At 41.7% G+C, this 72,089-nt stretch overlaps 1 protein-coding gene across 1 annotated transcript; it reads right to left on the bottom strand.

Moving 5' to 3' along the window:
* Nucleotides 1-15,234: 15,234 nt before the first annotated feature.
* Nucleotides 15,235-37,548, bottom strand: LOC106564163 (myosin heavy chain, fast skeletal muscle). The gene is made up of 41 exons (XM_082967331.1): nt 37,518-37,548; nt 37,052-37,096; nt 36,693-36,920; nt 36,209-36,355; nt 35,841-35,997; nt 34,842-34,869; nt 34,485-34,593; nt 34,234-34,326; nt 33,998-34,058; nt 33,760-33,858; nt 33,320-33,423; nt 32,811-32,949; nt 28,674-28,792; nt 28,357-28,506; nt 28,092-28,262; nt 27,560-27,863; nt 27,131-27,195; nt 26,953-27,040; nt 26,719-26,836; nt 25,528-25,651; nt 24,945-25,081; nt 24,230-24,485; nt 23,747-23,989; nt 23,243-23,419; nt 23,003-23,148; nt 22,733-22,823; nt 22,001-22,390; nt 21,753-21,879; nt 21,447-21,565; nt 20,835-21,031; nt 20,506-20,689; nt 20,230-20,395; nt 19,767-19,891; nt 19,297-19,605; nt 18,872-19,075; nt 18,605-18,730; nt 18,314-18,484; nt 16,559-16,663; nt 16,367-16,462; nt 15,788-15,919; nt 15,235-15,366 (listed from the first exon to the last, which is right to left on the bottom strand). Exons 3-41 carry the CDS (start codon nt 36,906-36,908, stop codon nt 15,346-15,348), a joined length of 5,814 nt encoding a protein of 1,937 aa, XP_082823457.1. The 5' UTR covers nt 36,909-36,920; nt 37,052-37,096; nt 37,518-37,548; the 3' UTR covers nt 15,235-15,345.
* Nucleotides 37,549-72,089: the final 34,541 nt, after the last annotated feature.

The raw sequence follows: 72,089 nt of genomic DNA, 5'->3' as shown, positions 1-72,089 counted from the left end.
TCACTGGTCTTCCTGTCTGGGTTGGCGCCCTCCCCCCCCCCCCCCCCCCCCTTGGGTTGTGCCGTGGCGGAGATCTTTGTGGGCTATACTCTGCCTTGTCTTAGGACGGTAAGTTGGTGGTTGGAGACATCCCTCTAGTGGTGTGGGGTCTGTGCTTTGGCAAAGTGGGTGGGGTTATATCCTGCCTGTTTGGCCCTGTCCGGGGGTATCATCGGATGGGGCCACAGTGTCTTCTGATCCCTCCTGTCTCAGCCTCCAGTATTTATGCTGCAGTAGTTTATGTGTCGGGGGGCTAGGGTCAGTCTGTTACATCTGGAGTATTTCTCTTGTCTTATCCGGTGTCCTGTGTGAATTTAAATATGCTCTCTCTAATTCTCTCTTTCTCTCTTTCTTTCTTTCTCTCGGAGGACCTGAGCCCTAGGACCATGCCTCAGGACTACCTGGCATGATGACTCCTTGCTGTCCCCAGTCCACCTGGCCGTGCTGCTGCTCCAGTTTCAACTGTTCTGCCTGCGGCTATGGAACCCTGACCTGTTCACCGGACGTGCTTGTTGCACCCTCGACAACTACTATGATTATTATTATTTGACCATGCTGGTCATTTATGAACATTTTAATATCTTGACCATGTTCTGTTATAATATCCACCTGGCACAGCCAGAAGAGGACTGGCCACCCCTCATAGCCTGGTTCCTCTCTAGGTTTCTTCCTAGGTTTTTGGCCTTTCTAGGGAGTTTTTCCTAGGGAGTTTTTCCTAGCCACCGTGCTTCTTTCACATGCATTGCTTGCTGTTTGGGGTTTTAGGCTGGGTTTCTGTACAGCACTTTGAGATATCAGCTGATGTACGAAGGGCTATATAAATACATTTGATTTGATTTGAAATTTGATTTGATAATCCCCAACATCATGGTCTTGTTTTGGTTCTAGTTTCTTGAGGAATCACCACTAATACCTACAATAATGTAGAATACAGACTGTGACTTTCTAAGTAACCTTCTTTCTCAAATAGTTAATGCTTCATCTTTCTTCTTTCAGAACCTATTCAACACTAAACATGTTCAAAATCACAACATGGAAGTGACATCAATGTGGGACCAATGTGTCTGATCAACTTGCCCTCACACTCCATGACCCTGGGGCAGGATCTTTCTCTTTAGGTTATATAGGATCATGATTCCAGAGTCTCTTATTGGTTGCAGTGCATCAACCAATGGTTGTGTGCCACGTCAAATTGCTATACCATATGATGTAGTCAGCCGATATGTTAATAAACATAAAATCCAGGCGTTCTGGGATCTGGCATGCGTCTTCACTGTAGTCAGCATGGAGGGTGGCCATTGGGTTTCAGAACCACAGATTTCACAAAACCTGCAACTAAAGTAATCTGACAGAGTAGGTAACTGCTCACTGCTCCATGACTGCCTTCTGACACCATGTGTCTAGTCTGTGTTGGCTGACTGTTTGGCCTTCATTCCAACCTCTCCCGTCACTGTGAATTATATTTATATCCATCTCATAAAAGTGTGAAGCCTCTGCTATGCTGACAAAGCTATCTAGCTTTTAACTTATTGAAATTTGAACCCTCTAGTAAATCTGGATATGTGTAACATTACCGAATACCTTAAAATACTTTTTTCCTAAATTGGTCTGGACTTGTTATTGCTTGTGTAGCAGATGGGGATCTGTGAAACTCAGTCGTCAGCCTGCAGCGTCTCCACTTGTGCTGCTGAACGGTTCGCTTTTTGGTGGCGCGACTGGATGAGATGCTTCAGGAGATAATGTGTTTGTGAGCTAGAGGTCCTGGGTTTGAGCTTCGGTATGTTCCGAATAAGGAGGAAGTGGTGATCGCTAAGCAAGCTGCATGATGTCCTTTACACTTGGTTCAAGTGAACATTGACAGCACAATTAGTACAAATATTCTATTGCCAAGTGAATCTTACCCCCCCCCCACACAGTGAGGAAGATGGTTCGGGAAGGAAAGAAATATCCATAGTATAAAGTTGGAGAGTAACAGAACCTGGTCGCATCTTCGGGTCACCAAGTCTCCAAATCTACAACTAGACGCCACGTCCATGCCAATAGGCTCTTTGGAAGGGTTGCCAGAAAAAATTAAATGCTATTTGGCCACGCCCACCAGTAGTGGGTTTGGTGTTGAAAGAAAGAAGCAGAACAGAACCTACTGTTCAATGTGGTAATGGATCTTTGTTATGGGGTTGTTTTGATTCCACTGGTCCTTGGGCTTGTCACGCTGGCATGAAGAGATTCCGGAGACAGATGCAGGAATGCGTAATAGTTTTTTTTACTAAGCCCCAAATTATGGCTTGCTGTGTAAAGGCACGGGGACGAAGACCAAACAAACACGTAACAAAAACACAGGGTTGAAACTAAAACGAAAGAGCGAGGAGTACCTTAAATAAATATTACTAGCGCAAAATAATTAATACACAGGACGAGACCCGTAATCATCTGCGCAATCCACACTCTCCCCACACACACTCAACACCATCCGCACACTCATACTTACATGTTTATGCACACACCTAGTCAGGTTACAGAACAATAAGGCAAGCCTAGGTCCCCTAGACAATGCGAATGTAGTGAAACAGTAGGGTTGTCTAAAAGGTTCCTTAAGCTAATCATGTAAATGTAATTAACTAGAAAGTCGGGGCACCACGGAAGAACGTTTATAGAGCCGTTATCTTCCGAATAAACTCTTAAAATACTTAGTCATATTTTACATCGATAGCAGTCAATATTAACCCTTATCTTATTTTCAGTCTCATAATGAAAGCTGTAAATTCTTGGCTATCTTCACGAACCCTGGCTAACAAGTTGAATCAGCAATACAAAATTGGGTTTAATTATTTATTTACTAAATACCTAAACTAATCACACAGAATTACAAATACACAGAATACAAATTATGTCATACAGAAAACATCCCTGGTGGACGGAACCTGTATGATGGCTGGTTACACAAAGGAAAGGGGGTTGGGCTTGAAGGAAAGAGCGGGAAGACTTAGGAACAAAGAAACAGCAGCTATGCTATCGTAAATACAGTATCTTATGCATTCTAAATTACCGCCCATTTGGAAAAGGAAAATGCAATAAATATTTACTCTGAGCTGCGCTTCGGTAGATTGGTCGTAGATGCTGGCCGGGTTGGCCAACAGATCTTCCTGTCCTCGGAAGAATGTCTCTGGTGGTACATTGGATACGTGGTGGTATCTTCGTCTGTTTGTTAGACTGGATCCGTCGTCCGTCCTTTCCTTGCCCACGTCTACAGCGGCCGCTGCTAACTCAACGGCTAGGAAGTATCACTTCTGTAGTGAATAAGCTCAAAGTTCATACCATTCGCCACCAAAGCTCACGCCGAGGTTGGCTTAGTTCTGTACTTGATGTGTGTCCTTCTAACGTAGAGGCTGCAGACCGATCAGTGGAGGGGCTGTGCTGATCTCCATTCATCCTGTCTATCCAATCTGTAATTCTCTTTCCCTTGGATACCCACTGTCCCACTGTCTCATGTCCTCCCACCCCTCTGACGGCTCTTTGGCGAGAGATACATGCGCACTCCACCTCTCCCTGAACAGCTTCTTAGTCTGAGGTAACAATTCTACTTCAACTGCAGCGTGTGTACTGTCATAGTGAAACCACTTCAAACCAATAGTTCTTTCTGCTGTTTTAAACAAAACTTCCTCATACACTGGGTCTGGACCTGGGTACTTGTTATACCAGAGAGTACAGTGTAAATCATCGGGGGACATCTTAGTGGGTCCTGATTCTACATCATCAGCGAGTTCCATCAAAGTTTTGGGAATGTCGGTTAACCCCCCCCCCCCTCAGTAGATCTTGACTGTAGCAATAACATGGTTCCCCATCCCCACAGACAACCATATTATCCCGGACTATGTATGCTTTCATACCCCTCTCAGTGGGAATAACGGCCACATTCAATCTAGTCATTACATCCCTGCCTAATAGGTTAACCTGTTGAGGACAGACGTTCCGCTAGTGGAAGCCCGTTCTGCCTGCGGAACCCCTAGCCAACAGCCAATGGCATTGCACGGCGCGAAATACAAAACCAACTAAAATACCACAATTCAATTTTCTCAAACAATCGACTATTTTACACCATTTTAAAGATAAGACTCTCGTTAATCTAACCACATTGTCCGATTTCAAAAAGGCTTTACAGCGAAAGCAAAACATTAGATTATGTTAGGAGAGTACATAGACACAAATAATCACACAGCCATTTTCCAAGCAAGCATATATGTCACATAAACCCAAACCACAGCTAAATACAGCACTAACCTTTGATGATCTTCATCAGATGACACTCCTAGGACATTATGTTATACAATACAAGCATGTTTTGTTCAATAAAGTTCATATTTATATCAAAAACCAGCTTTTTACATTAGCATGTGATGTTCAGAACTAGCATACCCACCGAAAACCTCCGGTGAATTTACTAAATTACTCATGATAAACATTGACAAAATACATAACAATTATTTTAAGAATTATAGATACAGAACTCCTTTATGCAATCGCTATGTCCGATTTTAAAATAGCTTTTCGGCGAAAGCACATTTTGCAATATTCTGAGTACATAGCTCGGCCATCACAGGCTAGCTAATTTGACACATCCTTACCTACAATAGTTCTGACTGCTCTCTCTATCTTCCCTGTGTTTAATCTAAAACTGGACGCTAGCCCGTTCAAATCTCTCTCAAATCCAGCCATTCCTGTCTTTGGGTGGGGAATCCCTTCCACTGCCTTCTCTATATCTCTCTGTGTCCAGGGCCTGTAGACCCGAACAGTAGGTTCATTATCCCCCACCCCAGCTTGGGGATTGGGTAGTTCTATCAGGGGATACTGATAGAGGTTAAGAGGTTTTAAGTAACATAAATTACAAACAATCATTTCAATGTAATACAATACAGGTCATTCAGCCCTGAAAGGCAATTTTTCTGGCAGGCATGGGACACAGTTAAAAGGCAATAATCATATGCTTAACATTTTGAAAGATTTTCTATTGTGTTTCCTTCTAAACACATGCATCTACTGCGGTGATCCCCCTAAAGAGCACACACACACACACACACACACCACGGTAGTCCATAAATACTTCCTGCCTACCAGCCCAGGGGAAGCCCTTGCTAAGTACAGCCGTTGATCCCCAGTTTCCTAAAACACTCACACATGTTGTCTATAAATATGCTAGCCAACCAACTGTCAGGGAAAGCCCTCACTACATGATGACTCACAGACAGTCAGGGTGGAGAGGTTAACTGTGGTTATTATTAACTGTTTGTTTAGGCAATGCTTTAGGCTCTTGCGATTCCCCAATGCTTTAGGCTCCTCCGATTCCTCAATGCTTAAGGCTCCTCCGATTCCCCAATACTTTAGGCTCCTCCGATTCCCCTCCAGGATCTCTTTCAGGCACCTCCACTAACCTTTGCAGTGGCAGGCAAAAGAAGGGCTTCAAAGTGTTTCCTTTCAAATGGTACCAATAATATGCATATCGTTGCTTCAGGGCCTGAGCTACAGGCAGTTAGATTTGGGTATGTCATTTTAGGTGAAAATTGAAAAAAGGGGTTAATCTTCCATGGGATCGGTGTCCCCCCACAGGACGGTTGAGCTAACGTGCACTAATGTGATTAGCATGATGTTGTAAGTAACAAGAACATTTCCCAAAACATAGATATGTCTTATATGATCAGAAAGCTTACATTCTTGTTAACCTCACTACACTGTCCAATGTACATTTTAGTCATTTAGCAGACGCTCTTATCCAGAGCGACTTACAGTAGTGAGTGCATACATTTTCATACTTTTTGTTGTTGTTGTTTTTCTTCCATTCTGGTCCCCCGTGGGAATCGAACCCACTACCCTGGCGTTGCAAACACCATGCTCTACCAACTGAGCCACACGGAACCACCATGTACAGTAGCTATTACAGTGAAACAAATACCATGCTATTGTTTGAGGAGAGTGCACAAAAACAAAAAACTTTTATCATGGCAACTGGTTTGATACATTCACCTCTGAAGGTAAATAATGTACTTACATTCAGTAATCTTGCACTGATATGTCATCCTGAGGCTCCCAGAGATAAAATGTAGCATGGTTTTGTTCGATAAAATCCATTTTTTTATTCAAATGTAGAAACTGGGTTCTACAGTTTCAACCCCCTGCTGTGTCAGTCTAAAACTTTGCACATACACTGCTGCCATCTCGTGGCCAAAATCTAAATTGTGCCTAGACTCCTAAGTGTAATAATGGCTTTTCTTGCATTTCAAAGATTATGAAAACAATTACCGTAAATTCCGGACTATAAGCCGCAACTTTTTTCCCACACTTTGAACCTCGCGGCTTAAACAATGACGCGTCTAATATATGGATTTTTCCCGCTTTCAATTTTTTTTTCTCCAAAAAAACACATTCTGTGATGTGCTCAGTTTTTTGGCGGCATGAAGCTTTCATTAGACCAATGAAATTGCCGAACGGGTTAAGGTCAAACAACTTTTTAGTTTACTGTTTAGATTAAATCAAGCGCTCTCAAACTTCCCATCATTCTGATTATGGTAGTCATTTTGTCACCCTCATCATGGCAAAGACACAGAGAAATGCATATGATGCAGCTTTCAAGTTGAAGGTGATTGATCTGGCTGTTGGAAAAGGAAATAGAGCTGCTACACGGGAGCTTGGTCTTAATGAGTCGATGATAAGACGTTGGAAACAGCAGCATGAGGAATTGACTCAGTGCAAAAAGACAACTAAAGCTTACTGCTCATTTTTTATTTTTTGTTACAAGCCGTGTTTCGTTAAAGCCTATTTATTTTTGTTACAAGCCGTGTTCCATTAAAGCCTATTCATTTTTGTTACAAGCCGTGTTTCGTTAAAGCCTGTGTAAAGTTAATTTGTTTCAATGTACCGGTAGGCACCTGCAGCTTATAGACATGTGCGGCTTATTTATGTTCAAAATAATATTTTTTTTTAAATTCAGTGGGTGCGGCTTATATTCAGGTGCTCTTAATAGTCCGGAAATTTCGGTAATAATAGAAAACGCTTGTTTTCTTCTTTGTATTATCTTTTACCAGATCTAATGTGTTATATTCTCCTACATTCATTTCACATTTCCACAAACTTCAAAGTATTTTCTTTCAAATGGTATCAAGAATATGCCGATCCTTGCTTCAGGTTCTGAGCTACAGGCAATTAGATTTGGGTATTTCATTTTAGGCGAAAATTGAAAAAAGGGTCTGATCCTTAAGAATATTAAAGTGGTCTTAAAATTAAAAATAAAATTGCTAAATCATCCTTGGCATGATCATCTTAAAACAATTTCATATGTTAGCTTAACCCCCCCCCCCCCCCCCCCCCCGGCTTAGACAGGGCTTAGACTCTAGAGGGTAAATGATTAGCCCTTGGAAATCAAATCTTTACAGCCCTGAACAATGAACATGCTCTTGGCATCTTTTTTGATTTATCCAAAGCCTTTGACATGGTTGATCATGAAATATTACTTTTCTAAATTGCATTATTATGGTTTTCATGATTATACATACAATTGGCTATATCTAGAACCAGACTACAAGATGCCATTACACAACGAAATTACACAATGACTGCTCTGCAAGTACAAAGCACAAGCTCTACAATCACCATACGTGGCGTTAACAGATTGTTGGACGTCTATTAACACGCTGTCATACATCACTGTTAAGAGCCATCACACTGATGAGAAGTGGGACATGAAGTACTGACAACTGAGAACATGGAGAAACACAGCAGAGAGCCTAAAACGTTGTTGCTGACTGGGTGGCACCCATATGGCTCTCACTTTACTGTTGTCACCCACCCAGTCAATCTACCGCAGTCCTGACTACCTAACAGCTGGCTCTCACTTTACTGATGTCCCCCACCCAGTCAATTTACTGCAGTCCTGACTACCTATTAGATGGCTCTCCCTTTATTGCCTTGGTGGAAGAGTGGTGTAACATCTCACAGCAATAACTGGCAAATCTGGTGCAGTCCATGAGGAGGAGATGCACTGCAGTACTTAATGCAGCTGGTGGCCACACCAGATACTGACTGTTACTTTTGATTTTGACCCCCCCTTTGTTCAGGGACACATTATTCCATTTCTGTTAGTCACATGTCTGTGGAAATTGTTCAGTTTAAGTTGTTTAAGTTGTTTAAGTTTAAGTTGTTGAATCTTGTTATGTTCATACAAATATTTACACATGTTAAGTTTGCTGAAAATAAACGCAGTTGACAGTGAGAGGACGTTTATTTTTTTGCTGAGTTCATAAGCATGATTTACATGATTCATTATTCATTATTGACGTTGGTTCCTGCGTCTAACTGACCGATACCTCACGAGGCGTATTCTCTCTAAGCTGAGACTGTCACAGGGGTCGTTGAATGGAGACCAAGGCGCAGCGTGTATAGTGCTCATTTTTAAACTTATAAGGAAACACTTCAACAAACAAACAATAAAATCACCAACAACAGTCCCGTCAGGTACTCTAGACTAAACGGAAACAACCACCCACAAAACCCCATGAAAAACAGGCTGCCTAAGTATGGCTTCCAATCAGAGACAATGATAGACAGCTGCCTCTGATTGGAAACCATACCTGGCCACAACATAGAAAATGACAACATAGAATGAAACTCTAGACAACCCACATAGAAAACAGAAAACCCAAAACACATAGACAAAACACCCCCCTGTCACGCCCTGACCAATCTACTAGGGAAAAATGACCTCATACCAGGGTCAGGACGTGACAGAGACCTTGAAACTGAGATAGTCCTCTTGGTTCCCAGAGCAATGTTCTGGGCGTACTGCCAAATTGCTAATACAGTGATAGAGAGGATTCCTCCCATGTTCAATCAATCACTGTGCACAATCATTCAGTCACTCGCATGAACCCAAAAGAGTTGGTTATTAGAAAAGCAGCAGTTATGCTAAACATACGATCTGTGTACGACAGGATACACTCAAACATTTTCCCTCACACACAAAAAGCTTATTTCTCAAATCACAAATTATTAAGTTTACATCCCTGTTAGTGAGCATTTCTCTCCTTTGCCAAGATAATCCTTCCACCTGACAGTTGTGGTATATCAAGAAGCTGATTAAACAGCATGATCATTACACAGGTGCATCTTGTGCTGGGGACAATAAAAGGCCACTCTAAAATGTTCAGTTTTATCACACAGCACAATGCCACAGATGCCTCAAGTTTAAGGGAGTTTGCAACTGATATGCTGACTGCAGGAATGTCCAGCAGAGCTGTTGCTAGAGAACTTAATGTTCATTTCGTGTTCATAAGCAGCATCCATCTTTTTAGAGAATTTGGCAGTACTTCCAATCGCCATCACAACCGAAGATGACATGTATGACGTTCTGTGCTTGCTGATGTCAACGTTGTGAACAGAGTGCCCCATGGTGGCGGTGTGGTTATGGTATGGGCAGGCATAAGCTATGGACTACAATGCCAATCGCATTTTATCGATGGCAATTTGAATGCACAAAGATACCGTGACGGGATCCTGAGGCCCATTGTCTTGACATTCATCTGCCGCCATCACCTCATGTTTCAGCATGATAATGCATGGCCCCATGTTGCAAGGATCTGTACACAATTCCTGGAAGCTGAAAATGTCCCAGTTCTTCCATGGCCTGCATGCCAGACATGTTACCCATTGAGCCAGTTTGGGATGCTCTGGATCGACGTGTATGACAGCGTGTTCTAGTTCCCGCCAATATCCAGAAAGTTCGCACAGCCATTGGAGAGGAGTGGGACAACATTCCACAGGCCATAATAAACAGCCTGACCAACTCTATGAGAATGAGTTGTGTCGCGCTGCATGAGGCAAATGGTGGTCATAACAGATACTGACTGGTTTTTTGATCCACGCCACAACCTTTTGTTTTAATAAAGGTATCTGTGACCAACAGATGCATATCTGTACTCCCAGTCATGTGAAATCCATAGATTAGAGCCTAATTTATTTACTTCAATGGACTGATTTCCTTATGTGAACTGTAACTCAGTAAAATCTTTGAAATTGTTGCGTGTTGCGTTTATATTTTTATTCAGTATATATCTTAAATGACCTCATTTTAAAATATTTTATGACATAATCGTCGAGCCCATTCAAAAGATTAGGGGAAATGACCCTGAAGTATGTTTATAATGTGTATTACCATGTTTATAATGTTTATTACCATGTTTATGATGTGTATTAATGTGTTTGTGATGTGTAGTAACGTGTTTGTGATGTGTGTTGCCATGTTTATAATTTGTATTAACGTGTTAATGATGTGTGTTACCGTGTTAATGTGTATTACTGTGTTTATAATGTGTATTACTGAGTTGATAATGTGTATTACCATGTTTATAATGTATTACCGTGTTTATAATGTATGTTACTGTGTTTATAATGTATATAACTGTTTTTGTATTACCGTGTTTGTAATGTATGTTACTGTGTTTATAATGTGTTTGCTGTGTTTATAATGTATATTGCAGTGTTTATAATGTGTATTACTGTGTTTATATTGTGTATTATTGTGTTTATAATGTGTAAAACCGTGTTTATAATGTGTAAAACCATGTTTATAATGTTTATTACCATAATTTACCTAAGAAATCATGTGAAATTGTATTATCATAAGAACTCTAATCATTACTGAAGTGCATATCTGCTGAAAAGGTTTCTTTGCAAATGCAAACTGGCTAATGATAAACAATGTCACATTTGTCATTTATTTTCTCATTTATATGCACATAATATCAGTAAAACCCAGAACTAAAATCTTGAGTAATTTGGTCAGATGCTCTATCACGTAGTGTGTCCACAACAGATTAATATTTGCATAATCTGTGAAAAATTCAAATACTCTCCTGCGAGGCGGATTGCCTCACCCAATGCGGAATGGATCTGCTATTTTCTAAAGTATTTTTCTTTACTTTTGAATCCCCCAACAGAAGCTAGCCAGCTAACTAGCATATTGGACTGTTAGCTGAATTGGTCCATCGGCCAATTTCTTGGGCCACTATACCTATTTTGCCAATTGGACTGGGCCCCTTTACTATACTGAACCCTACTAGTCCATCACGGCTGGTCTGCCGACGGAACCACACAAGGAGGCTCCACACGAGGAGGCTACAACAGACTTCTTCCGTCGCGACGTCCCTCTAAGGCCCTTCTGCTAGCTTGCTAGCCCCGGCCCGCTAGCTGTCTGAATCGCCATGTCTCCAGCCAGCTTAACTACACACTGGACCCCTATGATCACTCGGCTTCGCATGCCTCTCCCTAATGTCAATATGCCTTGTCCATTGCTGTTCTGGTTAGTGATTATTATCTTATTTCACTGTAGAGCCTCTAGCCCTGCTCAATATGCCTTAGCTAACCCTTCCGTTCCACCTCCCACACATGCGGTGACATCACCTGGTTTAAATGATGTTTCTAGAGATAATATCTCTCTAATAGTCACTCTATGACTAGGTTTACCTCCACTGTATTCACATCCTACCATACCTTTGTCTGTACATTATGCCTTGAATCTATTCTATCACACCCAGAAACCTGCTCCGAACGTACTAGACGACCAGTTCTTATAGCCTTTAGCCGTATCCTTGTCCTACTCCTCCTCTGTTCCTCTGGTGATGTAGAGGTTAATCCAGGCCCTGCAGTGCCTATCTCCACTCCCATTCCCCAGGCGCTCTCATTTGCAGACTTCTTTAACCGTAAAAGCCTTGGTTTCATGCATGTTAACATTAGAAGCCTCCTCCCCAAGTTTGTTTTATTCACTGCTTTAGCACACTCTGCCAACCCGGATGTCCTAGCCATGTCTGAATCCTGGCTTAGGAAGACCACCAAAAACCCTGAAATTTCCATCCCTAACTATAACATTTTCCATCAACAGAGATAGCCTGCAGAGCTCTGTCTTACTATCCAGGTCTGTACCCAAACAATTCGAGCTTCTACTTTTAAAAATCCACCTTTCCAGAAACAAGTCTCTCACCGTTACCGCTTGCTATAGACCACCCTCTGCCCCCAGCTGTGCCCGGGACACCATATTATGTGAATTGATTGCCCCCATCTATCTTCAGAGCTCATGCTGCTAGGTGACCTAAATTGGGACATGCTTAACACCCCGGCCATCCTACAATCTAAGCTTGATGCCCTTAATCTCACACAAACTATCAATGAGCCTGTAAAGACAGGCACCCTCATAGATATCATCCTATCCAACTTGCCCTCCAAATACAACTCTGCTGTCTTCAACCAAGATCTCAGCGATCACTGCCTCCTTGCCTGCATCCGTAATGGGTCTGCGGTCAAACGACCACCCCTCATCACTGTAAAACGCTCCCTAAAACACTTAAGCGATCAGGCCGTTCTAATCAACCTGGCCCGGGTATCCTAGAAGGATATTGACCTCATCCCGTCAGTAGAGGATGCCTGGTTATTCTTTAAAAGTGCCTTCCTCACCATCTTAATTAAGCATGGCTTATTCCCCAAAAAATGGAACCAGGAATAGATATAGCCCTTGGTTCACTTCAGACCTGACTGCCCTTGACCAGCACAAAAACATCCTGTGGCGTACTGCATTAGCATCGAATAGCCCCCGTGATATGCAACTTTTCAGGGAAGAAGGAACCAAAATACACAAGCGGTTAGGAAAGCTATGGCTAGCTTTTTTCAAACAGAAATTTGCATCCTGTAGCACAAACTCAAGACAGTTCTGGGACACTGTAAAGTCCATGGAGAATAAGAGCACCTCCTCCCAGCTGCCCACTGCTCTGAGGCTAGGAAACACTGTCACCACCGATAAATCCAGGATAATTGAGAATTTCAATAAGCATTTTTCTACAGCTGGCCATGCTTTCCACCTGGCTACCCCTACTCTGGTCAACTGCCCCGTACCCCCCACAGCAACTCGCCCAAGACTCCCCCATTTCTCCTTCACCCAAATCCAGATAGCTGATGTTCTGAAAAAGCTGCAAAATCTGGACCCCTACAAATCAGCCAGGCTAGACAATCTGGACCCTCTCTTTCTAAAATTACCTGCCGAAATTGTTGCAACCCCTATTCAACCCCTGTTCAACCTCTCTTTCGAATCGTCTGAGATCCCCAAAGATTGGAAAGTTGCTGCGGTCATCCCCCTCTTCAAAGGGGTAGACACTCTAGACCCAAACTGCTACAGACCTATATCTATCCTACCCTGCCTTTCTAAGATCTTCGAAAGCCAAGTTAACAAACAGATCACCGACCGTTTCGAATCCCACCGTCCCTTCTCCGCTATGCAGTCTGGTTTCCGAGCTGGTCATGGGTGCACCTCAGCCACGCTCAAGGTCCTAAACGATATCATAGCCACCATCGATAAGAGACAATACTGTGCTGCCGTATTCATCGACCTGTCAATCACCACATTCTTATCGGCAGACTCAACAGCCTTGGTTTCTCAAATGACTGCTTCGCCTAGTTCACCAACTATTTCTCAGATAGAGTTCAGTGTGTCAAATTGAAGGGCCTGTTGTCCGGACCTCTGGCAGTCTCTATGGGGGTGCCACAGGGTTCAATTCTCGGGCTGACTCTCTTCTCAATATACATCAATGATATCGGTCTTGCTGCTGGTGATTCTCTGATCCAACTCTACGCAGACGACACCATTCTGTATACTTCTGGCCCTTCTTTGGACACTGTGTTAACTAACCTCCAGACGAGCTTCAATGCCATACCACTCTCCTTCCATGGTCTCCAACTGCTCTTAAATGCAAGTAAAACTAAATGCATGCTCTTCAACCGATCAGTGCCCGCACCTGCCCGCCCTTCCAGCATCACTACTCTGGACGGTTCTGACTTAGAATATGTGGACAACTAGAAATACTTAGGTGTCTGGTTAGACTATAAACTCTCCTTTTAGACCCACATTAAGCATCTCCAATCCAAAATTAAATCTGGAATCGGCTTTCTATTTCGCAAAACAAAGCATCCTTCCCTCATGCTGCCAAACATACCCTCGTTAAACTGACCATCCTAGCGATCCTCAACTTCGGCGATGTCATTTACAAATAGCCTCCAACACTCTACTCAACAAATTGGATGCAGTCTATCACAGTGCCATCCGTTTTGTCACCAAAGCCTCATGTACTACCCACCACTGCGACCTGTACGCTCTCGTTGGCTGGCCCTCGCTTCATGCTCGTCGCCAAACCCACTGGCTCCAGGTCATCTACAAGTCTTTGCTAGGTAAAGTCCCGCCTTATCTCAGCTCACTGATCACCATAGCAGCACCCACCCGCAGCACGTGCTTCAGCAGGTATATTTCAATGGTCACCCCCAAAGCCAATTCCTCTTTGGCCGCCTTTCCTTCCCGTTCTCTGTTGCCAATGACTGGAACGTACTGCAAAAATCACTGAAGCTGGAGAATCATATCTCCCTCACTAACTTCAAGCACCAGCTGTCAGAGCAGCTCAAAGATCATTGCACCTGTGCATAGCCCATCTGTAAACAGCCCATCCAACTACCTCATCCCCATACTGTATTTATTTATTTTGCTCCTTTGCACCCCAGTATCTCTACTTGCACATTCACCTTCTGCACATCTATCACTCCAGTGTTTAATTGCTATATCAGAATTACCTTGCCACTATGGCCTATTTATTGCCTTACCTCCCTTATCTTACCTCATTTGCACACACTGTATATAGACTTTTTTCTCCTGTATTATTGACTGCATGTTTGTTAGTTCCATGTGTAACTGTGTTGTTGTATGTGTCGAACTGCTTTGCTTTATCTTGGCCAGGTCGCAGTTTTAAATGAGAACTTGTTCTCAACTAGCCTACCTGGTTAAATAAAGGTGAAATTTAATTAAATTGAAAAAAATGCAAAACTCTGGTTTGTTGTCTCTTCCTGAGCACATAGTTCTGAGAATATCCCTACAATCCCAGTGTAAAGAGTGTGAAGAGTTAAAACTATAGTTTTTATGATATGGATGGTCAGTCCTTACATCCAGAGCTCAGTCTGGGAATTTGATAGTGGTTACATTTCTCCATCCTCTTCCCTCAGATGTTTACCAAAAAAAGTTACCGCTTTGTTGTTTTTGGAATCCCAAATTGCTCCATTAATTAAAGTACAATATTTTATTGTTTGAAAAATCTGTTTGCTGAGTAATAAGTCCGCAGTCACAAAGGAAGGTTATGTAGGCCTACATGTTTTTAATCAATGCTCAACATTTCACCATGAAAATCATATTTTATGAAACACAGGAAAATGGTAAGACTTTAATCTTCAATACTTTGGTCTTGTTTATTCAGCAGCTTCTTTTCCCTGTAAGAAGAAAGATAGAATATAATGGATCAGTAACAATAATGAACATGATAAATATATGGATAGAATATAATGGATCAGTAATAATAATGAACATGATAAATATATGGATAGACTTGGTTAGAATATAATGGATCAGTAATAATAATGAACATGATAATTATATGGATAGACTTGGACAGAAAATAATATATCAAGCATTTAATGCTCAGTGCTCAGCTTGGGTTTTCAATTTTGAAGTACCAACAGAATTAACCTTTCTTTTTTAGCAATTCCTGAAATGTGCTGCTTGGTGATCTTAAATACAGCTGAACAAGTGTAAAAGGTCAGTATTGACCTCTGAGAAGACTGAATCATAGGTGGTGTTGATGTGGTCATATCTGAACATGAGTCGGGTGCAGGTTTAGCAGCAGTTCTGTACCTTTCCAGAGTCACGGGTCTTGGCTCTGAGCTTGTTGACCTGAGTCTCAGCGATGTCAGCACGCTCCTCAGCCTCCTCCAGCTCATGCTGAACCTTCCTGAACTTAGACATGTGCTGGTTTGCTGCTTCCTCCTGGGTGAGGAAAAGAGGGTAGAGCATCAGCATTTCAAGTTTGAAGCTTCAGGTAGCAAATTAATATTCTGTCAATTATTTTAATAAAAAAAGAGAGATTTAGGATAGTAATCTATACAGAGAGATAGATGATACAACAGAAGAAGTGAGTGGCAGAACGGGGGATCAAACCGCCTCCAGCACGATCACTAGACCAGCAAATTCATATTCAACCCCCTCTCCTTTAAGTTGGTAACACATAGGAATAGGAGGCACTCAGAAATGTGTATAATTTCATCAGCAATTACTTGCACTATCAATTGTCCCTGTTGACTGATGTGCTGTAGCAACACTTACTTCAAACTAAATTGTATGGACATTAAGTTTTGTAATGTTTACTGGGGATTTTATTTTTAAAACAATGTTGAATTTATGCATTCAGAGTATTTAACTCAGTATGTGACTCACCGCTTCCTCAGAATGCCTCTTGTAGGCCTTCACTTTCATCTGCAGCTTATCTACCAGGTCCTGAAGTCTGCTAACATTCTTCTTATCCTCCTCAGTCTGTGGGAGAAGATCAAAGAATCAATGTCACAATAGTTTTATACACAAACCTATCTGTGTTAGTGTCAAGTGTGTGAAGAATGCACTTTCTCTTACCTGGTAAGTGAGCTCCTTGACTCTGCGCTCATACTTGCGGACTCCCTTTACCGCGTCTACACCTCTTCTCTGCTCGGCCTCCACCTCAGTCTCAAGCTCACGCACCTTTGTGGAACAAATACATTTAGGCATTTGTTTGAGGTGGTGAAACAAATCTTTGTAAAACAGAGGTAGAGTCTTCTACCCAGTCAAGGAGGCACAATTGTTGTCTTTCACTATGTACTTTTCCAAGTGGTTCCCAAAGTGGGATTAACATTTAAATTTGTTCATGAATATTGCTAGCAACAACAGATGAAACTACCAAGGATCTGTGGAACAAGATTAGAAGGTCCAATACAATACAATGTAATATTATTAATCCACTATTTATGTTCTTAACCCTTAGATGTACAACATGGGTGTGGGAGGCTCACAGGGATATCGGTAGGCACACTATTCCAACAATTGTAAAAAAAATGTAAACTCAATTCTTCTTGTAGTTATATATAGGACTCTTTTTTTATTTGACCAATTTTGTCGTGCATTTTGCAGTGCATGTTGCAGTACCAGTATGGCCAATAGAGGCCGCCACTCGCCTGTTTTAATGTTATGAGTTTGCGTCTGTTATGGGGGATTGCGAAGTTTGCCACAGCAAGACAGAAGCACCGACATAAATACATTTTTATGTCTTTATTTTTAAGGTAAGCGAGTGGAAAAGCACCATATTCTAGAGAGTAATGTTTGTTAAGATGTTATGTTTTCATGAACTTATGAAAATCCTGTAGCCTACAAGCTAATTTAGCCGTTAGCCTTCTAGCTGGTAGCCCCGCATAGCAACTCTAGCTTTCCTAGTAACGGCCTTTTTGCAGCAGAGTAAATGAGACATGTAGCTGATAGCAATCTAGAGGAGAGAGAGAAATTAAATATTACTTTGAGATGAATTGGATGAATGTGTGTTCATGTATCATGAATTTGTATCATTGAATCTATTAATTAACTTGCAGTTGTCATGATCGTCATACAGAGCGGACCAAGGTGCAGCTTGAGTTGAGTTCCACATCTTTATTCAAAGTGAAACTACCAAAAAACAAATAACCAACAACGAAACCGTCCCACAAAGCAGGTGGGAGAAAGGGCTTCCTAAATATGATCCCCAATTAGAGGCAATGATTACCAGCTGCCTCTAATTGGGAACAATACAAGTCACCAACATAGAAATAGAATGACTAGAACACCCCCCTACTCCCGCTCTGACCTAAACACCATAGAGAACCAAGGGCTCTCTATGGTCAGGGCGTGACAGCAGTTTAGAAGAATTCTACAAGCCTAAATGAAACAACTAGATAAATACATTTTTATATCTTGGTTCCAATTGTTCTCAACTCCATAACATAAGTGTAACATATTCCCAATGTTTTTGTTTTGAACATAATTGTAATTTATGCTTTAAAACTGGAAAATATTCCCTCTGATGCCAAGAGAGGGGACTTTCAAATGTTCTTTCCCAGGGGCCAAGACTTGATTAGTCTGACCATGCACTGCTGAAGTCATAGTAAAACTGTGTGGATGCCAATTATATTGCACTCTAATGTAAGATTTGTGTTCTGATATTATGAAGGGGTCCCTGATGCAAAGACATTTGGGAACTCCTGATTTAGGTGGGTTAATGAGAGAAAAAGTAATTACAAAATGCTCCTGTGTATTTTACATGATCAAATACATTTCCAGCAAACTGTCTTTTAATCCAACCCCAAATCCACCCTGCTGATAACTCACCCTGGATTCCAGTTTCTGGAGTTGTTTCTTGCCTCCCTTCATGGCCAGATTCTCAGCCTCATCCAGGCGGTGCTGCAGGTCCTTGACTGTGATCTCCAGGTTCTTCTTCATCCTCTCCAGGTGAGAGCTGGTGTCCTGCTCCTTCTTCAGCTCCTCAGCCATCATTGCCGCCTGGAAAAGTAGTTTGTTTAATTCATCATAACGTTCCTCTGAGATCTTTGTTGTTCGTAACCAGCCCAGCTACCATTGGCCTTTAGGGACAAATCAAGATGATGTAATTCAAGGACTCACGTCAGTGATTGCCTTCTTGGCCTTCTCTTCTGCATTCCTGGCCTCCTGGACGATGTCATCCACCTCTCCCTGCACCTGCACCAGGTCAGTCTCCAGCTTCTTCTTGGTGTTCAGAAGGCTGGTGTTCTGAAGTAGGAAACAAGACGATTTGTTTAGCTCTAAAGAGAATTTACAAGGCTGAAATGATTAAACTCTCAATGCAAGCATTGTTGAATTCAAGGTGTGTTTTAACAGAATGCTTGGTTGGAAATGGCTTTTGACCCATACCTGGGAGTGCAGCAGTCCAACACGCTCGCTGGCGTCTACCAGCTCAGTCTCAGCCACTTTGCGGCCTCTCTCTGTCTGCTCCAGAGCAACTCTCAGCTCCTCAATTTCAGCCACCATCAGACCGTTTCTGCGCTCCACCATGGCTGCCTGCTCCTTCATGTCCTCTGCGACACGGACGGCATCATCAAGGTGCAATTGGGCATCCTGTGGTTAACAAGGACATACGTTCATTAGGACTTGTGGAAATAGGGGTGATAGGATGTGTGATATAAATGTTCATTTGGAAGAATTTACCCAGTATCCCTAACTTTCTACAGTGCATTGTCCACTCTATTCAATTCCTCTGTTCTATTCTTTTCTACAGATTCACAAACAAATCCCTCTCCATGTTCAGGTTTTTGAGCCTGATGTCCCAGTCCCTTTACCTTGAGCTGTCCCTGGACGTTCCTCAGCTGTTTCTGGGCCTCAGCGGCCTGCCTGTTGGAGTGGCTCAGCTGGATCTCCATCTCGTTCAGATCTCCCTCCATCTTCTTCTTCACCCTCAGGGCATCATTCCTGCTCCTGACCTCAGAGTCCAGGGTGCTCTGCATGGAGTCAACCACCCTCTGGCTGTTCCTCTTGATCTGCTCCATCTCCTCGTCCTTCTCAGCAATCTTCCTGTCCACCTCACCCTTGATCTGGTTCAGCTCCAGCTGCACACGCAGAATCTTGGATTCCTCGTGCTCCAGTGTTCCCTGGACAAACAGAAGCAGTCAGGCCAATTGTGTTCAATACATTTGGATGAAGGAATTAAATATATATGACTACAATAAACTCCAATACAGGGATCATTGTACTGTAGCTGGCATTGGCTAGTGTAACATTGCTTTCCCCATCAAACAGCTGTAGTTTGTACCTCAGCCTCCTCCAGAGCGGTCTGGATCTCAGACTTCTCTGTCTCCACAGTCTTCTTGGCCTTCTCCAGCTCATGGATGCTCTTGCCAGTCTCTCCGATCTGCTCAGTCAGGTCAGAGATCTCCTCTGCACACACACACACACACACACACAAACACACACACACACAAGAAGTTTAGACTTGGGAGATTTTCAGTGGATATGCCAGTGCATTGAATTTGACATTGAATCATATTAATAGTTCACTAACTAACATTACCTCATAGCATCTTGCAAATATAATTTACTACCACTTATATGGAATATTCAAAGGAGTACTGTCTACAAGTAAAACAATAAATAAAAATGATGCAGAACATGACATTTCTGAAATGGTGTAATAGTAGTTTTGATGATTAGAGTTCCCTCCATTTTCAAAACACTAGTCGAACATGAGCCAAATAGAACTGCTGTCAAATGCTCACGTTGCAGGTTCTTGTTCTCTCTCTTCAGAGTCTCCAGATGATCCAGAGCCTCCTCGTAGGAGTTCTTCATCTTGAAGAGTTCAGTGCTCATAGAGCGAGCCTCCTTCTGAGCTCCTTCCAGCTCAGCCTGGCCCTCCTCATACTTCTGCTTCCACTCTGCCAGAACCTAGGGAAATCCATGGAATTTTCATTAGAAGTCGAAGATGAAGAGTTTTTAAATTAGAAATATGCAACAATTATACAATTGATAAAAAATATAGGTTTATTAATTTTCACCTTGTCAAAGTTCCTCTGCTTCTTGTCGAGGTTGGCGGCCAATGCGTTGGCTCTCTCAACATCAATCATGAGGTCCTCCACCTCTCCCTGCAGCCTCTGCTTGGTCTTCTCCAGGGAGGCGCACTTGGAGTTGGTCGCCTCAATGGTCTCCTCGGCATCCTGCAGACGCTGGGCCAGCTTCTTCCTGTTGGACAACAGACGGTGGTTTTATGGTGTAATTTTTTTACATTTTGACAAACAATACATATTGATGTAACATTTTCTCAAAGCCCCCTACCACCCTCACCATCCACACCATATCTGAGTTTTTTCTGTTGCGTGCGACTCACTTGGCCTCCTCCAGCTCCTCTGTGCGCTGGACAGCATCAGTTTCATACTTAGTCCTCCACTGAGCCACCTCACTGTTGGCCTTGGACATGCCGCGTTGCAGCTCTGCCTTGGCCTCCTGCTCCTCCTCAAACTGCTCCCTCAGGAGGTCACAGTCATGGCGGGCAGACTGGACACCGTGGGCCAGTGCATTTTTAGCCTGTGAGAAAGAAAGACAAAATGCAAAGAGAGATGAGAGAGATAATAAAACAAATTATGGTCGAAGTCTCTGAGGGTGGTGAGACAGTAGGAGTCTCTGAGGGTGGAGAGACAGTAGGAGTCTCTGAGGGAAGTGAGACAGGACTCTGAGGGTGGTGAGACAGTAGAAGTCTCTGAGGGTGGTGAGACAGTAGAAGTCTCTGAGGGTGGTGAGACAGTAGGAGTCTCTGAGGGTGGTGAGACAGTAGGAGTCTCTGAGGGTGGAGGGACAGTAGCAGTCTCTGAGGGTGGAGAGACAGTAGCAGTCTCTGAGGGTGGAGAGACAGTAGAAATCTCTAAGGGTGGCGTAGTCACCGTGTTTATAAAGATATAGCTCTAAACTCTGTGGACGGTGGAGTCCATTTTGAGTCCCTTACCTTGACCTCCTCCTCAATTGCCCTCTTCAGCTCCTCCACCTGCTGGGTGAAGGCCTGTTTGCCTCTGGTCAGCTGAGACACCAGGGCTTCCTTCTCCTCCAGCTGGCGACCAAACTCACCTGCAGGGACAGAGGGACATCTTGTTAATAAGGTCTCTGTTCTCTAAGATTGAAAATGTATGTTGAGGAATCGTAGGGCAATTTTAGGTGGTGAATAGTACAGTAGAAACTATGTGGATATAGCCCTTAATACATGTTGTGTTCTACTGAAGGAAAGCATTGGCTTGTTGTTCATTGTTGATGGTACCATTTTCTGTCAGGAGTCTGGCCCTCTGTCCGCTGATGTCGTTGACCTGGCGAACATTCTCATCATTCTTAGTCTTGAGCTCACTCAGCTGGTCCTCAAGAGTACGGCACATCTTCTCCAGATTGCCCTGTTAGTGGAACATGTTCCATCATTACTTTATATATGTGACTCCTGTCAACTTCAGTTCACTTGAATGGTAATGTAGTTGACCCTCCTCAACACTGCTTTACCAAAACATCACTACTCACCTTAGCCTTGGCGACGGCCTCCATGTTGCTAGAGAGGTCATCAATCTCCATCTTGTACTCGCTCTTCTCCTTCTCTAGCTTCTGCTTGACGCGCTGCAGGTTGTCGATCTGCTCCCCGAGCTCAGCCACACTGTCGGCCTGCTTCTTGCGCAGAGCGGCGGCTGTGGCCTCATGCTGCAGGGTGGACTCTTCAAGATCACGACGCAGCTTCTGGAACTCAGCCTCACGCTTCTTGTTCATCTCAATCTGAGCAGCAGTGGCGCCTCCGGCCTCCTCCAGCCTCTCGCTGATCTCCTCAAGTTCCCTGGAGAGATCAGCCCTCTGCTTCTCAACCTTAGCCCTGGCAGCACGCTCAGCCTCAATTTCCTCCTCCAGCTCCTCAATACGGGCCTAGACCAGGGGGCAGGAGCAGGGGGGATGAACACTACAATACAGTTGAAACAATTGAACCTCACAAAATTATAATAGTTTGTATATTTAGCATAAATGTGTTTAATACAAAGCCAGTTACACTTATATATTCAGTAGACAGTGTCCCATGCAGGAACCAAATCACAATGGTAAGAAGCACCATCTTTACAATGTTTAAAATCTCCAGGAAGACGCACCATCTTCCAACCTACTCAGCCTTCAGAAGCCACCGGGAAGCATGTGTGCTACCAGAATAATGTTTTTCAGGAAATGATTCAAGTCTGTGCTTTTCTGTACTGGAGCTTATATCCTGTACTGTACCTGGAGTTCCTTGATCTTCTTCTGCAGCTGAGCTCCCAGAGACTGCTCATCCTCAACCTTGCTGAGGAGCTGGGTGGTCTCAAACTCCTTCCTAAGAAACACAAACACATCGATTGCTTAGTTAGTTTTTGTTTGATAGTGTAAAGGGAGAGAATCATACCATTCACTTTGCTTTTAAGAATACCATTCAAGTGTTAATTCATAATTACAAGAATTAGTCAAGAACAACCATTATAGCAGGTAATACTGTAGTCATTTGTTTGTGTTTACTTCTTGATTTTCTCATCAGCTTGCTGCTTGTCATTCTCCAGGTCCATTATGGACTCCTGGGCCAGTTTCAGATCTCCCTCCAGCTTTCTCTTGGATCTCTCAAGGTCCATGCGGAGCTTCTTCTCTTGCTCCAGAGAACCCTCAAGCTAGAAGATAAAAACACATATTGTTAAAATCGAAACAACTGAAGATAATATCATTTTACATACTATCATGGCCAAAATGTCCAAATCCACTCACGTCGTCCACTTGCTGTTCCAGCTTGGTCTTGGCCTTGGTCAGAGTGTTGACTTTGTCCTCCTCTGCCTGCAGGTCATCCAGTGTCTGCTGGTGGGCCTCTTGTAGGGCTTTCTTCTCCTTGGTCAGCTTGGCAACACTCTCATCCATAGACGCCATCTCCTCTGTCAGGTTTTTAACCTGTAAATGGCCACAACATAATTACACTTCACCATAAATGGGAGATTTAGATTGTTATATATTGTTATACATTGCATTCATTTCATTTCGCTAACAAATCTCATCAACACTAGATGGCAGTGTTCACAATGTCAGTGTAGTGAATGGAAGTCATAAATGAGAGGGATCAGAACATTCAATGAATGTTGGGAGTACCCCACAACTGAAATTCCACTATTGTGTCTTAATTTTTCCTGCACCCACAATACAACTTGAATTCCATATCTGTTAAGCTATGTTTTGATTGGATTATTTTTTGGTTAGACTGTCTATGGTAAGACACAAGACCTTGTTTTCAGTGGCGTGCTTCTCCTTCTCCACTTTGGCCAGGGTGAGCTCCAGGTCATCAATGTCCTTCTTCAGCTCAGAGCACTCATCCTCCAGCTTCCTCTTCTTGGCAGTCAACTCAGCATTGATCTCCTCCTCATCCTCCAGCCTCTCGGTCGTCTCTTTGAGTTTGGCCTCCTGCTGGATCTTGCTCTTGATGAGCCCCTCGCACCTTTCCTCAGCATCGTTCAGACTCTCTCCTTCCTGGTTTCAGAACAGGAGTAAACAAATCAGAGGCCTCACTTTGTGTATCAAAATATACATTTTACTCAAAGAGGTCAGAGCAAATCAATAGAAATTCATGAAATATATACAATATATAACATGGGCAATAAAAATGTGTGAGTTAACAACATACTTTACAGTGTGTTCATATTTGTGTGTATGTGTGTGTGTATTCATGTGTATGTAAATGTGCCCATACGAGGGTAGGTGCTGACTCACAGATGCGACTTGGAGTGCCAGGTCGTTCTTCTCCTGCGTCAGGGACACCAACTTCTCCTCCATTTGCTTCTTTGTAGACAGAGCCTTGGCCAGGTCTGTCTTCATTTTCTCATAGTTCTCCTTCATGTTTGCCAGCTCCTTCTCAGTCTCAGCGCTCTGCAGCAGGGGCTTGATCTTGAAGTACAACTTCATCCATGGCCAGGTTTTCACATTCATGAATGAGCGGATGTTGTACTGGATGGAGTAAATTGATTCTCTGGTCGACAGAAACGATGGAGAGGCATGGTGAGTCATTAGATGATGGAATTAGATGAACAACAAAACAGAACCACCTGTCACTGTTTGTTTACAGATGTGCAAGGTGGCTAGGGAAATGTAACCCCTCCTAAATTCACAGATAGTGGACTAGATGCAAGGACTGACAGGTTATGCTAAGCTCATGATGTATTTTATATTCTTCAAGAATTAGAAGGTAAATACTACACATTTAAATGACAGTTGAACAGCCAAATCCCAAACTGCAGCTATAATGCTAGAATCCTTAGTTGCTACATCCATTTCTGGACTAAATGAATTAACCCAAAAGCTTTAGTAGACCATTATAAGATGTACTTTCTCATTCTGAACAGCTCCCAGCATTTACAGTACGTAAACATAATGCATTAGATACAGCTGGTTGACAGAAAGCTTTGCCAAGATGTCTACTATTTCTCACCTCCTCTCCATCATCTTGGTGAACTCTCTCCTCATGAGGAATCCACGGCTGAGAGCCTGGAGCATGCCGACTAGAGAGGCCAGCTTCTCATCTCTCATCTCCTCCAGGACACCCAGCAGACCGGCTTTGAAGAACACCTGAGACACAGGTTAACATCTTCAATGGAACAACAGATGCTGACAGATAGAAATGTTGGAATCAAAAGAGGGGAACAACACCACTAGATTGATTTAAACAACATTAACTTTGATATGGTTACAAACAAACCATGTGATAGGTTGTTTCTATGTTGTTAGTTATAAATTAATAGTTATAGATTAATAATGTTCACAGATACAGATAACAGCATTCATACCACTCTAACACAATGTACATGAAAAATAGTTTAGTTTCTCTTCTATACTTGTGATGCATGAATTTGAAGAAAAACACTACAATGTTTTCCACCTTTTCCATTAGTTAAATGAAGAAGAAAGAACAAAAGGATGGATAGATCACCTGGAGAGATTTTATATGGTACTGGTTTAAATTATCATTGAAGTTGTGTTTTGTTGTCAGCTTTTGCTGTGGGTATTTGACTGACCTTGGTGTGTCCAAACTTGTAATCCTCGTGATTCACATCAATGGATCCAAGCAGCTTCTCAGAAGCCTTCTTGTTGTCCATGAACTGGCCCTCAGGGATGACGCTGGCATTCAGTACTTTGTACCTGAATGAGAGGACAGTTTTAAAATATGCCAAGTTGTAATTGGTTGGTTGGTTATACAGTGCGGTTCAAAATGATTGGCACCCTTGATAAAGATGAGCAAAATAGACTGTGTAAAATGAATAATACAAATGCTGAGATATATGATAAGGTCAAAATGTTTTTGGGAATCGAAACAAATATGTATATGAGGAAAATAACCCCATACCTACTGTAAAATATGTTTATGAGGAAAATAACCCCCATTCCTACTGAAAAATATGTATATGAGGAAAATAACCCCCATACCTACTGTAAAATATGTATATGAGGAAAATAACTCCATACCTACTGTAAAATATGGTGGAGGATCTTTGATGTTATTGGGCTACTTTACATCAAATGATCCGGGGGCCTTCGCTAAGGTCAACGGCATCATGAACTTTCCCAGTACCATGACATTTTTGCCAAAACTCGGTTGCCTCAGCCAGGAGGCTGAAACGTGGCCACAGGTGTGTATTACAGCAAGACAATAACCCCAAGCACACATCAAAATCCACAAAGAAATGATTAGTCGACCACAAAATCAACATTTTACTATGGCCATCTCAGTCTCCAGACTTGAACCCCATTGAAAACCTGTGGTTTGAACGATGGATATCAAGGATCTGGAAGAATTCTGTATGGAGGAATGGTCAAAGATCCCTCCCAATGTGATCTCCAATCTCATACAACATTCTAGAGAAAGACTCAGTGCCATGATCCTCTTATTGAAAAAAGGGGTGTCAATAATTATGAGCCCTATCTTGAAATAAAATATGAATTATTAAACAAAATATTTTTCTCTGAGTATAAAATAATATAGTTGTCACAAATGCTTGATCATACAATATAGCTCAGTATCAGTGTTATTTATTTGATACAGTCTTTTCTGCTCATCTTTATCAACAGTGCCAATAATTTCTGTGTGTGTGTGTGTGTGTGTGTGTGTGTGTGTGTGTGTGTGTGTGTGTGTGTGTGTGTGTGTGTGTGTGTGTGTGTGTGTGTGTGTGTGTGTGTGTGTGTGTGTGTGTGTGCATGCACGTATGTACCTTTGCTTGAAGTCAGCATAGATGATTCTGCTGGGGAAGCCCTTTCTGCAGATCCTGATACCCTCCAGTACACCATTACACCTGAGCTGGTGGATAACCAGGAAGTTCTCCATCAGACCTGGTAAAACAAAACAAGTCTCTTTTAATACTCATAAACAGGTTAAAGATTGGAATGGTTGAGGTTACTGATACTGTACTGATAAGATTCCATATTTAACTCAATATTTCTTGTACCTGGAGTCTTTGACTCGTTGGGGATCAGGCAGCGCACAAAGTGAGGATGAGTGCTCCTCAAGTTGGTCATCAGCTTATGTAAGTTCTCCTGTAAGAGGGTTACAAACCATTTTCTCAGAAATAATTTATAATAATTGCACCTTTTAAAGGACTGAATATACACATTTCAATAGCTCACCCTGAACTGGGAGGACACAGTCTGCATGGAACCACCCTTCTTCTTGCCTCCTTTCTTGGCTTTATCTGTTAAAATGGGGAAAAGTAAAAGATATCTAGAAAAGTACATTTCCTAGAGTGGGTGGAATAAATATAATAATAATAATAATAAGAGTATGTAAGAAATATAGAGTGGTCTTGTCTTCAGCAAGCACACTAATTATAAACCGGAGAATCTCTGGTTAACTTCACACTTATCTAGAGGCAAATGCTGCCAATGAGATCATGTTAAAAAAGACCTACTGCATGATTAAATTAACCAAGTCTATGAGTAAATCAACCTAGTAATAAACGTTGAGAAATTGTGATACATTCTAAGACTTTAAAGAACATTTGGGTCTGAGTTGTAACTAGTGCCTAATTAAATATTGTGACGTGATGCTGGTCTTACCCTCAGGTGGGGGAGGGGGATACAGGGCAGCCAAAATTTTGACTCCGGACTTCCCATACAGTTGACAAACTGAGTCGTTCAAGGGGTCCTTGTTCTTCTCCAGCCAGCCAGTGATGTTGTAGTCCACAGTACCGGCGTAATGCACCAGGGAGAAGTGGGCCTCTGCCTTGCCTTTGGCAGGCTTGGGCTTCTCAAACGCCTTTGTTTTACCAAGATGCTGGGCGTACAGCTTGTCCTTGAAGGTAGTGTCTGAAGACTTGGGGAACATGCACTCCTCTTCAAGGATGGAGAAGATGCCCAATGGCTTTACGAAAATAGATGTATATCAAATTAGTGATATTTCCATTTAGGATCACAATCATTCCTTTAGTAAACATTCTATTTGAGGATTACATTCATTTTGGGGTACATAATAGGAAACATATTGAGTTCTCAACATTCAGATACGTTGTACCACTGTGATAATATCTCAAAGAGGACTCACTATGATCTTCGCTTTTGCGGTCCATTACAATCTTCACAGACAGCTTACCTTCTCAATAAGCTCAATGCAGGCAGCCAAATCCATGCCGAAGTCAATGAAGGCCCAGACGATTCCCTCCTTCTTGTACTCCTCTTGCTCCAGGACAAACATGGTGTGGTTGAAAAACTGTTGCAGTTTCTCATTGGTGAAGTTGATGCACAGCTGCTCCATGCTGTTGTACTGTTGATGGAGTTTTAAAAGGGATCATTTCATCATACAAGGCTGTAATCAATCTGAATCACAACTAATTGTCTTGTTCTGGTGTCATACTCACATCAAAGATCTCAAACCCGGCAATGTCAAGCACACCGATATAGAACTGCCTTGGATTCTTGGTGTCCAACATCTCATTGATACGGATGACCATCCACAAGAACATCCTCTCATAGATGGACTTGGCCAGAGCACTGACTGAGTTATTAACCTGCCATGATAATACCTCAAATTAATACATTAGCTATTGACCGTGTCTGGTGATAAGGTGATAAGACCTTGGGATAAACAACATCACTATTTAAAAAAAGCAATGCACTCGTCCCCAAATAATTCCGGTGCTCAGAAAATGGTAGATGCTGTGTTTTGCAGTCTTACCTGAGCCACAGTCTGTCCCTTGGTCACATACTCGTTGCCGACCTTCACTCTGGGGTAGCACAGAGCTTTCAACATCTCAGCTGAGTTCAGGCCCAGCAGGTAGGCGATTTTATCAGCCACTGGAGAGAGAACCAACAACAACAGATTCAATGACACTTGATCGCTTGTTTCTGATGTCACACTGACAAAATAGTTTGGATAACTTTAAGGTGAGGTTTTGATTTTCTCCCATATTCATCATTTCAAATCATTTCTGGAGGTGGGAATTTGGTTTCCAAAAACTCTCCTACAAGACTTCTGTAATGGAAATTCTCCACTAAAGACGAACACTCAATGTAAATGAATCCTTTTTTATTAACCTGTTGGGGATAGGGGGCAGTATTTGCACGGCCGGATAAAAAACGTACCCGATTTAATCTGGTTACTACTCCTGCCCAGTAACTAGAATATGCATATAATTATTGGCTTTGGATAGAAAACACCCTAACGTTTCTAAAACTGTTTGAATGGTGTCTGTGAGTATAACAGAACTCATATGGCAGGCAAAAACCTGAGAAGATTCCTTACAGGAAGTGGCCTGTCTGACCATTCCTTGAGCTTCTTGACTCTGTTTATTGAAGACTGAGGATCTTTGCTGTAACGTGACACTTCCTACGGCTCCCATAGGCTCTCAGAAGGCGGGAAAAAGCTGAATGATGTAATTCCAGCCCCAGGCTGAAACACATTAGCGCTTTTGGCAAGTGCTCTATCAGAGAACAATGGGCTGAGGCGCGTGCATGAGTCGACCCCATGTTTTTATTTTCGTTCGTCTCTGAACCTAAACACTAATTCCCGGTCGGAATATTATCGCTTTTTTACGAGAAAAATTGCATAAAAATTGATTTTAAACAGCGGTTGACATGCTTCGGAGTACGGTAATGGAATATTTAGAATTCTTTTGTCACGAAATGCGTTGTGCGCATAACCCTTATTTACCCTTTCGGATAGTGTCTTGAACGCACGAACAAAACGCCGCTGTTTGGATATAACTATGGATTATTTGGGACCAAACCAACATTTGTTATTGAAGTAGAAGTCCTGGGAGTGCATTCTGACGAAGAACACCAAAGGTAATAACATTTTTCTTATAGTAAATCTGACTTTGGTGAGTGCTAAACTTGCTGGGTGTCTAAATAGCTAGCCCTGTGATGCCGGGCTATCTACTCAGAATATTGCAAAATGTGCTTTCACCGAAAAGCTATTTTAAAATCGGACATATCGAGTGCATAGAGGAGTTCTGTATCTATAATTCTTAAAATAATTGTTATGCTTTTTGTGAACGTTTATCGTGAGTAATTTAGTAAATTGTTAGTGAATTCGCCAGAAGTTTGTGGGGGGTATGCTAGTTCTGAACGTCACATGCTAATGTAAAAAGCTGTTTTTGATATAAATATGAACTTAATTGAACAAAACATGCATGTATTGTATAACATAATGTCCTAGGGTTGTCATCTGATGAAGATCATCAAAGGTTAGTGCTACATTTAGATGTGGTTTGGGTTTATGTGACATTATATGCTAGCTTGAAAAATGGGTGTCTGATTATTTCTGGCTGGGTACTCTGCTGACATAATCTAATGTTTTGCTTTCGTTGTAAAGCCTTTTTGAAATCGGACAGTGTGGCAAGCGTCCCACCTAGCCCATAGAGGTTAAAGTGGCCTAGTAGCAGTAATTCATGTGTTATGGGTTAGATGGAATGATCTCTGTGCAACTGTATTTGTGGCCGGTGGCAAAGTACAAAGGGGGCATGTCTCTGAGACAGAATGTTTCCACAAGAGTGAGATAGGAGTCATATCGTAGAGCTAACTATATAGATTATAAACTATTGCCGTATAAAACTGTCTTATAGCTTCACTGTTTTATATCATTATATAAATTGCTTAATCTCAAATAGCTGTTTGTGTATGAGTCTGGGTAATTAACAAAGGACTGAGGCAGGCTGCAAGAACGTGGACTTCCTAATCTGAAGGCTTCTCCTGACTGATATCAAGACTGGGAGACACCACCTGAATAGCCACAGAGATTCATTGTACATCCTAGACTCAGAAGGGGAGAGGGCTTGTTTGGGAAAACTATAATTATACTTGGGAAAATAATCATTATACTTGTTGACTGCATATTTGCATGAAAAATAGAGGCGAAGTGAGGATGACATGATGTGGGAACACCTCTCCTGTTGCCTGATGAGGAAACCTAGGTGAAAGCATGAGTCAGCGTTTTTAGATCCTTCATTTTTTTATGGACCCCAGCAGAACAGTATCCTAAAGGTATAGAGTCAGTCAGGCTAGGGGAGAGTGGGAATCATCATGTTATCAGGTATAGAGTTAGCCTAGAGTCAGGCTAGGCTATTACTAACACTGGTCATATTCACTTTTTTCTTTTTCTTTTCAAGTCTCTTAGGAACCAGAAGGTTGAAGAGAAAGTCCAAAGCTCCAGTTCTCCCCTGCCGCTTATGATGTTTCTATTAATAAACTTATGTAATGAAACATGTGTGTACCTGTGTGAAAGGAAGGTCTTAAAACCTCTTGACGGTCGCCTAGGATCGGGGGCGCTACAGCGATTTCTGAAAAAAATTCGTGCCCATTTTAAACGGCCTCCTACTCAAACTCAGAAGCTAGGATATGCATATAATTAATACTTGTGGATAGAAAACACCCTAAAGTTTCTAAAACTGTTTGAATGGTGTCTGTGAGTATAACAGAACTCATATGGCAGTCAAAACCCCGAGACCGATTGTAACAGGATGTGGAATTCTGAATTGCGGACTCAACTTCATCACTTTGGCTATTAATCACACCGTGAGCAATGGTTCATTGAGCACTTCCTATTGCTTCCACTAGATGTCCCCAGTCTTTACAAAGTGGTTTGAGTCTCCTACTGTGAAAACTGACTGAATGAGACCCTGTGGAAAGTGGTCACATGAGGAGGGCCATTACCATTATGACGCCGGCGCCCCTGGCTACCCTTGAATATTATTGGAGCTCTGGTTGAAAAAGGCCCTAAAGATATATGTTATACAACGTTTGACATGTTTGAACGAACCTAAATTAAAAAAAATGCATTTTATTGAAAGAGGAGTCCCGCATTCGACGGAGGTTTTGGAGCAGCCTTCAGAAAGCGCTAACAAGAACAAGCTATTGGGACGTCAAGGATTAACTTTTTTGAACGAAAATACATTTGTTGTGGACCTGGGATTCCTGGAAGTGCTTTCTGAGGAAGATAATCAAAGGTAAGGGATTATTGACAATGGTATACAAGAGTAGATTTGATATGCGATTGTTCCAAGATGGCGCTGACCTGTAACGGTAGCCTATTTTCCTGAGTATCGCATCCCCTTTTATCGCAAAGTGTGATTACCCAGTAAAGTTATTTTTAAATCTGGCATTACAGGTGCTTTCAAGAGATATTCATCTATAAATCTTAGAATGACAATATTACATTTTAAAAATGTTTTCGAATAGTAATTTAGTAAATTGTAGCGCTGTTTCACCGGATGCATTTGAGGGAAAATAGTTAGTCAACGTCACGCGCCGATGTAAAATGCTGTATTTTTTATATAAATATGAACTTTATCGAACAAAAGAATGCATGTATTGTGTAACATGATGTCCTAGGAGTGTCATCTGATGAAGATTGTCAAAGGTTAGTGCTGCATTTAGCTGTTTTTTGGTTATTTGTGATGCATGTGGTTGGTCGGAAAATGACTATCTGGCTACTTTTACGATATACTCCTCTAACATAATCTAATGTTTTGCTTTTGCTGTAAAGCCTTTTTGAAATCGGACAACATGGTTCGATTCAGGAGAGGTGTATCTATAAAACGATATAACATAGTCCTATATTTGAAAAAAATAAATATTACATTTTGTTATGCTAATGGCGATAGGATTTTTCGCTGGATGTCCGTCCCGCATACGGGACGGAGCCCGACCAGGGGTTAATAAAGATGGATTCATTTACATTGAGTGTGCATCCTTAGGGGAGAATTTCCATTACACTTTCATGTGGCACTGTCTGTCTTAGGTGTTCTATTTCTATGTTTGGGACTGGGAATGGGACTAATGCTCTACATATTGTATATCTGTGAGTGGGACTCACCCTCTGTGCCGTCTGGCTCGGCCTGCTCCTCACGCTGCTTCTGCTTGAATTTCAAGTTGCCATGGTGCACTACAGCTCCTGTCAGCTTGTATATTCCAAGCTTCTCCTCATTAGTGAAGCCCAGGATTGTAATGGCTTCCTGGCAATAAAGAAGAAGTACAAAAATGACGTTACGCTACAGTTCTGTGCTCACTCCAGAACGAATGGGATGGATAGATTTGACTCTTGGCCAACACATTAGCAGATGGCAACACAAAATGAGTTTTATACAGTTCCACAGGGCACTTAGTGGCACTCTCTTGTGGATGTCTTACATGTATGTGCCTCACGGCGAAGTGTGAAGGAATGAAAAGTTCCTTTATGTTCATGCTTAACAAACACAAGGCATTTAGAATCAAACAAAAATACATGAAAATTCCTAGCAAGTTGGAATTTCACAGACCTTCAGTGGGTATGGTGGTCCTACCCATTCTATATCTATAGTTTGGTTAACCCTTTGTTTGACTCACATCTGTGGCATCCAGCTCTTCATTGTCGTTGATGCTGGCCACAGCAATCTGACCCTGGCTGCACATGGGGAAGTCGTAGGGGTTGGTGGTGAGGAGTGCCAATTCTGTGGACAACGGAGAACAGCTTGTCAGTTAAATCTCTTATAATTCTGCTGTCCTACCTTTACAGTATCTCTCCCTCCTTTACTCAGTAGATGGACTCAAGGATACATGTAGTATATAATAAATAGCATCAAAAGAGGAGACTGAGACTTGTGGACTAGTGCATTACAGTGCATTACTTTACAGATATTTCCCAAATACCTTCTAAATGTCTAGATGCCTTGTTACCTTGGATGTACTCATTGTAATAGTATTATTAGTGTGTACTATGAATATTTTTAACAAGTTCCACAGATGGGGGTGGGAATAATTTCCCCTGGACCTCTACTTTGTCGTACCAACTAGCTCAGGTTTGTGGCCTGTCATCATCTGGAAGAAGATGTGGTAGCCTCTCTCATCGGGAAGCTGGAAGGACACTCTGGACTTCTCCAGCAGGTCTGAGGGTGAAAGAGAGAGCGCGAGTGACACAAAGAGAGAGAGAAAACATAAGATGAAATCAAATTTGATGTTAAGATCTCCAAACAATAATCTGTGTGAATTTAGGAAATCATTGAGAAACAATCAATACCAACTCACAGGTCTCAATGTCAGCTTTAGCCAGTTTACCAGCTTGGAAGTGAATCCTGATGAATTTACCCTATAGTAGAGCATGGGGGTTAGTAATAGGTCAACAAATAAATCTAACATTTTATTTTGATAGACCCCTTTAAATGTTACAGTTTGTTGGACATCTATTGATATAACAATAGGGAACTACTGAAATACATTTTTCCAATATAAGGTAACTTCCACAGTATGCCCTTCATACTTACAAAGCGAGACGAGTTGTCGTTCCTCACTGTCTTGGCATTACCGTAAGACTCTAGCAGAGGGTTAGCTGCAATGATCTGATCCTCAAGAGACCCCTGATTGAGATAAACACAAGTTTCTCAGAAATGGGAAAAGTGGTAAAGTTTGTTTTTCTCTATGACTTGAACACTTTTCTTGAAACATGATTCACAAAAAGTTTGCTCAGAAAACCAAACTGAAATGTGATTAAAAGGCAAACATAAGAACAACCTACCTGCATTTTGTTGGGGTCTGCTTCCTTCTTGCCACCAGACACTGCAATGGTGGCAAAGTACTGGATGACACGCTTGGTGTTGACAGTCTTTCCTGCACCGGATTCTCCACTGGTTTAAATGACAGAGAAAGAGGGGTTTTAGGTACATGTTTGAGTGTCAGCTTGGCTTTCACCAAGAAATAGCATAGAAAAATACCTGTTTTCTAACATAAGTAAATATTCCCTTTCATCGACTCATTATTACACATAGCCTAATGTCATAATCCATTCATAATGTCATGTATTTCATCACACCAAGTGACCCAACGTATTACAATAGAAATACTTTCTCAAGTGACATTTTAGTAAACAACTTACGTAATCAGGACGGACTGGTTCTCCTTATCTGGAACCAAAAAACATATTGCTTATCATACTCAAGCAACATTATGGGTACATTATTGCATTTGAATAGTCATGAATTTAATTTTGGAACATTTTCCATTCATGGATACTGAAATCAGACATTCCCAGCAAACTGTTCTAACCTAGACGAGAAAACTCTAAAGCATATTTGAATTTGATTTGATTTGATTTTACACCCAACCATCCATCCATCCAGCCATCCATCCATCCATCCATCCATTAGCACTTATGGACTGTGAGATCTATATGCAGTTATGGACATCCATAGAGCTCCATTTTTATGGATTGTCTATCCGTGTGAGAGACGACGACTCGTTCTCGACCTTTAAGTCTGTTGAAATTCTCCTGTCTTAGCTGGGTTCCTGTATGAACTTAAGTATTCTCCCTCTCTATCTCTGAGGACCAGAGCCCTAGGACCATGCCACAGGACAACCTGGCTTGATGACTCCTGGCTGTCCCCAGTCCACCTGGTCGTGCTGCTGCTCCAGTTTCAACTGTTCTGCCTGCGGCTATGGAACACTGATCTGTTCACCTGACGTGCTACCTGCTGTTTTTTGACTCTCCCTATCTCTCTCTCTCTACCGCACCTGCTGTCTCGACCTCTGAATGCTCGGCTATGAAAAGCCAACTGACATTTACTCCTGAGGTGCTGACCTATTGCGCACTCCACAGCCACTGTGATAATTATTTGACCCTGCATGTCATCTATGAACGTTTGAACATTTTGTATGGCCTTAATGGCCATATACTCCTATAATCTCAAGCCAGAAGAGGACTGGCCACCCCTCAGAGCATGGTTCCTCTCTAGGTTTTTTCTTAGGGTCTGCATTGCTTGGCGTCTAGGGTTTCAGGCTGGGTTTCTGTATAAGCACTTTGTGACATCTGCTTATGTAAAAAGGGCTTTATAAATAAATTTGATTGATTGATCCATCCATCCATGACAGCTCGTACCAATCATCATGAACTGAAAGGCGTTGTCAGAGACGGAGAAGATATGTGGTGGAGCCTCCACCCTCTTCTTCCCTCTGTAGGCGTTGACAACCTCTTCGTCGTACACTGGGAGCCACTTGTAGGGGTTCACCGTGGCACAGAAGAGCCCAGAGTAGGTCTGGATGAAAGCATAATTAAAATAAAGGATTAACAAAATCAAATGTACTTTTACTTGGATTTATGTGAGGATGTGGGTGTACTTTGGTATACTGATGTGCGGTCTACTGTATTGATATGTTTTGGTTTCTACCATTTAATTATGTCTAGTACTGTATGTGTGTATTTATTATGTTCATGTATGTGTGTATGTATATGTGCAGGCCTCTTACATAGATCATCCATGCTGCATAACGCTCTTTGAGGTTATACAACACAGAGGCTTCATTCAGGTAGGTCATCATGGCCATGTCCTCAATCTTGTCGTACTTAGGGGGGTTCATCTCATAGATGTCTGCATCTTTGAACTCTTTTCCTTCCTGAAACAGTCAGAAACCTAGTTTACACGCAGATCAAAGTAGACATGACTGAATTCTTTTTGCTCATTAAATATAAGTTTAATAATTTAAAAAAATGCATATCCACATTAATCCAACTACTTTGTTATCACCCACTGACACATACCTGGAGATTCTTGACTAGTCAACATGAGAAATTCCATATAATTTTTAAATAGCAGCAATAAAATGTATGTCTTTGAAGATTATATTCTGCTTACAAAAAACATTGGAAGTTTGTTTTTGCATTTAGTTGACTTTTCAAGAATTAGAGTGATTGCACAAACTTGAACTTGAATACTTTTCAGATCAGGCTTACCTCCTTACTGCCGTCAGGGTTGGTAACTGTCACAGTACACTTCCCGTCGGCCCTGGCAGTGACTAAACCCTTAAGGTACAGCTCCACCTTGTCTGTCACATAGCAGGCGTTCTTTGAATCAAAGGGCATGGCTTGTGCCTCCATCCTCTCCTTCTCAGACTTACGAAGGTATATGGCAGCCTTGCCGTAGACTTGCATCTCCGCGTCCGTACTCATGGTGACGGATAACTAGGAAAGAGATGAAACAAGAAACATGATTGAATCTGTGGTGCTTCCTCCCCATTCAACAGAGTTAGGTGAGTGGTATCTCTCTCAGAATATTCTCATCACTTTTTATGTGAAGACTGAAACCGTCTCACCTTCTTTTCCCCTCCTACAGATGAATGTGTACTTCTTGGAGGACCCTGTGACACATTAGGGTGTTGTGAAAACACACAAGTCTAAAGCCTTATCATTTATTCCCTAAAAGGCTAGAAAACATTTAACTCAATCATTACATGTCAAATTCAACTACAGGTGCAACTGGTAACTTTCCTTTACTATACATCCACACATTCTGTTTGGAATTCAAATAAATACCCCTGAAAACCCAGTTACATTCCAGAACACCCTTTCAAGTGCAGGAGCACCACTTTTTACTGTAAATGAAAGTTACAGATTTGAAGTAAAACACATAATAAAAACAACATTATTTTTAATGCCACTTGATTTAATATTGTAAAATCTTACAGAACTAAATTCAAATAGTGCAGTTAGCTACTGCCTCAGATGCTGAGTGCAAGGACGAGACACATTTAAAAATCTAAGGAGGTGGAGCGGTCTTACCACAGAAGAAGAAGGTATCTGACTTAAGGATGTTGGGGCCTCAGCCTCCTTATATCTGGTTGGAAGTGCTAACCAAGCAAAAGTTAATTATGGACCACTCTGGGAAAGGAAATGAATTGGATGAGAGACCTGTTTATTTCTGTGTATCACTAGCACCTCCCACTTCCAGGAGCACCACACTCCCATTACATGACTTTTTAATGTTTGTCTCCGAATTGAATTTCAGTGAATTAACATAAATGACAGATTTCATTACCAATATCAAAAGTTTGTTTAATCTAATTGATTCCAATGTTCCTACCACTGACCCTCAAATACTGTAGTGGAATCCATGTTGCCCCAACACCTTGAAATAGTTTTCATTAAATCTAATCTGACCTTATTTAGTTCCATTTTAGTGGCATTAATCCTCATCAACAACTTTATATATATGTTCACCTACTTTTATATTGTTTAGCTTGTAAACACATCTGAACTGTCTCCTCACCTCAAGCTTGTGACAGAGTTGGCCGTTACCTCGTGCCTTGCTTAGTTTGATTTATCACCCTGGTGGAACCATATTAAATTAAGATTTAAAAGCTAGAATGGAAACATTTAGGCTTTTAATTACAGCTCATAAAACTGTTAAATATAATGTTTAGGTAAACTATATATAAACATACATACAAGTATGTGAACACCCCTTCAAATGAATGGATTCGGCTATTTCAGCCACACCGAATGCTGACAGGTGTATAAATTCGAGCACACAGCCATGCAATCTCCATAGACAAACATTGGCAGTAGAATGGCCTTACTGAAGAGCTCAGTGACTTTCAACGTGGCACTGTCATCTGATGCCACCTTTCCAACAAGTCAGCTCATCAAATTTCTGCCGAGAGCTGAAGCACGTACAAATCGTCTGTCCTCGGTTGCAACACTCACTATCGAGTTCCAAACTGCCTTTGTCAGCACAATAACTGTTTGTCGGAAGCTTAATGAAATGGGTTTCCATGGCCGAGCAGCCGCACACAAGCCTAAGATCACAATGCCCAATGCCAAGAGCCAGCTAGACTGGGGTAAAGCTCGCTGCCGTTGAACTCTGAAGCAGTGGAAATACGTTCTCTGGAGTGATGAGTCACGCTTCACCATCCGGCAGTCTGATGGACAAATCTGGGTTTGGAGGAAAGCTACCTGCCCGAATGTGTAGTGCCAACTGTAAAGTTTAGTGGAGTAGGAAAAATGGTCTGGGGCTCTTTGTCATGGTTCAGGCCCGGCCCCTAAGTTCCAGTGAAGAGAAATCTTAGCGATACAGCATACAATGATATTCTAGACAACTCTGTGCTCTCAACATTGTGGCAACAGTTTGGGGAAGGCCCTTTCCTGTTTCAGCATGACAATGCCCCCGTGCACAAAGCGAGGCATATACAGAAATGGTTTGTTGAGATCGGTGTGGAAGAACTTGACTGGTCTGCACAGAGCCCTGACCTCAACTCCATCGAACACCTTTGGGATGAATTACAACGCCGACTGCGAGCCAGACCTAATCGCCCAACATCAGTGCCCGACCTCACTAATGCTCTTGTGGCTGAATGAAAGCAAGTCTCCACAGTAATGTTCCAACATGTAGTGGAAAGCCTTCCCAGAAGAGTGGAGGCTTTTATAGTAGCAAAGGGGGGACCAAATCCATATTAATACCTATGATTTTGGAATGAGATGTTCGACGAGCAGGTGTCCATATACTTTTGGTCATGTAGTTTATCAACAGTATGATAGTCGTTCCACTAAATGAGTCTCTTTAGCATCCATTTGACATTTTAAGAAGAAATTGTGCACCAATATTGCATTTTAAAAGCCTGTTATAGTAAATCAAATGCTCTGTTCTCAAATATAAATAAAGACTTGCTAAAATGGCAAAATTCATGCATTTAGGAATGTCCCTCTGTGAACACTCTGTGACTTCTAGGAATATTTTAACCCCCTTAACCCCAGTGATTTTATCATTGCTAGTTGTTTTGTTGCTTTGACAAATACATGTTGGAAGATTATTATTTATTTCGTGTGATTAGTGATTCATTTTAAGGTGAACGTGATCTGAACTTCTGTTTTAATATGATGAATCCTTCTCCTTTCTAAATATTTTTTTCAATGCAAACATTGAATAGTCAAATGTTGGTGTAAAAGCAGGTGAGCTGGTTCTACTCTTTTTGGCCACTTTGTGGTGGAAAACTGAGCGGGTCAAGAATAACACGACAACCCTGTTACCCTTAGACATACAGGCTAGAAATGTTTTAACAATTACATTTGTTTTGTAAAGCTTTCATTCAATTGCCCTTCCCTGTTGCACACAGGAAGCCTGTCACAAGGGGATTCATGGCTGATTTCAGATAAAAACCTCAACCCTGTTACGATCCATCCTGTTACCTTATTTGGCACTTAATGTAGAGGCACTTACTATAGTATTATTTTTGTTGAACTTCTTTCGATGGGAAACGTGTTTTATTAAGTTGAACATGTTCTCTTTACAACGGAACGTTAAAATTAGGTGAAATTAAATGCTTTTATTCGCCAAGTTTCACTACCCAAAAGGGACTCATTATGTGGAACAACCCATGTTCTATTGAAGATGCTGGATGCGCTTTTATTAGTCTCACATTTCAGTTGGCTAAAACGGTCCAGTAGGATTCTTATGACTTACATAACACCAGTACAGTATTTCAATAATCTTATCCACTCATATTGCTGACAGCGATATAACTGCCTCAAACTTTTATTACACTCTGAAGTGAACTGCTTAGCAGCTGAGCTGGCTTCAATGATGACCTTTATTTATGACCTTTTCTGTTGGCCATGAATTTTCTGAGAGACCACTGAGCATCACTCGGGGCAACATACACATACCCTGCAAAGGGATAAATGTAAGAAAATAAATATGGCTAATGATTTCCTTTGGTCTGAAATGGCACACAGAACACTGTTAGAACTTATTGAAACTTTAGACGTGTGGTATGAAACATTTTGTGTTATAATTTGGTCCCGTGTGGCTCAGTTGGTAGAGCATGGCACTTGCAATGCTAGGGCTGTGGGTTCAATTCCTCTAGGGGGACCAATACAAACAAATATGAAAATATATGTACTCACTACTGTAAATCCCTCTGGATTAGAGCATCTGCCAAATGACTTAAATGAAATGGGAAAATATGATTTGAATAAAGAATATTACCTGAAATCAGCTGAATGAGCCATGTTGGGATGATGAGTTAAGGGACCTGTGGTCTGTAATGTGAGGAGCCCTTATTTACACAGTGTAAAGATAGGACAAGAAGAGGCCATCTTAGAAAGTATGTGTTTTATAAAATATACTGCCTATTCTAACACATATCAGAGAGGGCAGTTATTACACCTTGAGTAGATACAGATATGAAATACTCTACAGTTATGGAACCTAATAAGTTAGGAACAACAAAACAACACAAGAAAGTCCAATTGGAAGTCTGGGAAGAGCGGTGTGGGGGGGGGGGGGGATGAACTCTGATAACACACAGGTACTTAATGAGTGGTAGAAGGGGTTTGCTAATTTGTTCTCAAGTAATGAAAATGTGGCATATTTTGAGGAAGAATTTTATAAAGCCACATGTTCACTGAAAACTAAACTTGAAAAAACAATGTCAGAGCCCTCTTATATCCAGCATTTTATTTAATATTCCCAACACAATAACAGAGTTTGGTAGGAAGTCATTTAATACAATGTTCCCAACACAAGAACAGAGTTTGGTAGGAAGTAATTTTATATAATGTTCCCAACACAAGAACAGAGTTCGGTAGGAAGACATTTTATATAATGTTCTCAACACATGAACAGAGTTTGGTAGGAAGTAATTTTATACAATGTTCCCAACACAAGAACAGAGTTTGGAAGGAAGTCATTTTATATAATGTTCCCAACATAAGAACAGAGTTTGGGAGGAAGCCAATTTATATAATGCAGTGGAGGCTGCGGATGGGAGGATGGCTCATAATAATAACTGGAAAGGAGCAAATTGAATGGTATCAAATGCATGGAATCCATGTGTTTGCTGTATTTGATATGATTGCACCCATCCCACTCTATCCATTACTACAAGCGCTGTGATATTATGTTCCCAATATTAAAACAGAGTTTGGTAGGAAGTCATTTTATATAATATTCCCAACACAAGAACAGAGTTTGGTAGGAAGTCATTTTATATAGTGTTCCAAATACAAAAACAGAGTTTGGTAGGAAGTCATTTTATACAATGTTCCCAACAAAAGAACAGAGTTCGGTAGGAACGCTTTTAGCTTTCCTGAACTATCATCGTGGAACATTTTACACAGCAATTTTCATGTCCCTCCAGAGATGTTCGTTCGGGTTCAAGTGCTGGCTCTGGCTGGGCCACTCAAGGACATTCAGATACTTGTCTCGAAGCCACTCCTGCGTTGTCTTGGATGTGTGCTTAGGGTTGTTGTCCTGTTGGAAGGTGAACCTTCACCCCAGTCTGAGGTCCTGAGTGCTCTGGAGCAGGTTTTCATCAAGGATCTCTATGTACTTTGCACCGTTCATCTTTGCCTCGATCCTGACTAGTCTCCCAGTCCCTAACGCTGAAAAACATCCCTACAGCATGATGCTGCCACCACCATGCTTCACCGTAGGGATGGTGCCAGGTTTCCTCCAGATGTGACGCTTTGCACTCAGGCACATGAGTTTAACCTTGGTTTCATCAGACCAGAGAATCTTGTTTCTCATGGTCTGAGAGTCTTTAGGTGCCTTTTGGCAAAGTCATGTGCCTTTTAATGAGGAATGGCTTCCATCCAGCCACTCTACCACAAAGGCCTGATTAGTGGAGTGCTGCAGAGATGGTTGTCCTTCTGGAAGGTTCTCTCATCTCCACAGAGGAACTCTAGATCTCTGTCAGAGTGACCATCGGGTTCTTGGTAACCTCCCTGACCAAGGCCCTTCTCCCCCAATTGCTCAGTTTGGGCGGGCGTCCAGCTCTAGGAAGAGTCTTGCTGGTTCCAAACTTCTTCCATTTAAGAATGATGGAGGCCACTGTGTTCTTGGGGACCTTCAATGCTGCAGACATTTTTTGGTACCCTTCCCCAGATATGTGCATCGACTCAATCCTGTCTGAGCTCTACGGACAATTCCTTCAACCTTATGGCTTCATTTTTGTTCTGACACGCACTGTCAACTGTGGGACTTTATATAGAGAGGTGTGTGCCTTTCCAAATCATGTTCAATCAATTGAAATTACCACATGTGGAGTCCAATGAATGATCAATGCAAACAGGATGCACCTGAGCTCAATTTCAAGTCTCATAGCCAAGGGTCTGAATACTTACGTAAATAAGGTATTTTGTATTTTTTATTTGTAATACATTTGCAAAAATGTCTACAACCTGTTTTCGGTTTTTCATCAGGGGTATTGTGTGCAGATTGCTGAGGAAAAACATTTATTTAATCAATTTTAGAAAATGGCTGTAATGTAACAAAATGTGGAAAAAGTCAAGGGGTCTGAAAAATGTCCAAAGGCACTGTATGTTGTGTTGTGTTTCATATGTTTACTATATGAATGCTGCTTTCCAGTCCAGGGCTCACTGTCAATCTCGATATGACTTTCTCAAGTTACATAAAGGAGAAATACAAATATCTGTAACCCGTAACTAAATGATTGACGAACTGTCTAATGAAGTCTTAAAATCCCTGAATTGACTAAAGTTCTACATGGTTTGATCCTAATATGTTTATTAGGAAGGATTACTTAATCCTATCCCAGGTATTCCATAAAGAGGTGGGGTTTCAAGTGTCTCCGGAAGGTGGTGATTGACTCCGCTGTCCTGGCGTTGTGTGTGTGTCCTGTTCTGAACTATTCAGCAGGAGGGTGGGGTTCTAAAAGGTATGAAACAAATGAATATGTCCATAACAGAGAAGGGTGTTATTTTTTGGTGTTCAAAAGTTTACGCCTATATTGGCAGTAACTGGGGACATAGGCAGGGAACATATAACAAAGTGCATGTATCTATAGATTGTGTAGGTCTCTATCTCTCACACCTGACTCTTCTCTTTGTGTCAGAATGGGTTTAAATGCCATCTATTTAATTTATTTGTTACCGCTCTAGGGTTATTGTTATTGCTTGGATTACCTTATGTACTATTATATATTAATATTGATTCATTCTTTATGCCCAGTGTCCACCCAGCACATCAGTACAAGAAGCCCCATATCTGCTGGATACACTAGTTGAGCAGGGTGACCATCTGGAAGGATCCCATCAAGGCCTTTTCATTTCTTGGACTGTGCTCTCATCTTCACTGCAGCCAAGGTTTATTGTTCGGTATATCTGCCAACGCAGCTTTATTCTGGCACCGACCCCACTGTTATTAGACAAGATATTTACTTGCCATGTTTGTGGGTGGCGAGAACATTAGCACCATGCAGACGAAACATTTATGATATTCATTTTAATGTGCAAAGATCTTGCATGACCTATGACCTGCGTTTTTGTATTTGAGGGACATGTTTAGCTCCAAACTTGCTCTGGGCAGAAGTTACCCTCCGGGATATAACTGACCTTAGATCAGTGTCAGAGGAATATGTACAGCTGTCATACCCAACTAGACAACTGTGCATTTGGCTACAAAGACCTCATCTGACTTTACAGCCATGGGTCTTCTCACAATGCAGATCAGGGGTCATTTCAAGTAAATTCAGGATGTGAACTGAAATTATGTCTATTTAAAAGCATTGTGACATTTTTGAATTTTGTTTACTTCCTGATTGAACTGAATTGTATTTCTTCCACTCCAGCACTAACGTACTGGACCTGATTTAAAGTAATTAAGGGCTAAATTGAAGATCATGATTAGTTGTAAATCAAATGTTATTGGTGACGTAACACATATTTTGCAGATGTTATCACAGGTGCAGCGAAATGCTTGTGTTCCTAGCAGTGCAGTAATACCGAACAATTCAATACAGGCAAATCCCCCAAAATAAAGGAATAAATATAGAACAAAGGATTTATTGTAGTAGAATGTTTTCATTGGTCAGAATGCAATGAGGAGATTGAGATTAAGAATCCAGGTTCAGTATGTATTACACAGTGGAACAGGAAGAGAGAGCACATGAGGGGAGGGTTTGATTAAGGTTGATTAAGGTTTAGGAGTTGGAGTTGGGGCTTGTAATGGCTGATAGGACGGTTAGGTTGTGGAAATGTAGAAACATAAAATGGTATTTTAAAACGTTAGACAAACAACTGCCTATGAGACATTAGCTTGTCATTTAGTGGGTTAGGCCGATCGTTTCCCCTTTTGCAGTGTGACTTCTCAAGGAAATGTACCACGTGTGTACAAATGATGTTGGGACTTTATTGGATATGCAGTGAAATGGAGTGTAACATTTATTTTAACTGAGTGCAGTGAACCACTTCTACATTCTTCGATTGGGGTTCCATTTATGACACTGAAGGAATTTGTGAACAAAGCTCCAACAGGGTATCTCATGAATCCTAACTTTAAATGAGAAGGGAGAGACTCATCAAAGAACAGTAGCATGGATGAAGTTCATTTCTTTTCCCCATCCACCATACAGGTCAATCGACATACACCAACCACTCCATCGATATATCTTCAGTTATATCCTCTTCCTTTATTTCTTGCGCCACCCCAGAAATAACACCCTTTATAGGCAGCCTACTACGACAATCCATAGAGGAAAAATTCCACACCAAAAAGTATATATTTTAAAATATATATATTTCACCTTTATTTAACCAGGTAGGCTAGTTGAGAACAGGTTCTCATTTGCAACTGCGACCTGGCCAAGATAAAGCATAGCAATTCGACACATACAACAACACAGAGTTACACATGGAATAAACAAAACATACAGTCAATAATACAGTAGAAGAAAAGAAAAGAAAAAGTCTATATACAGTGAGCGCAAATGAGGTAAGATAAGGCAATAAATAGTCCATGGTGGCGAAGTAATTACAATATAGCAATTAAACACTGGAATGGTAGATGTGCAGAAGATGAATGTGAAAGTAGAGGTACTGGGGTGCAATGGAGCAAGATAAATAAAATAAATACAGTATGGGGATGAGGTAGATAGATGGTCTGTTTACAGATGGGCTATGTACAGGTGCAGTGATCTGTGAGCTGCTCTGACAGCTGGTGCTTAAAGCTAGTGAGGGAGATATGAGTCTCCAGCTTCAGTGATTTTTGCAGTTCGTTCCAGTCATTGGCAGCAGAGAAATGGAAGGAAAGGCGACCAAAGGAGGACTTGGCTTTGGGGGTGACCAGTAAGATATACCTGCTGGAGCGCGTGCTACGAGTGGGTGCTGCTATGGTGACCAGTGAGCTGAGATAAGGCGAGGCTTTCCCTAGCAGAGACTTGTAGATAACCTGTAGCCAATGGGTTTGGCGACGAGTATGAAGCGAGGGCCAACCAACGAAAGTGTACAGGTCGCAGTGGTGGGTAGTGTATGTGGGTTTGGTGACAAAACAGATGGCACTGTGATAGACTGTATCCATTTTGTTGAGTAAAGTGTTGGAGGCTATTTTATAGATGACATCGCCGAAGTCGAGGATCGGTAGGATGGTCAGTTTTACGAGGGTATGCTTGTCAGTACGAGTGAAGGATGCTTTGTTGCGATATAGGAAGCCAATTCTAGATTTAATTTTGGATTGGAGATGCTTAATGTGAGTCTGGAAGGAGAGTTTACAGTCTAACCAGACACCTAGGTATTTGTAGTTGTCCACATATTCTAAGTCAGAGACGTCCAGAGTAGTGATGCTGGACGGGCAGGCAGGTGCGGGCAGTGAATTGAATAGCATGCATTTAGTTTTACTTGCATTTAAGAGCAGTTGGAGGCCACGGAAGAAGAGTTGTATGGCATTGAAGCTTGTCTGGAGGTTAGTTAACACAGTGTCCAAGGAGGGGCCAGAAGTATACAGAATGGTGTCGTCTGCGTAGAGGTGGATCAGAGAATCACCAGCAGCAAGAGCAAGAGCGAGAATTGAACCCTGTGGCACCCCCATAGAGACTACCAGAGGTCTAGACAACAGGCCCTGCGATTTGACATACTGAACTCTATATATGCTTCTTCTGCTCCGCAGACACACACACACACAAAATATAAGACCACTTCTTGTGACTCTCACTGACTCAACACTTTCCTCCAACACGTTCCAGATATTCCTGGAGATGTTAAACGGATTTCCCAAGTAGCATTGATCTAAAATACCTCACTCCGACTAAAAACGAGTCTCGTGATTACCTTTTTTCCACCACAGCTTTGCTTCTCTTGTTACCCTTTTTCTTTGCCACGGTAACCCACTCATTCTCACTTTCTGTACTATTAGCTTCACCCGACTCACTAGCATTTTCAAACAAAACCTCAGTTTCCGCCATCTCCAATTCTCTTCTATGGTATAAAGGCGTTGACACAATTTGAATGTGCATGCCGCCATCTGCTTACCAATTTTAAATGGAAATGAAAGGGGTGTAGAAAGGCAGTGGAGAGATGATTAGGGAGTGGTAACAGGTGTGGAGGGAAGGGGCGTGGCCTAGGGTAATTAGAAGCAATTGGGAGTCCTGTAGGAGTAGCATGACCCTTCACAACAAGTTGATTTTGCCAAAGATTGTTTATTATATTGACAATATATTTTTGTGACCACTCTAATGATGGAAATGGGAGGAGGGGAGATTAGGTGTGACCATTATAGCCAATGAGAGGGCAGATACTGTATGTTAACAACAGATAGATAGAGGACTTATATTTGTATCTGTGCCATTATAGTGTCTGTGACCGCATGGGCAGTGCCATTGAGGCTATCTCCATTTTAGAGTAGTTAATTCTATTCTTCTTCATTGGCTGATGGCTCCCAACTCATAGGACTCCCAACCTGATTTCAAGTAATTAATGGCTAAATTGAAGGTTATGATCATTTGACGTAGCTGAACCCACTGTGTTAGTGCTGGGGTGGAATAAAAGCCTGCACCCCATGTGGATGGGCTGTCCAGAACAGGAGTTTCAGGTCCCTGATATACTGTTATTAACTGTCAGATGTCATTAAGCAGTTGAGTAAACTGACATAATAAAACTGTTATTGTACATTTGTATTTTATCAGGGCCTTGGGGAGGAATCAGATAGCAACTGTTGATCCAATACATTTTGTTCTGTAAAACGACCTGCAAAGTAGTTGGCCTGAGACACCCCAGAGCCTTGGATAACGTCAGCATTTTGTTTTACATGATTCAATCCATTAAAATGTCAAAGCCACTCAAATCTATATCTGGATTTGAAATGTCACATGCTGCGGCATGGACCTACTAAACATCCAATCTTGGCTCGGTTAATTCAGATCTTATTTTCCAGGTCACATATCTTGCTGTAAATCTGTTACGGTGTCATCAATGTGAGGACCTCATGGTTGACTAATAAGGTCAAAATAATGTGCTGGCCTGTATCGGATCTCTCTGTGCTCCCCCTTTCAGCATACAGTGTAATGTCAATGAAATATTAATCTAATACATTTACAAGGATAAACACTTGGACCAAATGGGGAGTTGTTGTGTTTTTCAGCAAGTTGTACAGATCTTTGGACAAACAAGTCCACAGTTATTACCCCCTGACTAGTGACCTTCTCCAACCATGATCCAAACTGGGTGTCAGAAATACATGCAGCCTAAAGTAGTTTTGGATTGATTCATGACCCTGCGTCATAGAGATGGTATCAAACCACATCTGCTGAACTGTTCTTGAAACTCCAATTTGATCCCATACAGTCGATGGCAGAGTTACAGGAAGCAAACTAAATCAACAGATCATTTACAAGCCCAATATGTCCATGTTCAGAAACAAGTGTGTCAGAAATACCACCAGCTTCCACAGCAATACAGTGCCTTCGGAAAGTATTCAGACCCCTTCCATTTTTTCACATTTTGTTACGTTACAGTCTTATTCTAAAATGGATAAAATCAAGTAAATTCCTCATCAATCTACACACGATATCCCATAATGACAAAGTGGAAACAGGTATTTTGAAATATTACCAAATGTATTAAAAAAGTCATATTTACATAAGTATTCAGACCCTTTGCAATGAGACTCGAAATTGAGCTCAGATGCATCCTGTTTCCATTTATCATCCTTGAGATGTTTCTACAACTTGATTGGAGTCCACCTGTGGTAAATTCAATTGATTGAACATGATTTGGAAAGGCACACACCTGTCTATATAAGGTCTCACAGTTGACAGTGCACGTCAGAGCAAAAACCAAGCCATGAGGACGAAGTAATTGTCCGTAGAGCTCCGAGACAGGATTGTTTCGAGGCACAAATCTGGGGAAGGGTACCAAAAAATGTCTGCAGCATTGCAGATCCCCAAGAACACAGTGGCCTCCATCATTCTTAAATGGAAGAAGTCTGGAACCAGCAAGACTCTTCCTACAGTTGGCCGGCCTGCCAAACTGAGCAATCGGGGGAGAAGGGCCTTGGTCAGGGAGGTGACCAAGACCTGATGGTCACTCTGACAGAGCTCTAGAGTTCCTCTGTGGAGATGGGAGAACCTTCCAGAAGGACTAACATCTCTGCAGCACTCCACCAATCAGGCCTTTAGACAATGAGAAACAAGATTCTCTGGTCTGATGAAACCAAGATGTAACTATTTGGCCTGAATGCAAAACGTCACGTCTGGAGGAAACCTGGCACCATCCCTACGGTGAAGCATGGTGGTGTAAGCATGCGGTTGTGGGATGTTTTCAGCGTTAGGGACTGGGAGACTGGTCAGGTTTGTATGGAAAGATGAACGGAGCAAAGTCCAGAGAGACCCTTGATGAAATAGTCCGGGTGGCCATTTTATTAATTGTTCAGCAGTCTTATGGCTTGGGGTTAGAAGCTGTTAAGGAGCCTTTTGTTCCTAGACTTGGCGCTCCGGTAACGCTTGTAGAGCGTTAGCAGAGAGAACAGTCTATGACTTGGGTGACTGTAGTCTTTGACAATTTTTCAGGCATTCCTCTGACACCGCCTAGTATATAGGTCCTGGATGGCAGGAAGCTTGGCCCCAGTGATATACTGGGCCGTACGCACTACCCTCTGAAGCGCCTTGCGGTTGCCATACCAGGCGTTGATGCAATCGGTTAGGATGCTCTCGATGGTGTAGCTGTAGAACTTTTTGAGGATTTGGGGACCCATGTCAAATCTTTTCAGTCTCCTGAGGGGTAAAAAGTGTTGTTATGCCCTCTTCACGACTGTCTTGGTATGTTTGGACCATGATAGTTCGTTGGTGATGTGGACACCAAGGAACTTGAAACTCTTCGCTCGCTCCACTACAGCCCCGTCAATGTTAAAGGGGACCTATTCAGCCCGCCTTTTCCTGTAGTCCACGATCAGCTCCTTTGTCTTGCTCACACTGAGGTGAGAGGTTGTTGTCCTGGCACCACAATGCCAGGTCTCTGACCTCCTCCCTATAGGCTGTCTCATCGTTATCGGTGATCAGGCCTACCACTGTTGTGTCGTCAGCAAACTTAATGACGGTGTTGGAGTCATGTTTGGCCACGCAGTCATGGGTGAACAGGGAGTACAGGAGGGGACTAAGCACATACTTCTGAGGGGCCTCAGTGTTAAGGATCAGCTTGGCAGATGTGTTGTTGCCTACCCTTACCACCTGGGGTGGCCCGTCAGGAAGTCCAGGATCCAGTTGCAGAGGGAGGTGTTTAGTCCCCGGGTCCTTAGCTTAGTGATGAGCTTTGAGGGCACTATGGTGTTGAACGCTGAGCTGTAGTCAATGAACAGCATTCTCATATAGGTGTTCCTTTTGTCCAGGTGGGAAAGAACAGTATGGAGTGCGATTGCGATTGCGGTTTCCGGGATGATGGTGTTGATGTAAGTCATGACCAGCCTTTCACAGCAATTTATGTCTATCGACGTGAGTACTACGGGGCGGTAATCATTTAGGCAGGTTACCTTCACTTCCTTGGGCACAGGGACTATGGTGGTCTGCTTGAAACATGTAGGTATTACAGACCCAGGCAGGGAGAGTTTTAAAATGTCAGTGAAGACACTTGCCAGTTGAACCGCGTATGCTTTGAGTATGGGTCCTGGTAATCTGTCCTGCCCCGCAGCGTTGTGAATGTTGACCTGTTTAAAGGTCTTGCTCACATCGGCTACGGAGAACGTGATCATACAATCACCCGGAACAGCTGGTGCTCTCATGCATGCTTCAATGTTGCTTGCCTCGAAGCAAGCATAAAAGGCATTTAGCCTTTTATGGTAGGCTCACGTTACTGTGCAGCTCACAGTTGGATTTCCCTTAGTGGTCCCTAATAGTTTTCAAGTCCTGCCACATACGACGAGCGTCAGAGCCGATGTGGTAGGATTCAATCTTAATCCTGTACTGATGCTTTGCCTGTTTGATGGTTCGTATGAGGGCGTAGCGGGATTTCTTATAAGTGTCCGGATTAGTGTCCCACTCCTTGAAAGCGGCAGCTCTAGCCTTTAGATGGATGCGGATGTTGCCTGTAACCCATAGCTTCTGGTTAGGATATGTACGTACGATCACTGTGGGGACAACGTCGTCGATAAATTATTGATTAAGCCGGTGACTGAGGTGGTATACTTCTCAATGCCATTGGGTGAATCCCGGAACATATTCCAGTCTGTGCTAGCAAAACAGTCCTGTAGCATATCATCCACATCATCTGACCACTTCTGTATTGAGCGAGTCACTGGTACTTCCTGCTTTAGTTTTTGCTTGTAAGCAGGAATCAGGAGGATATAATTATGGTCAGATTTGCCAAATGGAGGTCGAGGGAGAGCTTTGTATGCATCTCTGTGTGTGGAGTGAAGGTGGTCTAGAGTTTTTATCCTCTGGTTGCACATGTGACATGCTGGTAGAAATTTGCTAAAACGGATTTCAGTTTGCCTGCATTAAAGTCCCCGGCCACTAGGAGCGCCGCTTCTGGATGAGCATTTTCTTGTTTGCTTATGGTCATATACAGCATGTTGAGTACGGTCTTAGTACCAGCATCGGTTTGTGGTGGTAAATAGATGGCTACGAATAATATAGATGAGAACTCTCTTGGTAGATAGTGTGGTCTACAGCTTATCATGAGGTACTCTACCTCAGGCGAGCAATACCTCAAGACTTCTTTAATGTTAGACACCAGCTAAAAGTGGTAAAAGTAGTAGCCTACAATAAGGGAAAATTCCAGGTAAACAGAAAGTGTCCAGATAAAAATATGTTATAAATATTAGATGACGCTTTCCCAGACACACTTGTCTAAATTGATGGGTCATGTGAAAGAAATGCTATAACCCCCAGCAACATCTTGCCAAGTGGATGGTTCTCCACAGAAGGTGTAAACAGTACAGCCAAATGGTTACTTGCATAATAGCAATATAAGAAATAGATAGTGTCAATATAAATAAAACAATATACAGTATGTACAAGAACAATATCAATAACAATATCAGTGATAGATGAGGTAGTTATATGCACACAATCAGTGGTAAAGTGGCTGAGCAGCAGGAGAGTTTTTGGAGAATCATTTGAATAGAGGCACTGCAGATAGTGCTGATGACTGGTCCGTCCGAACCACGCATGAACAAGGGAATCTATATTCGGAAAGCATGTTTCTGTCCTGCCCTTGACTTTGGTGCAGGGCATGTGATGTCCATAGCCTCTTTGTCGCAAAACTCCCTGATCTTCTCAAAAACATAAGTTTGTCTAGCTGTGTCCAGTCCAAGTGGTGCTTGTACAGGCAGACCATCTATGGGAGGAAGGATGTCAGCGTTGCGCTGCAAATGAAACCTGGTCCTGACTGAGTCCGAACGCTCCTTGGTGACAATAACACCAGGCTCCAGAGCATCGAAGCTGTAAAACAGGAAATAACAAAATAATGTAGAAGACATTACAACCTTCCACAACATCAATTCACCTCCCAAGTTTGTGTAAGAAGAATAACCTCACACAATGCAATGAAAATGATATTCACCTGAAATGCTGGTACTGCTTGAACTGTGGCAGCGGCCTGAAGTACGGAGTCAGGTGTTGTTGCCAGCCATAGCTTTCCACCAGCACCGTACCTGTCACGTCCTGACCATAGAAAGCTTTTATTTTCTATGGTAGAGTAGGTCAGGGCGTGACAGGGGGTTTTGTCTAGTTTAAATTTTCTATGTTGTGTGGTTTGAGTTTCTGTTTTTCTATGTTTTTGTGGGGGGATGATCTCCAATTAGAGGCAGCTGGTCATCATTGTCTCTAATTGGGGATCATATTTAAGTTGTTGTTTTTCCCACTAGGTTTTGTGGGAGATTATTTTGAGTTAGTGTATGTTGCACCTCTTCGTCACGGTTTGTTGTTTTGTTTATTAGTTTATTTGTATGTCTTGCATAGTTTCACAGTTAAAATGAAATGTGGAACGATACACACGCTGCGCCTTGGTCTCTTTCATCATACGAGAAACGTGACAGTACCATCCTCCAGTCCAACCAGCTGTGGGATGTTGATCCCTGTCACAGTGCTGTCCTTCACAACACCAGAATTATTATTTATTCTATATTTCTCCTAATTATCCTATTTACACTTGGTAGTTCATTTTGACACTAGAGTAAATGTTTCTGACTCATACCATGCCACATTGGCCATTTTCAAAAGGAGAAGTTGGTTTTCATGGGCAGTCGACCGACTATTAACTGCTGCTTTGGTATTATCCTTGACCTCTATGGCAGCTGTTATGTCTGGGATGACTGAAGACCTGATGATAGGAGCCTCTGTTTTATAGTTCTGCAATTTATCCCACAAACAGGGCCATGTACCAAAGAGTCATAATATATCAAACAGTCATAATAACAGTCAACTTTAATATCGCAGTCATCTCAATAATGTTGTATTTTTTTTTCAATTTGTTGGATTGGAATTAGGGTTGTGTTCATTAGGTACAGCGTGGCAAAACATTAAGCCGGCGGCCACCGACTTCTTAAGAAGGCATTGATCAATGCTCAATGTTCAATTATTATCTTTCTACCATCAGATCTAAGCCAATATGACAACAATTGACTGTAGATGAAACTTAGAAAATCAACTTGTATGGAGACACACAACACACTCCCCTCCCCGCTTCTCGTCATGTTCCATTCAGCCATTACCGAGAACCACATACCTGATTTTTAGGGCCGTTAAATGTCACATATGATCCAACTTCATTTAATTATTTCTCAATGATGCTTTAATTAAGATCCGAATTTAGAAATTGTATGTTGACCATCTTAGAGAATGTTTTGTATAGTTGGTGTTCTGTTTTCGTGTTGTTTGTGAAAAATATTAGCCCTGTCACGTTCTGACCAGTAAAGGGGTTATTTGTTATTGTAGTTTGGTCAGGACGTGGCAGGGGGTGTTTGCTTTATGTGGTTCGGGGTTTGTTGGGTTATGTTATTATGTAAGAGGGGGGTGTTTGTTTAGAGTGTTTCAGGGTTTGTTGGGCTATGTGTTATGTAGAGGGGTGTTTGTTTAGAGTTTTCCGGGGTTTTTGGGTTATGTTCTAGGTTAGTGTATTTCTATGTTAGATCTAGGTTGTTTAGTTCTATGTTTAGTTTATTGGGATTGGCCTTCAATTGGAGGCAGCTGTTCCTCGTTGCCTCTGATTGAAGGTCCTATGTATAGGGGTGTGTTTGTAATGGGAATTGTGGGTAGTTGTCTCCTTGTTTAGTGTCTGAGCACCTGACAGGACTGTTAGTGTAGTTCGTTGTGTTTGTATACGTGTTTTGTTAGTTTTTTCCTTCTTTTAACCAATTAAAGAAGATAAGTATACACGTTCCCGCTGCACCTTGGTCCAATCATTACGACACCTGTTACAAGGCCCCCCCAAAAACTAACTAATGTCAAATATATGTCAACAATCCTTCCTCCAAAGGACCCTCTATGGATTAAATGTTGTGATAATCCCCAACATCATGGTCTTGTTTTGGTTCTAGTTTCTTGAGGAATCACCACTAATACCTACAATAACGTGGAATACAGACTGTGACTTTCTAAGTAACCTTCTTTCTCAAATAGTTAATGCTTCATCTTTCTTCTTTCAGAACCTATTCAACACTAAATATGTTCAAAATCACAACATGGAAGTGACATCAATGTGGGACCAATGTGTCTGATCAACTTGCCCTTACACTCCATGGCCCGAGGCAGGACCTTTCTCTTTAGGTCATATAGGATCATGATTCCAGAGTCTCTTATTGGTTGCAGTGCATCAACCAATTGTGTGCCACGTCAGATTGCTATACCATATGATGTAGTCAGCCGATATGTTAATAAACATAAAATCCAGGCGTTCTGGGATCTGGCATGCGTCTTCACTGTAGTCAGCATGGAGGGTGGCCATTGGATTTCAGAACCACAGATTTCACAAAACCTGCAACTAAAGTAATCTGACAGAGTAGGTAACTGCTCACTGCTCCATGACTGCCTTCTGACACCATGTATTTAGTCTGAGCTGACTGTTTGGCCTTCATTCCAACCTCTCCCGTCACTGTGGATTATATTTATATCCATCTCATAAAAGTGTGAAGCCTCTGCTATGCTGACAAAGCTATCTAGCCTCTAACTCATTGAAATTTGAACCCTCTAGTATATCTGGATATGTGTAACATTACCGAATACCTTTAAAATACTTTTTCCTAAACGGGTCTGGACTTTTTATTGCTTGTGTAGCAGATGGGGATCTGTGAAACTCACTCCTCAGCCTGCAGCGTCTCCAATAGTTAGCTTTTTGGTGGCGCGACTGGCTAAGACGCTTCAGGAGATAATGTGTTTGTGAGCTAGAGGTCCTGGGTTTGAGCTTCGGTATGTTCCGAATAAGGAGGAAGTGGTGATCGCTAAGCAAGCAGCATGACGTCCTTTACACTTGGTTCAAGTGAACATTGACAGCACAATTAGTACAAATATTCTATTGCCAAGTGAATCTTACCCCCACACACAGTGAGGAAGATGGTTCGGGAAGGAAAGAAATATCCATAGTCGAAAGTTGGAGAATAACAGAACCTGGTCGCGTCTTCGGGTCACCAAGTCTCCAAATCTACAACTAGACGCCACGTCCATGCCAATAGGCTCTTTGGAAGGGTTGCCAGAAAAAATTAAATGCTGTTTGGCCACGCCCACCAGTAGTGGGTTTGGTGTTGAAAGAAAGATGCAGAACAGAACCTACTGTTCAATGTGGTAATGGATCTTTGTTATGGGGCTGTTTTGATTCCACTGGTCCTTGGGCCTGTCACGCTGGCATGAAGAGATTCCGGAGACAGATGCAGGAATGCGTAATAGGGTTTTTTACTAAGCCCCAAATTACGGCGTGCCGTGTAAAGGCACGGGGACGAAGACCAAACAAACACGTAACAAAACACAGGGTTGAAACAAAAACGAAAGAGCGAGGAGAACCTCAAATAAATATCACTAGCGCACAATAATTAACACACGGGACTAGACCCGTAATCATCTGCACAATAATTAACACACGGGACTAGACCCGTAATCATCTGCACAATAATTAACACACGGGACGAGACCCGTAATCATCTGCACAATAATTAACACACGGGACGAGACCCGTAATCATCTGCACAATAATTAACACACGGGACGAGACCCGTAATCATCTGCACAATAATTAACACACGGGACTAGACCCGTAATCATCTGCACAATAATTAACACACGGGACGAGACCCGTAATCATCTGCACAATACACACTCTCCCCACACACACTCAACACCGTCCGCACACTCATACTTACATGTTTATGCACACACCTAGTCAGGTTACAGAACAATAAAGCAAGCCTATGTCCCCATGACAATGCGAATGTAGTGAAACAGTAGGGTTGTCTAAAAGGTTCCTTAACAATTACAATAATTTTTATAAAATGTTCCCATTTATTTTTATCATACTGTTCTGCTCAGTATTTTAATTATTTATCTTACAAATCCTTATAAAGGGTGCCAATAATTTAGGAGTTGAATGAGTGTACAAAAGATTAATGAATGTACAAAACACCTAATATTGAGTTGCCCCCCCCCCCTTTTTGCCCTCAGAACAGCTTCAATTCGTTAGGGAATGGAATCTACAAGGTGTAGAAAGTGTTCCACAGGGATGCTGGCCCATGTTGACTCCAATGCTTCCCACATTGTGTCAAGTTCGCTGGATGTCCTTTGGGTGGTAGGCCATTCTGGATACACACAGGAAACTGTTGGTGGTGAAAATTCCAGCAGTGTTGCAGTTCTTGACACAAACCGGTGCTCCTGTCTCCTACTACCATACCCTGTTGAAAGAAACTTAAATATTTTGTCTAGCCCATTCACTCTCTGAATGGCACACGTACACTATCCATGTCTCAAGGCTTAACATTCTTATTTAAACTGTCTCCTCCCCTTCATCTACACCGATTGAAGTGGATTTAACAAGTGACATCAATAAGGGATTATAGCTTTCACCTGGTCAGTCTGTTGTGGAAAGAGCAGGTGTTCCTAATGTTTTGTACACTCAATGTATATGTTATGTACTTACCATACTACCAGTATATTATATTTACAACATGCATTAAGCGGCAAATATCTACACACTAGGCTCATCCATACTGAGAAGCCATGATCTAATGAAGGCTATGGGGAACGTGTATCAAGATGGCAGAATAGAATAAATGTCACATCATTGTTTTTAAACTACAGTCTGTGACATGGTTCAATGTGTCAATATTTTGAGTCTGAAAAGACGATTCTCTTCTTCAATAGTGTGCAGTGAAATCATACTAGATGAAAAGCGTGAATGAGTAAGACATCCTGGCATTGTAAAATATAACTGCATTATCTTCTTCGGGATCAGTGTCCCGTCCACGGGAAGGTTGAGCTAACGTATGCTAATGCGATTAGCATGATGTTGTAAGTAACAAGAACATTCCCCAGGAAGTAGACATATCTGATATTGGCAGATCGCTTAAATTCTTCTTAATCTAACTGCACTGTTCAATTTACAGTAGCTATTACAGTGAAAGAATACCATGCTATTGTTTGAGGAGAGTGCACAATTTTGAATATGAAATGTTATTAATAAACAAATTAGGCACATTTAAACAGTCTTGATACAACATTTTGAACAGAAATGCAATTGTTCATTGGATCAGTCTAAAACATTGCACATACAACATTCAAATTCCCCAAACTTCAAAGTGTTTCCTTTCAAATGGTACCAAGAATATGCATATCCATGCTTCAGGGCCTGAGCTACAGGCAGTTAGATTTGGGTATGTCATTTTAGGCAAAAATTGAAAAAAAGGGCGGATCAGGTTTTAAGTAACATAAATTACAAACAATCAATTCAATGTAATGCAATAAAGGTCATTCAGCCCTGAAAGGCAATCATTTCTGGCAGGCATGGGACACAGTTAAAAGGCAATAATCATACGCTTAACATTTTGAAAGATTTTCCATTGTGTTTCCTTCTAAACACATGTATCTACTGTGGTGATCCCCCTAAAGAGCACACACACACACACCACAGTAGTCCATAAATACTTCCTGCCTGCCAGCCCAGGGGAAGCCCTTGCTAAGTACAGCCGTTGATCCCCAGTTTCCTAAAACACTCAAACATGTTGTCTATAAATATGCTAGCCAACCATCTGTCAGGGAAAGCCCTCACTACATGATGACTCACAGACGGTCAGGGTGGAGAGGTTAACTGTGGTTATTATTAACTGTTTGTTTAGGCAATGCTTAAGGCTCCTGCAATTCCCCAATGCTTTAGGCTCCTCCGATTCCTCAATGCTTTAGGCTCCTCCGATTCCTCAATGCTTTAGCCTCCTCCGATTCCTCAATGCTTTAGTCTCCTCCGATTCCTCAATGCTTTAGCCTCCTCCGATTCCTCAATGCTTTAGCCTCCTCCGATTCCTCAATGCTTTAGTCTCCTCCGATTCCTCAATGCTTTAGCCTCCTCCGATTCCTCAATGCTTTAGCCTCCTCCGATTCCTCAATGCTTTAGGCTCCTGCGATACCTCAATGCTTAATGCTCCTCCAGTTCCCCAATACTTTAGGCTCCTCCGATTCCCCAATGCTTTAGGCTTTTATGATTCCCCAATGCTTTAGGCTCCTCCGATTCCTCAATGCTTTATGCTCCTCCGATTCCCTTCCAGGATCTCTTTCAGGCACCTCCACTAACCTTTGCAGTGGCAGGCAAAAGAAAGGCCCCTTGTGTAGCCTTTTCTGGTCTGGGCATTTAGCGCCCTCTATTGGAGAAGAGTTATACTAAATGTTGTTTGGAGATTTGCAATAATTAGCAAGGCCCATGAGGCGACTCATGTTCATTAAGGCATGCAACAAAAACATATTCAAAACATTTTTCACTGGAAAACAAAACATTAACCCTTCGCCTACAATTTCCGCGGAAATCTAACATAGAACAAATATCCATCAAAATCCGTAAATTTAAGCTAGAGATACTTTATCAGTTTTTTTGCATGGGCTGCATGTCTCAATCCAACGCATTTGCCGATATCGCCCTTCCGCACCTGCGGTGAAAATTGTTAGAGCTAGAGCGATGTTTGTCAGACCATGAGACATCTTGAACACGATGGCGTTCTCCGTCAACAAGCCTCACAAGACTCGTCTGAAGTCGGTGCAGCCTCTTTTGCCAACTTCTGTCTGTAGCGTGAGAACGGTTTTGGCTACACTTATATGACCCCTCTGTAGACAGCTGTGTTCTCTGTTTTGCTCTTGGATTCCCACAAGCCTCACAATACTCGTCTGAAGGTCCCCGGTGCCAGTAAAAAAATTAAAATGTATGTTTTTATGGAGATAGGCACTAAACTAAAATAAGGGAATAAATAGTGTACTAGAGGGTAACTAGTAATGTCTAATTGCTGACACAAGAAAACAACTTTTGAGAAATAAAATATGTGGATGAATGTCATGCTAAGACAAACTATAAAGGGAAATACATGGCTACAGTTAACTATTTTTTAGTTATTTAATGAAATGTTGTTTTTAGGAAAGGGGTGTTTTTTTAATGTACCAGGGTAACTGCCCCTCTCTAAACAAGTGGATTAATTATCTTTCTTACTTGTATATTTAAGAAACGGTTAAAGATCTAACATTGGAATATATCAACAACTTTTTCAAAATGTAAAAAGATTTGATCAACTTACCAACAAATCATTTTAATGAAATATCTCCAAAAGTTGTGATGAGACAAAGGACATTTTTGTTGAGTAAGAGCAGTGGCAGCCAGGGAAAGTGTTGAGAATATTTTTATGGTGACATCTTGTGGTCTTAATGTGAATTTCCTGTTATTTTTTATATCTCTCATATATAGCACAGACACCTCAGAAACAAACTAATTTTAGATTTTTGGGGGGGATTATTTGTCGTTCCATGTAGTGAATCTGTTGTTGAACAGATTCACTACACCAAATTCAATGTTTCATCCAATAATTTTCCTTTATTTTTTTTGATACCTTAAAGTAACATAAATTACAAACAATCAATTCAATGTAATGCAATAAAGGTCATTCAGCCCTGAAAGGCAATCATTTCTGGCAGGGATGGGACACAGTTAAAAGGCAATAATCATACACTTAAGATAGAAACATTTTGAAAGATTTCCCATTGTGTTTCCTTCTACACACAGGTATCTACAGCGGTGATCCCCCTAAAGAGCACACACACCACGGTAGTCCATAAATACTTCCTGCCAGCCAGCCCAGGGGAAGCCCTTGCTAAGTACAGCCGTTGATCCCCAGTTTCCTAAAACACTCACACATGTTGTCTATAAATATGCTAGCCAACCAACTGTCAGGGAAATCCCGCACTACATGATGACTCACAGACAGTCAGGGTGGAGAGGTTAGCTGTGGTTATTATTAACTGTTTGTTTAGGCAATGCTTTAGGCTCCTCCGATTCCCCAATACTTTAGGCTTCTTCGATTCCCCAATGCTTTAGGCTCCTCCGATTCCCCAATGCTTTAGGCTCCTCTGATTCCCCAATGCTTTAGGCTCCTCCGATTCCCCAATACTTTAGGCTTCTTCGATTCCCCAATGCTTTAGGCTCCTCCGATTCCCCAATGCTTTAGGCTCCTCCGATTCCCCAATGCTTTAGACTCCTCCGATTCCCCAATGCTTTGTGCTCCTCCGATTCCCCTCCAGGATCTCTTTCAGGCACCTCCACTAACCTTTGCAGTGGCAGGCAAAAGAAGGGCTTCAAAGTGTTTCCTTTCAAATGGTACCAATAATATGCATATCGTTGCTTCAGGGCCTGAGCTACAGGCAGTTAGATTAGGGTATGTCATTTTAGGCGAAAATTGAAAAAAAGGGGTTAATCCTCTATGGGATCGGTGTCCCCCCGCGGGACAGTTCAGCTAACGTGCACTAATGTGATTAGCATGATGTTGTAAGTAACAAGAACATTTCCCAAAACATTGATATGTCTTATATGATCAGAAAGCTTACATTCTTGTTAACCTAACTACACTGTCCAATGTACAGTAGCTATTACAGTGAAACAAATACCATGCTATTGTTTGAGGAGAGCGCACAACAACAAAAAACTTTTATCATGGCAACTGATTTGATACATTCACCTCTGAAGGTAAATAATGTACTTACATTCAGTAATCTTGATCTGATATGTCATCCTGAGGGTCCCAGAGATAAATTGTAGCATGGTTTTGTTAGATAAAATCATTTTTTTTATTGAAATGTAGAAACTGGGTTCTACAGTTTCAACTTCCTGCTGTCAGTCTAAAACTTTGCACATACACTGCTGCCATCTCGTGGCCAAAATCTAAATTGTGCCTAGACTCCTAAGTGTAATAATGGCTTTTCTCTTGCATTTCAAAGATTATGAAAACAATTATTAATAGAAAACGCTTGTTTTCTTCTTTGTATTGTCTTTTACCAGATCTAATGTGTTATATTCTCCTACATTCATTTCACATTTCCACAAACCTCAAAGTGTTTTCTTTCAAATGGTATCAAGAATATGCCTATCCTTGATTCAGGTCCTGAGCTACAGGCAATTAGATTTGGGTATGTCATATTAGGCGAAAATTGAAAAAAAGGGTCTGATCCTTAAGAATTTTAAAGTGGTCTTAAAATTAAAAATAAAATAGCTAAATCATCCTTGGCATGACCATCTTAAAACAATTTCATATGTTAGCTTAAAACCCCCCTCCCCCGGCTTAGACAGGGCTTAGACTCAAGAGGGTAAATGGTTAGCCCTTGGAAATCAAATCTTTACAGCCCTGAACAATGAACATGCTCTTGGCATCTTTTTCGATTTATCCAAAGCATTTGACAAGGTTGATTATGAAGTATTACTTTTCTAAATTGCATTATTACGGTTTTCATGATTATACATATAATTGGCTATATCTAGAACCAGACTACAAGATGCCATGTAGAAAAACCGTGATGGTCCTGTTGGAGAAATTACACAACGACTGCTCTGCAAGTACAAAGCACAAGCTCTACAATTACCATATGTGGCGTTAACAACAGATTGTTGGACGTCTATTAACACGCTGTCATACATCACTGTTAAGAGCCATCACACTTATGAGAAGTGGGACATGAAGTACTGACAACTGAGAACATGGAGAAACAGCAGAGAGCCTAAAACGTTGTTGCTGACTGGGTGGCACCCAGATGGCTCTCACTTTAATGTTGTCCTTCACCCAGTCAATCTACTGCAGTCCTGACTACCTACCAGCTGGCTCTCACTTTCTTGCTGTCCCCCACCCAGTCAATCTACTGCAGTCCTGACTACCTACCAGCTGGCTCTCACTTTATTGCTGTCCCTCACCCACTCAATCTACTGCAGTCCTGACTACCTACCAGCTGGCTCTCACTTTACTGTTGTCCCCCACCCACTCAATCTACTGCAGTCCTGACTACTTATTAGATGGCTCTCCCTTTACTGCCTTGGTGGAAGAGTGGTGTAACATCTCACAGCAATAACTGGAAAATCTGGTGCAGACCATGAGGAGGAGATGCACTGCAGTACTTAATGCAGCTGGTGGCCACACCAGATGCTGACCGTTACTTTTGATTTTGACCCCCCCTTTGTTCAGGGACACATTATTCAATTTCTGTTAGTCACATGTCTGTGGAAATTGTTCAGTTTATGTCTAAGTTGTTGAATCTTGTTATATTCATACAAACATTTACACATGTTAAGTTTGCTGAAAATAAACGCAGATGACAGTGAGAGGACGTTTTTTTTTTTCTGAGTTTATAAGCATGATTTACATTATTCATTATTCATTATTGATGTTGGTTCCTGCGTCTAACTGACCGATACCTCACGAGGCATCTTCTCTCTAAGCTGAGACCTTGATACTTCTCTTGGTTCCCAGAGCAATGTTCTGGGCGTACTGCCAAATTGCTAATACAGTGATAGAGAGGATTCCTCCCATGTTCAATCAATCTACTGTGTACAATCATTCTGTCTGTCGCATGAACCCAAAAGAGTTGGTTATTAGAAAAGCAGCAGTTATGCTAAACATACGATCTGTGTACGACCGGATACACTCAAACATTTTCCCTCACACACAAAAAGCTTATTTCTCAAATCACAAATTATTAAGTTTACATAACTGCATTTCTCTCCTTTGCCAAGATAATCCTTCCACCTGACAGGTGTGGCATATCAAGAAGCTGATTAAACAGCATGATCATTACACAGGTGCATCTTGTGCTGGGGACAATAAAAGGCCACTCTAAAATGTTCAGTTTTGTCACAAAACACAATGCCACAGATGCCTCAAGTTTGGAGGGAGTTTGCAACTGGTATGCTGACTGCAGGTATGCTAGCAGAGCTGTTGCTAGAGAATTTAATGTTCATTTCATGTTCATAATCCACCTCCATCTTTTTAGAGAATTCGGCAGTACTTCCAATCGCCCACACAACCGAAGATGACGTGTAAGCCGTGTTGTGCTTGCTGATGTCAACGTTGTGAACAGAGTGTCCCATGGTTGTGGTGTGGTTAAGGTATGGGCAGGCATAAGCTATGGACTACAATGCCAATCGCATTTTATCGATGGCAATTTGAATGCACAAAGATACCATGACAGGATCCTGAGGCCCATTGTCTTGTCATTCATCTGCCGCCATCAAATCATGTTTCAGCATGATAATGCATGGCCCCATGTTGCAAGGATCTGTACACAATTCCTGGAAGCTGAAAATGTCCCAGTTCTTCCATGGCCTGCATGCCAGACATGTCACCCATTGAGCCAGTTTGGGATGCTCTGGATCAACGTGTATGACAGCGTGTTCGAGCTCCCGCCAATATCCAGAAAGTTCGCAAAGCCATTGGAGAGGAGTGGGACAACATTCCACAGGCAGTAATAAAAAGCCTGACCAACTCTATGCGAATGAGTTGTGTCACGCTGCATGAGGCAAATGGTGGTCATAACAGATACTGTCTTGTTTTCTGATCCACGCCACAACCTTTTGTTTTAATAAAGGTATCTGTGACCAACAGATGCATATCTGTACTCCCATTCATGTGAAATCCATAGATTAGAGCCTAATTTATTTACTTCAATTGACTGATTTCCTTATGTGAACTGTAACTCAGTAAGATCTTGGAAATTGTTGCATGTTACGTTTATATTTTTATTCAGTATATATCTTAAATGACTGCATTTTAAAACATTTGATGACATAATCGTCGAGCCCATTCAAAAGATTAGGGGAAATGACCCTGAAGTATGATGTCGGACGGTTACCATGTTTATAATGTGTATTACCATGTTTATAATGTGTATTACCATGTTTATGATGTGTATTAACGTGTTTGTGATGTGTGTTGCAATGTTTATAATTTTTATTAACATGTTAATGATGTGTGTTACCGTGTGAATGTGTATTACTGTGTTTATAATGTGTATTACTAAGTTGATAATGTGTATTACCATGTTTATAATGTATTACCGTGGTTATAATGTATGTTACTGTGTTTATAATGTATATAACCATTTTTTGTATTACCGTGTTTATAATGTATATTAAGGTGTTTATAATGCGTTTGCTGTGTTTATAATGTGTATTGCAGTGTTTATAATGTGTATTACTGTGTTTATGTGTAAAACCGTGTTTATAATGTGTAAAACCATGTTTATAATGTGTATTACCATAATTTATCTTAGAAATCATATGAAATTGTATTACCATAAGAACTCTAATCATTACAGAAGTGTATATCTGCTGAAAAGGTTTCTTTGCAAATGCAAACTGGCTAATGATAAAACAATGTCACATTTGTCATTTATTTTCTCATTTATATGCCCATAATATCAGTAAAAACAAGAAATAAAATCTTGAGTAATTTGGTCAGATGCTCTATCACCATTAATGTTTACGTAGTGTGTCCACAACAGATTCATATTTGCATAATCTGTGAAAAAATTTAAATACTCTCCTGCGAGGCAGGTTGCCTCACCCAATGCGGTATGGATCTGCTATTGTCTAAAGTATTTTTCTTTACTTTCGAATCCCCCAACAGAAGCTAGCCAGCTAACTAGCTACTAGCTAGTAGTCAGCTAACCACGGCTAGCGGTCAATCGCTAACCTCTAGCTCGGAAAACTCTCGCCAGTTTGAACAACGCGATTCAAACCTGAGCATACCGGACCTATTTTCTCTCCATATCCCCGGATTCCTACCGCAAGCTCTGAATCATTTCACCTGGATCATCGCAGCTAGCTAGCTGCAATCCGAGTGGCTACTCCTGGCTAATGTCTCTGTCCCGAAACAAGCACCAATTAGCCTGGAGCTAGCCTATGCTAGGTGTCACGGGCGTCGGAAGGAGCGGACCAAATTGCAGCGTGCTTGTAGTTCCACATATTTATTAAACGTGAAACTTAATGCAATACATAAATAACTTGAAACACAAAACAACAAACCGTGACGCAGAGAGGAAAACACACAACTCAAAAGATAATAACCCACAAACAGGAAGAGAAAAACCCCTACTTAAATATGATCTCTAATCAGAGGCAATTAGGATCAGCTGCCTCCAATTAGAGATCAATCCCAACATAGAAATTGACAAACTAGAACTTAAACATAGAAATAGAAAACATAGAACATCCCAAATCCCCCCCTGTCACGCCCTGCCCTACTCTACTATAGAAAATTACATCTTACTAGGGTCAGGACGTGACACTAGGCCCATCTCCCGGCTAGCTGAAGAGGTCCATCAGCCACTCCTTGGGCTACAATACCTATTTTGCCAATTGGCCTGGACTCCTTTTACTACACGAAGCCCTGCTAATCCATCACGACTGGACTACCGACGTAATCTGCCTGAGGGTGTTTTTTCTTCCAACAGGCCCCTCTGTCGCGACGTCCCCTGAATGCCCATCTGCTAGCCTGCTCTCTGTGGCCCGCTAGCTGTCTAGAGCATATCGGACTGTTAGCTGAATTGGTCCATCGGCCAATTTCTTGGGCCACTATACCTATTTTGCCAATAGGACTGGGCCCCTTTACTATACCGAACCCTACTAGTCCATCACGGCTGGTCTGCCGACGGAACCACACGAGGAGGCTCCGTACGAGGAGGCTACAACAGACTTCTTCCATCGCGACGTCCCTCTAAGGCCCTTCTGCTAGCTTGCTAGCCCCGGCCCGCTAGCTGTCTGAATCGCCATGTCTCCAGCCAGCTTAACTACTCACTGGACCCCTATGATCACTCGGCTTCACATGCCTCTCCCTAATGTCAATATGCCTTGTCCATTGCTGTTCTGGTTAGTGATTATTATCTTATTTCACTGTAGAGCCTCTAGCCCTGCTCAATATGCCTTAGCTAACCCTTCCGTTCCACCTCCCACACATGCGGTGACATCACCTGGTTTAAATGATGTTTCTAGAGACAATATCTCTCCCATTGTCACTCTATGCCGAGGTTTACCTCCACTGTATTCACATCCTACCATACCTTTGTCTGTACATTATGCCTTGAATCCATTCTATCACGCCCAGAAACCTGCACCGAACGTACTAGACGACCAGTTCTTATAGCCTTTAGCCGTATCCTTACCCTACTCCTCCTCTGTTCCTCTGGTGATGTAGAGGTTAATCCTGGCCCTGCAGTGCCTATCTCCACTCCCATTCCCCAGGCGCTCTCTTATGCTGACTTCTGTAACCGTAAAAGCCTTGGTTTCATGCATGTTAACCTGTTATGGCTAGGGGGCAGTATTTTCACGGCTGGATAAAAAAACATACCCGATTTAATCTGGTTACTACTCCTGCCCAGTAACTAGAATATGCATATAATTATTGGCTTTGGATAGAAAACACCCTAAAGTTTCTAAAACTGTTTGAATGGTGTCTGTGAGTGTAACAGAACTCATATGGCAGGCAAAAACCTGAGAAGATTTCATGCAGGAAGTGGCCTGTCTGACAAGGTGTCGTACTTCTTGTCTCTGTTTATTGAAGAGTGAGGATCTTAGCTGTCCCGTGACACTTCCTATGGCTGCCATAGGCTCTCAGAAGGCGGCAAAACGCTGAATTGTGGCTTTGCAGGCTCTGGCTGAAACAAAGTAGCGTGTTTGGGTAGTGGCTGGTTACAGTACTGTGAGACTCAGGCTCGTGCCTGCGTCGACCGAAAGCTTTGTTTTCTTTCCTCTGTTTAGCTAAATGGACATTCCCGGTCGGAATATTATCGCTATTTTACGAGAAAAATTGCATAAAAATGGATTTTAAACAGCGGTTGGCATGCTTCGAAGTACAGTAATGGAATATTTAGATTTTTGTTTGTCACGAATTGCGCCATGCGCGCGACCCTGATTTACCATTTCGGATAGTGTCTGGGACACACGAACAAAACGCCGCTATTCGGATATAACGATGGATTATTTTGGACCAAACCAACATTTGTTATTGAAGTAGCAGTCCTGGGAGTGCATTCTGACGAAGACAACAAAAGGTAATCAAACTTTTATAATAGTAAAGCTGATATTGGTGAGTGCTAAACTTGCCGGGTGTCTAAATAGCTAGCCCGTGATGGCTGGGCTATGTACTTAGAATATTGCAAAATGTGCTTTCACCAAAAAGCTATTGTAAAATCGGACATATCGAGTGCATAGAGGAGTTCTGTATCTATAATTCTTAAAATAATTGTTATGCTTTTTGTGAACGTTTATCGTGAGTAATTTAGTAAATTGTTAGCAAATTCCCCGGAAGTTTGCTAGTTCTGAACGTCACACGCTAATGTAAAAAGCTGTTTTTTGATATAAATATGAACTTGATTGAACAAAACATGCATGTATTGTATAACATAATGTCCTAGGTGTGTCATCTGATGAAGATCATCAAAGGTTAGTGCTGCATTTAGCTGTCTTCTGGGTTTTTGTGACATTATATGCTAGCTTGAAAAATGGGTGTCTGATTATTTCTGGCTTGGTACTCTGCTGACATAATCTAATGTTTTGCTTTCGCTGTAAAGCCTTTTTGAAATCGGACAGTGTGGTTAGATAAAGGAGAGTCTTGTCTTTAAAATGCTGTGAAATAGTCATATGTTTGAAAAATGGAAATTTTTGTATTTTTGAGGAATTTGTAATTCGCGCCACGCCTATCATTGGATATTGGAGCAGGTGTTCCGCTAGCGGAACGTCTAGATGTAAGAGGTTAACATTTAGAAGCCTCCTCCCCAAGTTTGTTTTATTCACTGCTTTAGCACACTCTGCCAACCCGGATGTCCTAGCCATGTCTGAATCCTGGTTTAGGAAGACCACCAAAAACCCTGAAATTTCCATCCCTAATTATAATATTTTCCGACAAGTTAGAACTGCCAAAGGGGGCGGTGTGGCAATCTACTACAGAAATAGCCTGCAGAGCTCTGTCTTACTATCCAGCTCTGTACCCAAACAATTCAAGCTTCTACTTTTAAAAATCCACCTTTCCAGAAACATGTCTCTCACCGTTACCGCTTGCTATAGACCACCCTCTGCACCCAGCTGTGCCCTGGACACCATATGTGAATTGATTGCCCCCATCTATCTTCAGAGCTCGTGCTGCTAGGTGACCTAAACTGGGACATGCAACCTGTTAAGGATAGGGGGCAGTATTTTCACGTTCGGATGAAAACGTGCCCAAATTAAACTGCCTCCTACTCAGACTCAGAAGGTAGGATATGCATATTATTAGTAGATTTGGATAGAAAACACTCTGAAGTTTCTAAAACTGTTTGAATGATGTCTGTGAGTATAACAGAACTCATATGGCAGGCAAAAACCTGAGAAAAATCCAACCAGGAAGTGGGAAATCTGAGAATTGTAGTTCTTCTTTTGAATCCCTATCGAAACTACAGTGTCTGTGGGGTCACGTTGCACTTGCTAAGGCTTCCATTGGCTGTCAACAGCCTTTAGAAACTTTTATCATCCTTCTCCGGTTACTGGACAGAGAATAGGAACTCAGTCAATCAGTGGCCTGTCTGAAGACAAAGGACTTGGTGATGCGCGAGCCCGCTCGCCGTTTGTTCTAGTCCTTCTGGAATGAATACGCTATTGTCTGGTTGGAATATTATCGACTTTGTATGTTAAAAACACCCTAAGGATTGGTTGTAATCATCGTTTGACATGTTTCTACAAACGGTAATGGAACTTTTGAGCTTTTCGTAAAAAAAATTGCGCTCCCGTATCATGCCTTTGGAATAGTGTTCTGTACGCGCCAACAAAACGGAGGTATTTGGACATAAATGATGGACTTTATCGAACAAATGATCATTTCTTGTGGAAGTGGAAATCCTGCATGTGCATTCCGCCGAAGATCAGCAAAGGTAAGGAAAGATTTATAACACTAATTTAGAGTTTTATTGATGCCATGACTTGCCGGGTAGCTGTATAGCTTGCTTTGATGGTTGAGCTATGTACTCAGAATATTGAAAAATGTGTTTTCGCCGAAAACTATTTTAAAATCTGACACAGCGGTTGCATTAAGGAGTAGTATATCTATAATTCTTTAAATAATTGTTATATATTTTGTCAACGTTTATGATGAGTATTTCTGTAAATTAATGTGCACATTCACCGGATGTTTTGGGAGGCAAACATTTTCTGAACATCACGCGCCAATGTAAAATGCTGTTTTTGGATATAAATATGAACTTGATCGAAAAAAACATACATGTATTGTCTAACATTGAGTCCTGGGAGTGTCATCTGATGAAGATCGTCAAAGGTTAGTGCTTAACTTGTTATGGATAGGGGGCAGTATTTTCACGGCCGGATAAAAAACGTACCCGATTTAATCTGATTATTACTCCTGCCCAGAAACTAGAATATGCATATAATTATTAGCTTTGGATAGAAAACACTCCAACGTTTCTAAAACTGTTTGAATGGTGTGTTTGAGTATAACAGAACTCTTTTGGCAGGCCAAAACCTGAGAAGATTCCAAACAGGAAGTGCACTCTCTCACCATTTCTTGGCCTTCTTGATCATCTCTATCCAAAACAGGGGATCTCTGCTGTAACGTGACATTTTCTAACGCTCCCATAGGCTCTCAGAAGGCGCCAGAACGTTGAATGATGACTTTGCAGGCCATGGCTGAAAAACAGTAGCGCATTTGGATAGTGGTCGATCTGAGAACAATGAGACTGGTGCGCGCATGCACGAGAAGAGTCCATTTTACTTTCTCTGTCTTTGAAAGAAAACAACGACTCCCGGTCGGAATATTATCGCTTTTTTACGAGAAAAATCGCATAAAAATTGATTTAAACAGCGTTTGACATGCTTCGAAGTACGGTAATGGAATATTTTGAATTTTTTTGTCACGAAACGCCGGGCGCGTCACCCTTCGTTACCCTTCAGATAGTGTCTTGAACGCACAACAAAACGCCGCTATTTGGATATAACTATGGATTATTTGGAACCAAAACAACATTGGGTGATGAAGTAGAAGTCCTGGGAGTGCATTCTGACGAAGAACAGCAAAGGTAACCCAATTTTTCTTATAGTAAATCTGAGTTTGGTGAGTACCAAATTTGGTGGGTGTCAAAATACCTAGCCATGATGGGCGGGCTATCTACTCAGAATATTGCAAAATGTGCTTTCACCGAAAAGCTATTTTAAAATCGGACACCGCGATTGCATAAAGGAGTTCTGTATCTATAAATCTTAAAATAATTGTTATGTTTTTGTGAATGTTTATCGTGAGTAATTTAGTAAATTCACCGGAAGTGTTCGGTGGGAATGCTAGTTCTGAACGTCACATGCTAATGTAAAAAGCTGTTTTTTGATATAAATATGAACTTGATTGAACAAAACATGCATGTATTGTATAACATAATGTCCTAGGAGTGTCATCTGATGAAGAAAAATGGGTGTCTGATTATTTCTGGCTGGGTACTCTGCTGACATAATCTAATGTTTTGCTTTCGCTGTAAAGCCTTTTTGAAATCGGACAGTGTGGTTAGATAAAATAGAGTCTTGACTTTAAAATGGTGTAAAATAGTCATATGTTTGAAAAATGGAAGTTTTCGGATTTTCGAGGACTTTGTATTTCGCGCCACGCCCATCACTGGATATTGGAGCTTGTGTTCCGCTAGCGGAACGTCTAGATGTAAGAGGTCCATTTTAGCTGTATTTCTGTTTTTTGTGACGCCTCTCCTTGCTAGGAAAATGGCTGTGCGGCTTTTCTTGTTTAGGTGGTGTACTAACATAATCTAATGTTTTGCTTTCGCTGTAAAGCCTTTTTGAAATCGGACAATGTGGTTGCATTAAGGAGAAGTGTATCTTTAAAATGGTGTAAAATAGTCGTATGTTTGAGAAATTTGAATAATTCGATTTTTGTTTTTTTTATTTGGCGTTGTGCTATTTCACTGGCTGTTGTCAAATCGATCCCGCTAACGGGATTCGCGTGTTAAGGGGTAACTAACAGGTTAACACCCCGGCCATCCGACAATCTAAGCGTGATGCCCTCAATCTCACACAAATTATCAATGAACCTACAAGGTACAAGCCCAACTCCGTAAAGACAGGCACCCTCATAGATATCATCCTATCCAACTTGCCTTCCAAATACAACTCTGCTGTCTTCAACCAAGATCTCAGTGATCACTGCGTCATATCCTGCATCCGTAATGGGTCTGTGGTCAAACGACCACCCCTCATCACTGTCAAACGCTCCCTAAAACAATTCAGCGAGCAGGCCTTTCTAATCGACCTGGCCCGGGTATCCTAGAAGGATATTGACCTCATACCGTCAGTAGAGGATGCCTGGTTGTTCTTTAAAAGTGCCTTCCTCACCATCTTAAATAAGCATGCCTCATTCAATTTTTTTTAAACCAGGAATAGCTATAGCCCTTGGTTCTCAGCATACCTGACTGCCCTTGACCAGCACAAAAACTTCCTGTGGCGTACTGCATTAGTATCGAATAGCCCCCGTGATATGCAACTTTTCAGGGAAGTTAGGAACCAAAATACACAAGCAGTTAGGAAAGCTAAGGCTAGCTTTATCAAACAGAAATTTCCATCCTGTAGCACAAACTCAAGAAAGTTCTGGGACACTGTAAAGTCCATGGAGAATAA

Source organism: Salmo salar, chromosome 02, assembly GCF_965601325.2.
Source record: "Salmo salar chromosome 02, fSalSal1, whole genome shotgun sequence".
In the NCBI taxonomy this organism is placed as follows: Eukaryota; Metazoa; Chordata; class Actinopteri; order Salmoniformes; family Salmonidae; genus Salmo; species Salmo salar.
Note: the sequence above shows the minus strand (reverse complement) of the source record. Positions and strands in the feature narration are given on the sequence as shown.

Excerpts from the sequence above, each read along its gene's own strand:
- LOC106564163 (XM_082967331.1), bottom strand. The coding sequence starts at position 36,908 with ATGAGTACGGACGCGGAGATGCAAGTCTACGGCAAGGCTGCCATATAC. Across the intron at positions 25,652-26,718 it reads TATGCTGACTTCAAGCAAAG|GTACAAAGTACTGAATGCCA; the intron begins GTACATACGTGC and ends CCTCTCATTCAG. Across the intron at positions 16,664-18,313 it reads TCCAGAAACTGGAATCCAGG|GTGCGTGAGCTTGAGACTGA; the intron begins GTGAGTTATCAG and ends TGTTCCACAAAG.